The sequence below is a fragment of the Engystomops pustulosus genome, unplaced genomic scaffold (genome assembly GCF_040894005.1).
Source record: "Engystomops pustulosus unplaced genomic scaffold, aEngPut4.maternal MAT_SCAFFOLD_482, whole genome shotgun sequence".
Taxonomy (NCBI): domain Eukaryota; kingdom Metazoa; phylum Chordata; class Amphibia; order Anura; family Leptodactylidae; genus Engystomops; species Engystomops pustulosus.
Genome location: NW_027285361.1, coordinates 1 through 59,767, shown reverse-complemented (window position 1 = coordinate 59,767; position 59,767 = coordinate 1). Strand labels below are relative to the sequence as shown.

General features: G+C 50.5%; 1 protein-coding gene across 1 annotated transcript; it reads right to left on the bottom strand.

Moving 5' to 3' along the window:
- Positions 1 to 1,759: 1,759 nt before the first annotated feature.
- On the bottom strand, positions 1,760 to 40,190 carry ZYG11B (zyg-11 family member B, cell cycle regulator). Its single transcript, XM_072132393.1, has 13 exons — positions 40,028 to 40,190; positions 38,072 to 38,237; positions 34,421 to 35,175; positions 32,991 to 33,131; positions 32,732 to 32,908; positions 29,462 to 29,526; positions 28,747 to 28,846; positions 13,365 to 13,415; positions 12,471 to 12,632; positions 12,308 to 12,355; positions 6,053 to 6,250; positions 5,869 to 5,921; positions 1,760 to 1,964 (listed from the first exon to the last, which is right to left on the bottom strand). Exons 1-13 carry the CDS (start codon positions 40,028 to 40,030, stop codon positions 1,775 to 1,777), a joined length of 2,109 nt encoding a protein of 702 aa, XP_071988494.1. The 5' UTR covers positions 40,031 to 40,190; the 3' UTR covers positions 1,760 to 1,774.
- Between the last annotated feature and the right edge of the window lie 19,577 nt (positions 40,191 to 59,767).

The following is a 59,767-nucleotide window of genomic DNA, read 5'->3' as shown; positions in this document are numbered from 1 at the left end:
TTGCATCTCCTGGCATGCATTGGCATCCGCCCCCACAGGCTATTATGGCATCTGCTGGCATGCATTGGCATCCGCCCCACAGGCTATTATGGCATCTGCTGGCATGCATTGGCATCCGCCCCCACAGGCTATTATGGCATCTGCTGGCATGCATTGGCATCCGCCCGAGATCACAGGTCACTGTGATTATTGCATCTGCTGGCATGCATTGGCATCCGCCCCCACAGGCTATTATGGCATCTGCTGGCATGCATTGGCATCCGCCCCCACAGGCTATTATGGCATCTGCTGGCATGCATTGGCATCCGCCCCCACAGGCTATTATGGCATCTGCTGGCATGCATTGGCATCCGCCCCCACAGGCCTATTATGGCATCTGCTGGCATGCATTGGCATCCGCCCCCACAGGCTATTATGGCATCTGCTGGCATGCATTGGCATCCGCCTCCCACAGGCCTATTATGGCATCTGCTGGCATGCATTGGCATCCGCCCCCACAGGCCTATTATGGCATCTGCTGGCATGCATTGGCATCCGCCCCCACAGGCTATTATGGCATCTGCTGGCATGCATTGGCATCCCGCCCTCTCACTAGCGCATTATGGCATCTGCTGGCATGCATTGGCATCCGCCTCCCACAGGCTATTATGGCATCTGCTGGCATGCATTGGCATCCGCCTCCCACAGCCTATTATGGCATCTGCTGGCATGCATTGGCATCCGCCTCCCACAGGCTATTATGGCATCTGCTGGCATGCATTGGCATCCGCCCTCACAGGCTATTATGGCATCTGCTGGCATGCATTGGCATCCGCCCTCACAGCCTATTATTGCATCTCCTGGCATGCATTGGCATCCGCCCTCACAGGCTATTATTGCATCTCCTGGCATGCATTGGCATCCGCCCTCACAGGCTATTATTGCATCTCCTGGCATGCATTGGCATCCGCCCTCACAGGCTATTATTGCATCTCCTGGCATGCATTGGCATCTGCCCTCACAGGCTATTATTGCATCTCCTGGCATGCATTGGCATCCGCCCTCACAGGCTATTATTGCATCTCCTGGCATGCATTGGCATCTGCCCTCACAGGCTATTATTGCATCTCCTGGCATGCATTGGCATCTGCCCTCACAGGCTATTATTGCATCTCCTGGCATGCATTGGCATCTGCCCTCACAGGCTATAATTGCATCTCCTGGCATGCATTGGCATCCGCCCTCACAGGCTATTATTGCATCTCCTGGCATGCATTGGCATCTGCCCTCACAGGCTATTATGGCATCTCCTGGCATGCATTGGCATCTGCCCTCACAGGCTATTATGGCATCTCCTGGCATGCATTGGCATCTGCCCTCACAGGCTATTATGGCATCTGCTGGCATGCATTGGCATCTGCCCTCACAGGCTATTATGGCATCTGCTGGCATGCATTGGCATCTGCCCTCACAGGCTATTATTGCATCTCCTGGCATGCATTGGCATCCGCCCTCACAGGCTATTATTGCATCTCCTGGCATGCATTGGCATCTGCCCTCACAGGCTATTATGGCATCTCCTGGCATGCATTGGCATCTGCCCTCACAGGCTATTATGGCATCTCCTGGCATGCATTGGCATCTGCCCTCACAGGCTATTATGGCATCTCCTGGCATGCATTGGCATCCGCCCCCCACAGGCTATTATGGCATCTCCTGGCATGCATTGGCATCTGCCCTCACAGGCTATTATGGCATCTGCTGGCATGCATTGGCATCCGCCCCCCACAGGCTATTATGGCATCTGCTGAGCGTCTACCCCATGTGTCCAAAAGGTGCAAGGTGAATTTAACAAGTAAATTACAAAACCCTTCCCCAGGTACATACGGTTTTTGCTACAGACGTGCTGCATGGCCCAGACAGCCCAGAGCTGTACGCCCGGTGTACTGAAACAGGCCAGGAGAGGGAAGAAAGGGTTAAAAGACCTGCAAATAAGAGGAGAATATACGGAGTTAATATTACAATCTGTGAGTACTGAACCTGTATAGAGGACAAGCCTCCTAGTCACACCATGAGCCACTAGATCCTCACTAGAGGACAGATGCCCCGGATCTCAGGAGGTCACAGGGGGTCACCACGGGCTGCTGAACAACCACGTGACAAGGAGTCACTGGGGACATTGGCAGCCGATCACAGCAGGACACAATGACGAGGCGCTGGGTGTGACTGTCCAGCTACAAAATGTCTCTAAATATTCCTTATGGGATCAGCATCGAGTGCAAGGCAGAACATGACTGTATCTATGGGATGTGACACTGTCCCATATACACGTGGCCTGTATCTATGGGATGTGAGACTGTCCCATATACACGTGACCTGTATCTATGGGATGTGACACTGTCCCATATACACGTGACATGTATCTATGAGATGTGAGACTGTCCCATATACACGTGGCCTGTATCTATGGGATGTGACACTGTCCCATATACACGTGACCTGTATCTATGAGATGTGACACTGTCCCATATACACGTGACCTGTATCTATGAGATGTGACACTGTCCCATATACACGTGACCTGTATCTATGGGATGTGACACTGTCCCATATACACGTGACCTGTATCTATGGGATGTGACACTGTCCCATATACACGTGGCCTGTATCTATGAGATGTGACACTGTCCCATATACACGTGACCTGTATCTATGGGATGTGACACTGTCCCATATACACGTGACCTGTATCTATGGGATGTGACACTGTCCCATATACACGTTGCCTGTATCTATGAGATGTGAGACTGTCCCATATACACGTGACCTGTATCTATGGGATGTGACACTGTCCCATATACACGTGACCTGTATCTATGAGATGTGACACTGTCCCATATACACGTGACCTGTATCTATGAGATGTGACACTGTCCCATATACACGTGACCTGTATCTATGGGATGTGACACTGTCCCATATACACGTGACCTGTATCTATGGGATGTGACACTGTCCCATATACACGTTGCCTGTATCTATGAGATGTGAGACTGTCCCATATACACGTGACCTGTATCTATGGGATGTGACACTGTCCCATATACACGTGACATGTATCTATGGGATGTGAGACTGTCCCATATACACGTGACCTGTATCTATGGGATGTGACACTGTCCCATATACACGTGACCTGTATCTATGGGATGTGACACTGTCCCATATACACGTGACCTGTATCTATGGGATGTGACACTGTCCCATATACACGTGACCTGTATCTATGGGATGTGACACTGTCCCATATACACGTGACCTGTATCTATGGGATGTGACACTGTCCCATATACACGTGACCTGTATCTATGGGATGTGACACTGTCCCATATACACGTGACCTGTATCTATGGGATGTGACACTGTCCCATATACACGTGACATGTATCTATGAGATGTGAGACTGTCCCATATACACGTGACCTGTATCTATGGGATGTGACACTGTCCCATATACACGTGACCTGTATCTATGAGATGTGACACTGTCCCATATACACGTGACCTGTATCTATGGGATGTGACACTGTCCCATATACACGTGACCTGTATCTATGGGATGTGACACTGTCCCATATACACGTGACCTGTATCTATGGGATGTGACACTGTCCCATATACACGTGACATGTATCTATGAGATGTGAGACTGTCCCATATACACGTGACCTGTATCTATGGGATGTGACACTGTCCCATATACACGTGACCTGTATCTATGGGATGTGACACTGTCCCATATACACGTGACCTGTATCTATGGGATGTGACACTGTCCCATATACACGTGACCTGTATCTATGGGATGTGACACTGTCCCATATACACGTGACCTGTATCTATGGGATGTGACACTGTCCCATATACACGTGACCTGTATCTATGGGATGTGACACTGTCCCATATACACGTGACACGTATCTGTGAGATGTGAGACTGTCCCATATACACGTGACCTGTATCTATGGGATGTGACACTGTCCCATATACACGTGACCTGTATCTATGGGATGTGACACTGTCCCATATACACGTGACCTGTATCTATGGGATGTGACACTGTCCCATATACACGTGACCTGTATCTATGGGATGTGACACTGTCCCATATACACGTGACCTGTATCTATGGGATGTGACACTGTCCCATATACACGTGACCCGTATCTATGGGATGTGAGACTGTCCCATATACACGTGACCCGTATCTATGGGATGTGACACTGTCCCATATACACGTGACCCGTATCTATGGGATGTGAGACTGTCCCATATACACGTGACCCGTATCTATGGGATGTGACACTGTCCCATATACACGTGACCCGTATCTATGAGATGTGACACTGTCCCATATACACGTGACCTGTATCTATGGGATGTGACACTGTCCCATATACACGTGGCCTGTATCTATGGGATGTGACACTGTCCCATATACACGTGACCTGTATCTATGGGATGTGACACTGTCCCATATACACGTGACCTGTATCTATGGGATGTGACACTGTCCCATATACACGTGGCCTGTATCTATGGGATGTGACACTGTCCCATATACACGTGACCTGAATCTATGAGATGTGACACTGTCCCATATACACGTGGCCTGTATCTATGGGATGTGACACTGTCCCATATACACGTGGCCTGTATCTATGGGATGTGACACTGTCCCATATACACGTGGCCTGTATCTATGGGATGTGAGACTGTCCCATATACACGTGGCCTGTATCTATGGGATGTGAGACTGTCCCATATACACGTGACCCGTATCTATGAGATGTGACACTGTCCCATATACACGTGACCTGTATCTATGAGATGTGACACTGTCCCATATACACGTGACCTGTATCTATGAGATGTGACACTGTCCCATATACACGTGGCCTGTATCTATGGGATGTGACACTGTCCCATATACACGTGGCCTGTATCTATGGGATGTGACACTGTCCCATATACACGTGGCCTGTATCTATGAGATGTGACACTGTCCCATACACACGTGGCCTGTATCTATGAGATGTGACACTGTCCCATATACACGTGGCCTGTATCTATGAGATGTGACACTGTCCCATACACACGTGGCCTGTATCTATGAGATGTGACACTGTCCCATATACACGTGACCTGTATCTATGAGATGTGACACTGTCCCATATACACGTGGCCTGTATCTATGAGATGTGACACTGTCCCATACACACGTGGCCTGTATCTATGAGATGTGACACTGTCCCATATACACGTGGCCTGTATCTATGAGATGTGACACTGTCCCATACACACGTGGCCTGTATCTATGAGATGTGACACTGTCCCATATACACGTGGCCTGTATCTATGGGATGTGACACTGTCCCATATACACGTGACCTGTATCTATGAGACCTGCACAATAGCTGGGACATGTGTATAGGACCGGCCTCATGATGGAAGTGCTAGCGCTGCGCTGGTCTTAGGGCTGATACTCCGGCTCAGGGGGACGGCCGTGTGTTTATAGAGGTTCTCCCCAATCCTGTGACTGAGGATTCATAAGCTGGAATCCCACCACTGTGAGAACAGGACCCCCATAGATGAAGAGAAGAGGGACCCCGCTATCACTAATGGGGGAGAACACGTCCTCCTCTCCATTCAATTCTACAAGAGACCAAAGAACATGGGGCCCGGCTCCAGGACATCCACTGATCAGGAAGTTACGGCCTCTCATTAGGGAGGGACAAGTGCTGGAACGTTCTGCCGGACTCCTCTGACACCATGTGGTCTGCCAATGATTAGCGCGCACCGATAATATACACAGAGGACATTCCTCACCTGTAGGCCACCATCTCACATTCTGGTGTCGGCCAACCCAGTATAGCAGAATGCTGGAAGACAGACAGGACAAGAATGAAAGGGTTAATAATGGTGAGGCGTCCGGCGAGAGCCGCACAATACACAGATATCCAGGATTCCTTATAGTGAAGGTTGTAAGATCGGCACATACAGAAACACTCACCAGCTCCTCCAGCAGCGAATGTCTTAAGTCCAAGCTCAAGGTCCACGTGTCTTCTCCACGGGACACGAGATGCGCGATGATCCCAGCAGCAAAGTAACTGACCTCCACCTCCACGCTGTGCAGGAGCTTACTGATCTGATCTATGAAGTCCTTCCACATCAGCTCCAAGTGCAGCTCCTTCACCTCCGCGATATTGTTCTGCAAGTAACAGAGACACGGATAAAGGGCGAACCAAGTACTGGACCCCACAGACCAAGACCCCCCCTAGTGCTACAAGTACTGGACCCCATAGACCAAGACCCCCCCTAGTGCTACAAGTACTGGACGCCATAGACTGTATCACCCCCCTAGTGCTACAAGTACTGGACGCCATAGACTGTATCCCCCCCCCTAGTGCTACAAGTACTGGACCCCATAGACCAAGACCCCCCCTAGTGCTACAAGTACTGGACGCCATAGACTGTATCACCCCCCTAGTGCTACAAGTACTGGACGCCATAGACTGTATCCCCCCCCCTAGTGCTACAAGTACTGGACGCCATAGACCAAGACCCCCCCCTAGTGCTACAAGTACTGGACCCCATAGACCAAGACCCCCCCCTAGTGCTACAAGTACTGGACGCCATAGACCAAGACCCCCCCCTAGTGCTACAAGTACTGGACCCCATAGACCAAGACCCCCCTAGTGCTACAAGTACTGGACCCCATAGACCAAGACCCCCCCCTAGTGCTACAAGTACTGGACCCCATAGACCAAGACCCCCCTAGTGCTACAAGTACTGGACCCCATAGACCAAGACCCCCCCCTAGTGCTACAAGTACTGGATCCCATAGACCAAGACCCCCCCTAGTGCTACAAGTACTGGACGCCACAGACCAAGACCCCCCTAGTGCTACAAGTACTGGACGCCACAGACCAAGACCCCCCCTAGTGCTACAAGTACTGGACGCCACAGACCAAGACCCCCCCTAGTGCTACAAGTACTGGACCCCATAGACCAAGACCCCCCCTAGTGCTACAAGTACTGGACCCCATAGACCAAGACCCCCCCTAGTGCTACAAGTACTGGACCCCATAGACCAAGACCCCCCCTAGTGCTACAAGTACTGGACCCCATAGACCAAGACCCCCCCCTAGTGCTACAAGTACTGGACGCCATAGACTGTATCCCCCCCCTAGTGCTACAAGTACTGGACCCCATAGACCAAGACCCCCCCCCTAGTGCTACAAGTACTGGACCCCACAGACCAAGACCCCCCCCCTAGTGCTACAAGTACTGGACCCCATAGACCAAGACCCCCCCCCCTAGTGCTACAAGTACTGGACCCCACAGACCAAGACCCCCCCCCCTAGTGCTACAAGTACTGGACCCCATAGACCAAGACCCCCCCCCCTAGTGCTACAAGTACTGGACCCCATAGACCAAGACCCCCCCTAGTGCTACAAGTACTGGACGCCATAGACTGTATCACCCCCCTAGTGCTACAAGTACTGGACCCCATAGACCAAGACCCCCCCTAGTGCTACAAGTACTGGACCCCATAGACCAAGACCCCCCCTAGTGCTACAAGTACTGGACCCCATAGACCAAGACCCCCCTAGTGCTACAAGTACTGGACCCCACAGACTGTATCCCCCCCCTAGTGCTACAAGTACTGGACCCCATAGACCAAGACCCCCCCCTAGTGCTACAAGTACTGGACGCCATAGACTGTATCCCCCCCCCTAGTGCTACAAGTACTGGACCCCATAGACCAAGACCCCCCCCTAGTGCTACAAGTACTGGACCCCATAGACCAAGACCCCCCTAGTGCTACAAGTACTGGACGCCACAGACCAAGACCCCCCCTAGTGCTACAAGTACTGGACGCCACAGACCAAGACCCCCCCTAGTGCTACAAGTACTGGACGCCATAGACTGTATCACCCCCCTAGTGCTACAAGTACTGGACCCCATAGACCAAGACCCCCCCTAGTGCTACAAGTACTGGACCCCATAGACCAAGACCCCCCCTAGTGCTACAAGTACTGGACCCCATAGACCAAGACCCCCCTAGTGCTACAAGTACTGGACCCCACAGACTGTATCCCCCCCCTAGTGCTACAAGTACTGGACCCCATAGACCAAGACCCCCCCCTAGTGCTACAAGTACTGGACGCCATAGACTGTATCCCCCCCCCTAGTGCTACAAGTACTGGACCCCATAGACCAAGACCCCCCCCTAGTGCTACAAGTACTGGACCCCATAGACCAAGACCCCCCTAGTGCTACAAGTACTGGACGCCACAGACCAAGACCCCCCCTAGTGCTACAAGTACTGGACGCCATAGACTGTATCCCCCCCCTAGTGCTACAAGTACTGGACCCCATAGACCAAGACCCCCCCCCCCCTAGTGCTACAAGTACTGGACCCCACAGACCAAGACCCCCCCCCCTAGTGCTACAAGTACTGGACCCCATAGACCAAGACCCCCCCCCCCCCCTAGTGCTACAAGTACTGGACCCCACAGACCAAGACCCCCCCCCTAGTGCTACAAGTACTGGACCCCATAGACCAAGACCCCCCTAGTGCTACAAGTACTGGACGCCATAGACTGTATCACCCCCCTAGTGCTACAAGTACTGGACGCCATAGACTGTATCACCCCCCTAGTGCTACAAGTACTGGACCCCACAGACCAAGACCCCCCTAGTGCTACAAGTACTGGACCCCACAGACCAAGACCCCCCCTAGTGCTACAAGTACTGGACCCCACAGACCAAGACCCCCCTAGTGCTACAAGTACTGGACCCCATAGACCAAGACCCCCCCTAGTGCTACAAGTACTGGACCCCACAGACCAAGACCCCCCCTAGTGCTACAAGTACTGGACCCCATAGACCAAGACCCCCCCTAGTGCTACAAGTAGTGTACTGCACATCTGTTCCCAGTATGTCGCTCTGTGCGCCTGTCTATGAGGGGCCTATGTACGACCCGTGTATCGCTCTGTGCGCCTGTCTATGAGGGGCCTATGTACGGCCCGTGTATCGCTCTGTGCGCCTGTCTATGAGGGGCCTATGTACGGCCCGTGTATCGCTCTGTGCGCCTGTCTATGAGGGGCCTATGTACGGCCCGTGTATCGCTCTGTGCGCCTGTCTATGGGGGGCCTATGTACGGCCCGTGTATCGCTCTGTGCGCCTGTCTATGGGGGGCCTATGTACGGCCCGTGTATCGCTCTGTGCGCCTGTCTATGGGGGGCCTATGTACGGCCCGTGTGTCGCTCTGTGCGCCTGTCTATGAGGGGCCTATGTACGGCCCGTGTATCGCTCTGTGCGCCTGTCTATGGGGGGCCTATGTACGGCCCGTGTATCGCTCTGTGCGCCTGTCTATGGGGGGCCTATGTACGGCCCGTGTATCGCTCTGTGCGCCTGTCTATGAGGGGCCTATGTACGGCCCGTGTATCGCTCTGTGCGCCTGTCTATGGGGGGCCTATGTACGGCCCGTGTATCGCTCTGTGCGTCTGTCTATGGGGGGCCTATGTACGGCCCGTGTATCGCTCTGTGCGCCTGTCTATGGGGGGCCTATGTACGGCCCGTGTGTCGCTCTGTGCGCCTGTCTATGAGGGGCCTATGTACGGCCCGTGTATCGCTCTGTGCGCCTGTCTATGAGGGGCCTATGTACGGCCCGTGTATCGCTCTGTGCGCCTGTCTATGGGGGGCCTATGTACGGCCCGTGTATCGCTCTGTGCGCCTGTCTATGAGGGGCCTATGTACGGCCCGTGTATCGCTCTGTGCGCCTGTCTATGGGGGGCCTATGTACGGCCCGTGTATCGCTCTGTGCGCCCGTCTATGGGGGGCCTATGTACGGCCCGTGTATCGCTCTGTGCGCCCGTCTATGAGGGGCCTATGTACGGCCCGTGTATCGCTCTGTGCGCCCGTCTATGAGGGGCCTATGTACGGCCCGTGTATCGCTCTGTGCGCCCGTCTATGAGGGGCCTATGTACGGCCCGTGTATCGCTCTGTGCGCCCGTCTATGGGGGGCCTATGTACGGCCCGTGTATCGCTCTGTGCGCCTGTCTATGGGGGGCCTATGTACGGCCCGTGTATCGCTCTGTGCGCCTGTCTATGGGGGGCCTATGTACGGCCCGTGTGTCGCTCTGTGCGCCTGTCTATGGGGGGCCTATGTACGGCCCGTGTATCGCTCTGTGCGCCTGTCTATGGGGGGCCTATGTACGGCCCGTGTATCGCTCTGTGCGCCTGTCTATGGGGGGCCTATGTACGGCCCGTGTATCGCTCTGTGCGCCTGTCTATGGGGGGCCTATGTACGGCCCGTGTATCGCTCTGTGCGCCTGTCTATGGGGGGCCTATGTACGGCCCGTGTATCGCTCTGTGCTCCTGTCTATGAGGGGCCTATGTACGGCCCGTGTATCGCTCTGTGCGCCTGTCTATGAGGGGCCTATGTACGGCCCGTGTATCGCTCTGTGCGCCTGTCTATGGGGGGCCTATGTACGGCCCGTGTATCGCTCTGTGCGCCTGTCTATGGGGGGCCTATGTACGGCCCGTGTATCGCTCTGTGCGCCTGTCTATGGGGGGCCTATGTACGGCCGTGTATCGCTCTGTGCGCCTGTCTATGAGGGGCCTATGTACGGCCCGTGTATCGCTCTGTGCGCCTGTCTATGAGGGGCCTATGTACGGCCCGTGTATCGCTCTGTGCGCCTGTCTATGGGGGGCCTATGTACGGCCCGTGTATCGCTCTGTGCGCCTGTCTATGAGGGGCCTATGTACGGCCCGTGTATCGCTCTGTGCGCCTGTCTATGGGGGGCCTATGTACGGCCCGTGTGTCGCTCTGTGCGCCTGTCTATGGGGGGCCTATGTACGGCCCGTGTATCGCTCTGTGCGCCTGTCTATGGGGGGCCTATGTACGGCCCGTGTATCGCTCTGTGCGCCTGTCTATGGGGGGCCTATGTACGGCCCGTGTATCGCTCTGTGCGCCTGTCTATGGGGGGCCTATGTACGGCCCGTGTATCGCTCTGTGCGCCTGTCTATGGGGGGCCTATGTACGGCCCGTGTATCGCTCTGTGCGCCTGTCTATGGGGGGCCTATGTACGGCCCGTGTATCGCTCTGTGCGCCTGTCTATGGGGGGCCTATGTACGGCCCGTGTATCGCTCTGTGCGCCTGTCTATGGGGGGCCTATGTACGGCCCGTGTGTCGCTCTGTGCGCCCGTCTATGGGGGGCCTATGTACGGCCCGTGTGTCGCTCTGTGCGCCCGTCTATGAGGGGCCTATGTACGGCCCGTGTGTCGCTCTGTGCGCCCGTCTATGGGGGGCCTATGTACGGCCCGTGTATCGCTCTGTGCGCCTGTCTATGGGGGGCCTATGTACGGCCCGTGTGTCGCTCTGTGCGCCTGTCTATGGGGGGCCTATGTACGGCCCGTGTATCGCTCTGTGCGCCTGTCTATGGGGGGCCTATGTACGGCCCGTGTATCGCTCTGTGCGTCTGTCTATGGGGGGCCTATGTACGGCCCGTGTATCGCTCTGTGCGCCTGTCTATGGGGGGCCTATGTACGGCCCGTGTGTCGCTCTGTGCGCCTGTCTATGAGGGGCCTATGTACGGCCCGTGTATCGCTCTGTGCGCCTGTCTATGGGGGGCCTATGTACGGCCCGTGTGTCGCTCTGTGCGCCTGTCTATGGGGGGCCTATGTACGGCTCGTGTATCGCTCTGTGCGCCTGTCTATGGGGGGCCTATGTACGGCCCGTGTATCGCTCTGTGCGCCTGTCTATGAGGGGCCTATGTACGGCCCGTGTATCGCTCTGTGCGCCTGTCTATGGGGGGGCCTATGTACGGCCCGTGTATCGCTCTGTGCGCCTGTCTATGGGGGGCCTATGTACGGCCCGTGTATCGCTCTGTGCGCCTGTCTATGGGGGGGCCTATGTACGGCCCGTGTATCGCTCTGTGCGCCTGTCTATGGGGGGCCTATGTACGGCCCGTGTATCGCTCTGTGCGCCTGTCTATGGGGGGGCCTATGTACGGCCCGTGTATCGCTCTGTGCGCCTGTCTATGGGGGGCCTATGTACGGCCCGTGTATCGCTCTGTGCGCCTGTCTATGGGGGGGCCTATGTACGGCCCGTGTATCGCTCTGTGCGCCTGTCTATGGGGGGCCTATGTACGGCCCGTGTATCGCTCTGTGCGCCTGTCTATGGGGGGCCTATGTACGGCCCGTGTATCTATATACCTATATACGCCATCACATACAGAGAAGAGTCCGTTCTCACCAGTAATCCCAGGACCTTCTGCTGGATGGAAGATTCCGATGGAAAGGTCTGAGGAAAGAAAAGAAGGAACAGCGGGAAATGTCTGAGGATTGTGGGTAATTTCATTCTATAGGTTCCCCCCCGTGTGATGTATATATCACCTATGTACAGGGCCGCGCCTTACCTCCAGGACCTTCATGAAGAGCTCCAGGCCTTGGTTCTCTATGAAGTGTCGGCACGTGGTGGGCGATTCATCCGTCAGATTCCACAACGCGCTGAGAGTGAATTTCAAGGTGGTGTCCACGAGGCTCTGACCCGTCTTCTGCCGCACAATCTGAAGAAGTTGCTAAGAAAGATAAAATGATTTCTTTATTTACACACAAAAAATACTCGGCAGCGCCCCCCCCCCCCCACCTTGCCCCTGCCGGGCACCGGCAACACCCCCCCCCCCTGCCAGCCCCACTATAGGCGCCCCGCCCCCTTGCCCCTGCCGGGCACTATAGGCGCCCCGCCCCCTTGCCGGGCACTGGCGGCACCACCCAACTCCCCCGCCCCCCCCTGCCGGGCATTATAAGCGCCCCGCCCCCTTGCCCCTGCCGGGCACTGGCGGCACCACCCAACTCCCCCCCCCCTGCTGGGCACTATAGGCGCCCCCCCCCCCCCTGCCAGGCACTGGCGGCACCACCCAACTCCCCCCCCCCTGCCGTGCACTATAAGCACCCCCCCCCCTGCCAGGCACTGGCGGCACCACCCAACTCCCCCCCCCCCGCCGGGCACTATAAGCACCCCCCCCCCCCTGCCAGGCACTGGCGGCACCACCCAACTCCCCCCCCCCTGCCGGGCACTATAAGCACCCCCCCCCCTGCCAGGCACTGGCGGCACCACCCAACTCCCCCCCCCGCCGGGCACTATAAGCGCCCCACCCCCCTGCCAGGCACTGGCGGCACCACCCAACTCCCCCCCCGCCGGGCACTATAAGCGCCCCCCCGCCACCAATAAAACAAGAAACACTTAGAAAATGTTTGGAAATTAAGATGTAAAATAGTCAGCGAATCACATTTCTAGTAAAGACACTCACCCGCACAATGAAGAGCTCGGCGCCGAGCTGTGCCGTCTGTTCTGTGGAGAGCTGTCACACAACCAACATGCGTTACTTATACATTGTATACCCCACATGTCACTGTACATTGTATACCCCACATGTCACTATACATTGTATACCCCACATGTCACTAATACATTGTATACCCCACATGTCACTATACATTGTATACCCCACGTGTCACTATACATTGTATACCCCACATGTCACTATACATTGTATACCCCACATGTCACTATACATTGTATACCCCACGCATCACCAATACATTGTATACCCCACGCGTCACCAATACATTGTATACCCCACGCGTCACCAATACATTGTATACCCCACGTGTCACTATACATTCTATACCCCACATGTCACTATACATTGTATACCCCACGCGTCACTAATACATTGTATACCCCACGCGTCACCAATACATTGTATACCCCACGTGTCACTATACATTGTATACCCCACATGTCACTATACATTGTATACCCCACGCGTCACTAATACATTGTATACCCCACATGTCACTATACATTGTATACCCCACGCGTTACCAATACATTGTATACCCCACGCGTTACTTATACATTGTATACCCCACGTCACTATACATTGTATACCCCACGCGTTACCAATACATTGTATACCCCACGCGTTACTTATACATTGTATACCCCACATGTCACTAATACATTGTATACCCCACGTGTCACTATACATTGTATACCCCACATGTCACTATACATTGTATACCCCACGCGTTACCAATACATTGTATACCCCACGCGTTACTTATACATTGTATACCCCACGTCACTATACATTGTATACCCCACGCGTTACCAATACATTGTATACCCCACACGTTACTTATACATTGTATACCCCACATGTCACTAATACATTGTATACCCCACGTGTCACTATACATTGTATACCCCACGCATCACCAATACATTGTATACCCCACGCGTTACTTATACATTGTATACCCCACATGTCACTATACATTGTATACCCCACATGTCACTATACATTGTATACCCCACGCATCACCAATACATTGTATACCCCACGCATCACCAATACATTGTATACCCCACGCGTTACTTATACATTGTATACCCCACGCGTTACTTATACATTGTATACCCCACGTGTCACTATACATTGTATACCCCACGTGTCACTATACATTGTATACCCCACATGTCACTATACATTGTATACCCCACGCGTTACTTATACATTGTATACCCCACGTGTCACTATACATTGTATACCCCACGCGTTACTTATACATTGTATACCCCACATGTCACTATACATTGTATACCCCACGCGTTACCAATACATTGTATACCCCACGCGTTACCAATACATTGTATACCCCACGCGTTACTTATACATTGTATACCCCACGTGTCACTATACATTGTATACCCCACATGTCACTATACATTGTATACCCCACATGTCACTATACATTCTATATGGTCACTACATGAGAAAGATCCTGTGATGGGAGCAGGAAGGATCCTTACATCCCCATGAGATGCGTCTGCTAGTAACTTACTCTCACAACCCACTGAATATACATGCACGCTCAGTCCTGAGTGGTGTGCGTGTGCGTAGAGGAGGAAAAGCTGGGAACCAGAGGAGGGCTCAGCAGCTGGTGCTTATACTTACAGGGTAAGGCTACATTCACACACATGTATGGGGGGCGTATATACGGCCGATATACGTCCCCCAGACATTTCTATGGGCTCACGGCCCTGTCTTTTCCCGTGATACGGCGCTGTATCTCCCTATGGAGAGGGGCGGGGGTGAGCAGCGTTCATCCCCTGCCCCTCTCCGCAGCGCCGATGTATGCCCGCCGTACTACGGTATAGTGGGCATACATAGTGTGAATGTAGCCTAACACTGGTAAATCATCAGGATATCTCGATCTGTACTTACTGGTGACTAGAGATGAGTGGACCTTAACTTCAGGTCCGGTGTCCCCTGTTTTGGCAGCGCCGCCTGACCTGGACATGTTGCTTGATGGGCGGCCAATCAGACATGTCTAGTTGCTAGGAGTGTAATGATGGCGATCAAGCAGCAGGTCTGGTCAGGCTGCGTCCACACGTTCAGTTTTTCAGATGCAGTTTTTGATTCCCAAACCCGGAGTGGAGTGAAAATAGAGGAGGAGCGGCTCTTCCTAACAATAATCCTCACCCACTGTGACCCAAACCTGCACCTGAAAACCGGACCATGTGGCTGAAGCTCAGGTCCGCTCATCTCTACTAGAGAAAGTCTCTTTATAGCACAGACATAAGTTATACACTCACCGGCCACTTTATTAGGTCCACCATGCTAGTATCGGGTTGGACCTCCTTTTGCCTTCAGAACTGCCTCAATTCTTCGTGGCATAGATACAACAAGGTGCTGGAAGCTCCTCAGAGATTTTGCTCCATAGTGACATGATGGCATCACACAGTTGCCGCAGATTTGTCGGCTGCACATCCATGATGCGAATCTCCCGTTCCACCACATCCCAAAGATGCTCTATTGGATTGAGATCTGGTGACTGTGGAGCCATTTGTGTCCAGTGACCTCATTGTCATGTTCAAGAAACCAGTCTGAGATGATTTCAGCTTTATGACATGGCGCATTATCCTGCTGAAAGTAGCCATCAGATGTTACAGGGTACATTGTGCTCATAAAGGGATGGACATGGTCAGCAACAACACCATGACACCACCACCACCAGCCTGAGCCGCTGATACAAGGCAGGATGGATCCATGACACCACCACCACCAGCCTGAGCCGCTGATACAAGGCAGGATGGATCCATGACACCACCACCACCAGCCTGACCCGCTGATACAAGGCAGGATGGATCCATGACACCACCACCACCAGCCTGAGCCGCTGATACAAGGCAGGATGGATCCATGACACCACCACCACCAGCCTGACCGCTGATACAAGGCAGGATGGATCCATGACACCACCACCACCAGCCTGACCCGCTGATACAAGGCAGGATGGATCCATGACACCACCACCACCAGCCTGACCCGCTGATACAAGGCAGGATGGATCCATGACACCAGCACCGACAGCCTGAGCCGCTGATACAAGGCAGGATGGATCCATGACACCAGCACCACCAGCCTGAGCCGCTGATACAAGGCAGGATGGATCCATGACACCAGCACCACCAGCCTGACCCGCTGATACAAGGCAGGATGGATCCATGACACCAGCACCACCAGCCTGACCCGCTGATACAAGGCAGGATGGATCCATGACACCACCACCACCAGCCTGAGCCGCTGATACAAGGCAGGATGGATCCATGACACCACCACCACCAGCCTGACCCGCTGATACAAGGCAGGATGGATCCATGACACCAGCACCACCAGCCTGAGCCGCTGATACAAGGCAGGAGGGATCCATGACACCACCACCACCAGCCTGAGCAGCTGATACAAGGCAGGATGGATCCATGACACCACCACCACCAGCCTGACCCGCTGATACAAGGCAGGATGGATCCATGACACCACCACCAGCCTGAGCCGCTGATACAAGGCAGGATGGATCCATGACACCACCACCACCAGCCTGAGCCGCTGATACAAGGCAGGATGGATCCATGACACCACCACCACCAGCCTGAGCCGCTGATACAAGGCAGGATGGATCCATGACACCACCACCACCAGCCTGAGCCGCTGATACAAGGCAGGATGGATCCATGACACCACCAGCACCAGCCTGACCCGCTGATACAAGGCAGGATGGATCCATGACACCACCACCACCAGCCTGACCCGCTGATACAAGGCAGGATGGATCCATGACACCACCAGCACCAGCCTGAGCCGCTGATACAAGGCAGGATGGATCCATGACACCAGCACCACCAGCCTGAGCCGCTGATACAAGGCAGGATGGATCCATGACACCACCACCACCAGCCTGACCCGCTGATACAAGGCAGGATGGATCCATGACACCACCACCAGCCTGAGCCGCTGATACAAGGCAGGATGGATCCATGACACCAGCACCACCAGCCTGAGCCGCTGATACAAGGCAGGATGGATCCATGACACCACCACCAGCCTGACCCGCTGATACAAGGCAGGATGGATCCATGACACCAGCACCACCAGCCTGAGCCGCTGATACAAGGCAGGATGGATCCATGACACCAGCACCACCAGCCTGAGCCGCTGACACAAGGCAGGATGGATCCATGACACCAGCACCACCAGCCTGACCCGCTGATACAAGGCAGGATGGATCCATGACACCACCACCACCAGCCTGAGCCGCTGATACAAGGCAGGATGGATCCATGACACCAGCACCACCAGCCTGAGCCGCTGATACAAGGCAGGATGGATCCATGACACCACCACCACCAGCCTGAGCCGCTGATACAAGGCAGGATGGATCCATGACACCACCACCACCAGCCTGAGCCGCTGATACAAGGCAGGATGGATCCATGACACCAGCACCACCAGCCTGAGCCGCTGATACAAGGCAGGATGGATCCATGACACCAGCACCACCAGCCTGAGCCGCTGATACAAGGCAGGATGGATCCATGACACCAGCACCACCAGCCTGAGCCGCTGATACAAGGCAGGATGGATCCATGACACCAGCACCACCAGCCTGAGCCGCTGATACAAGGCAGGATGGATCCATGACACCACCACCACCAGCCTGAGCCGCTGATACAAGGCAGGATGGATCCATGACACCACCACCACCAGCCTGAGCCGCTGATACAAGGCAGGATGGATCCATGACACCACCACCACCAGCCTGAGCCGCTGATACAAGGCAGGATGGATCCATGACACCACCACCACCAGCCTGAGCCGCTGATACAAGGCAGGATGGATCCATGACACCACCAGCACCAGCCTGACCCGCTGATACAAGGCAGGATGGATCCATGACACCACCACCACCAGCCTGACCCGCTGATACAAGGCAGGATGGATCCATGACACCACCAGCACCAGCCTGAGCCGCTGATACAAGGCAGGATGGATCCATGACACCAGCACCACCAGCCTGAGCCGCTGATACAAGGCAGGATGGATCCATGACACCACCACCACCAGCCTGACCCGCTGATACAAGGCAGGATGGATCCATGACACCACCACCAGCCTGAGCCGCTGATACAAGGCAGGATGGATCCATGACACCAGCACCACCAGCCTGAGCCGCTGATACAAGGCAGGATGGATCCATGACACCACCACCAGCCTGACCCGCTGATACAAGGCAGGATGGATCCATGACACCAGCACCACCAGCCTGAGCCGCTGATACAAGGCAGGATGGATCCATGACACCACCACCACCAGCCTGAGCCGCTGATACAAGGCAGGATGGATCCATGACACCAGCACCACCAGCCTGAGCCGCTGACACAAGGCAGGATGGATCCATGACACCAGCACCACCAGCCTGACCCGCTGATACAAGGCAGGATGGATCCATGACACCACCACCACCAGCCTGAGCCGCTGATACAAGGCAGGATGGATCCATGACACCAGCACCACCAGCCTGAGCCGCTGATACAAGGCAGGATGGATCCATGACACCACCACCACCAGCCTGAGCCGCTGATACAAGGCAGGATGGATCCATGACACCACCACCACCAGCCTGAGCCGCTGATACAAGGCAGGATGGATCCATGACACCAGCACCACCAGCCTGAGCCGCTGATACAAGGCAGGATGGATCCATGACACCAGCACCACCAGCCTGAGCCGCTGATACAAGGCAGGATGGATCCATGACACCAGCACCACCAGCCTGAGCCGCTGATACAAGGCAGGATGGATCCATGACACCAGCACCACCAGCCTGAGCCGCTGATACAAGGCAGGATGGATCCATGACACCACCACCACCAGCCTGACCCGCTGATACAAGGCAGGATGGATCCATGACACCAGCACCACCAGCCTGACCCGCTGATACAAGGCAGGATGGATCCATGACACCACCACCACCAGCCTGAGCCGCTGATACAAGGCAGGATGGATCCATGACACCACCACCACCAGCCTGAGCCGCTGATACAAGGCAGGATGGATCCATGACACCACCACCACCAGCCTGAGCCGCTGATACAAGGCAGGATGGATCCATGACACCAGCACCACCAGCCTGACCCGCTGATACAAGGCAGGATGGATCCATGACACCAGCACCACCAGCCTGAGCCGCTGATACAAGGCAGGATGGATCCATGACACCACCACCACCAGCCTGAGCCGCTGATACAAGGCAGGATGGATCCATGACACCAGCACCACCAGCCTGAGCCGCTGATACAAGGCAGGATGGATCCATGACACCAGCACCACCAGCCTGACCCGCTGATACAAGGCAGGATGGATCCATGACACCACCACCACCAGCCTGACCCGCTGATACAAGGCAGGATGGATCCATGACACCACCACCACCAGCCTGACCCGCTGATACAAGGCAGGATGGATCCATGACACCAGCACCACCAGCCTGACCCGCTGATACAAGGCAGGATGGATCCATGACACCACCACCACCAGCCTCACCCGCTGATACAAGGCAGGATGGATCCATGACACCACCACCACCAGCCTGAGCCGCTGATACAAGGCAGGATGGATCCATGACACCAGCACCACCAGCCTGAGCCGCTGATACAAGGCAGGATGGATCCATGACACCACCACCACCAGCCTGACCCGCTGATACAAGGCAGGATGGATCCATGACACCAGCACCACCAGCCTGACCCGCTGATACAAGGCAGGATGGATCCATGACACCACCACCACCAGCCTGAGCCGCTGATACAAGGCAGGATGGATCCATGACACCACCACCACCAGCCTGACCCGCTGATACAAGGCAGGATGGATCCATGACACCACCACCAGCCTGAGCCGCTGATACAAGGCAGGATGGATCCATGACACCACCACCACCAGCCTGAGCCGCTGATACAAGGCAGGATGGATCCATGACACCAGCACCACCAGCCTGAGCCACTGATACAAGGCAGGATGGATCCATGACACCACCACCACCAGCCCGACCCGCTGATACAAGGCAGGATGGATCCATGACACCACCACCAGCCTGAGCCGCTGATACAAGGCAGGATGGATCCATGACACCAGCACCACCAGCCTGAGCCGCTGATACAAGGCAGGATGGATCCATGACACCACCACCACCAGCCTGAGCCGCTGATACAAGGCAGGATGGATCCATGACACCACCACCACCAGCCTGACCCGCTGATACAAGGCAGGATGGATCCATGACACCACCACCAGCCTGACCCGCTGATACAAGGCAGGATGGATCCATGACACCAGCACCACCAGCCTGAGCCGCTGATACAAGGCAGGATGGATCCATGACACCAGCACCACCAGCCTGAGCCGCTGATACAAGGCAGGATGGATCCATGACACCACCACCACCAGCCTGAGCCGCTGATACAAGGCAGGATGGATCCATGACACCACCACCACCAGCCTGAGCCGCTGATACAAGGCAGGATGGATCCATGACACCACCACCAGCCTGAGCCGCTGATACAAGGCAGGATGGATCCATGACACCACCACCACCAGCCTGAGCCGCTGATACAAGGCAGGATGGATCCATGACACCACCACCACCAGCCTGAGCCGCTGATACAAGGCAGGATGGATCCATGACACCACCACCACCAGCCTGACCCGCTGATACAAGGCAGGATGGATCCATGACACCACCACCACCAGCCTGACCCGCTGATACAAGGCAGGATGGATCCATGACACCACCACCACCAGCCTGACCCGCTGATACAAGGCAGGATGGATCCATGACACCACCACCACCAGCCTGAGCCGCTGATACAAGGCAGGATGGATCCATGACACCACCACCACCAGCCTGAGCCGCTGATACAAGGCAGGATGGATCCATGACACCACCACCACCAGCCTGAGCCGCTGATACAAAGCAGGATGGATCCATGACACCACCACCACCAGCCTGAGCCGCTGATACAAAGCAGGATGGATCCATGACACCACCACCACCAGCCTGAGCCGCTGATACAAGGCAGGATGGATCCATGACACCAGCACCACCAGCCTGAGCCACTGATACAAGGCAGGATGGATCCATGACACCACCACCACCAGCCTGAGCCGCTGATACAAGGCAGGATGGATCCATGACACCACCACCACCAGCCTGACCCGCTGATACAAGGCAGGATGGATCCATGACACCACCACCACCAGCCTGAGCCGCTGATACAAGGCAGGATGGATCCATGACACCACCACCACCAGCCTGACCCGCTGATACAAGGCAGGATGGATCCATGACACCACCACCACCAGCCTGACCTGCTGATACAAGGCAGGATGGATCCATGACACCACCACCACCAGCCTGAGCCGCTGATACAAGGCAGGATGGATCCATGACACCACCACCACCAGCCTGACCCGCTGATACAAGGCAGGATGGATCCATGACACCAGCACCACCAGCCTGACCCGCTGATACAAGGCAGGATGGATCCATGACACCAGCACCACCAGCCTGACCCGCTGATACAAGGCAGGATGGATCCATGACACCACCGCCACCAGCCTGAGCCGCTGATACAAGGCAGGATGGATCCATGACACCACCACCACCAGCCTGAGCCGCTGATACAAGGCAGGATGGATCCATGACACCACCACCACCAGCCTGACCCGCTGATACAAGGCAGGATGGATCCATGACACCACCACCACCAGCCTGAGCCGCTGATACAAGGCAGGATGGATCCATGACACCACCACCACCAGCCTGAGCCGCTGATACAAGGCAGGATGGATCCATGAAACCACCACCACCAGCCTGACCCGCTGATACAAGGCAGGATGGATCCATGACACCCCCACCACCAGCCTGAGCCGCTGATACAAGGCAGGATGGATCCATGACACCAGCACCAGCCTGAGCCGCTGATACAAGGCAGGATGGATCCATGACACCACCACCACCAGCCTCACCCGCTGATACAAGGCAGGATGGATCCATGACACCACCACCACCAGCCTGACCCGCTGATACAAGGCAGGATGGATCCATGACACCAGCACCACCAGCCTGAGCCGCTGATACAAGGCAGGATGGATCCATGACACCACCACCACCAGCCTGAGCCGCTGAAACAAGGCAGGATGGATCCATGACACCACCACCACCAGCCTGACCCGCTGATACAAGGCAGGATGGATCCATGACACCAGCACCACCAGCCTGAGCCGCTGATACAAGGCAGGATGGATCCATGACACCACCACCACAAGCCTGAGCCGCTGATACAAGGCAGGATGGATCCATGACACCAGCACCACCAGCCTGAGCCGCTGATACAAGGCAGGATGGATCCATGACACCACCACCACCAGCCTGAGCCGCTGATACAAGGCAGGATGGATCCATGACACCACCAGCACCAGCCTGACCCGCTGATACAAGGCAGGATGGATCCATGACACCACCACCACCAGCCTGACCCGCTGATACAAGGCAGGATAGATCCATGACACCACCACCACCAGCCTGAGCCGCTGATACAAGGCAGGATGGATCCATGACACCAGCACCACCAGCCTGAGCCGCTGATACAAGGCAGGATGGATCCATGACACCACCACCACCAGCCTGAACCGCTGATACAAGGCAGGATGGATCCATGACACCAGCACCACCAGCCTGAGCCGCTGATACAAGGCAGGATGGATCCATGACACCAGCACCACCAGCCTGAGCCGCTGATACAAGGCAGGATGGATCCATGACACCACCAGCCTGACCCCCTGATACAAGGCAGGATGGATCCATGACACCACCACCACCAGCCTGAGCCGCTGATACAAGGCAGGATGGATCCATGACACCAGCACCACCAGCCTGAGCCGCTGATACAAGGCAGGATGGATCCATGACACCAGCACCACCAGCCTGAGCCGCTGATACAAGGCAGGATGGATCCATGACACCAGCACCACCAGCCTGACCCGCTGATACAAGGCAGGATGGATCCATGACACCACCACCACCAGCCTGAGCCGCTGATACAAGGCAGGATGGATCCATGACACCACCACCAGCCTGAGCCGCTGATACAAGGCAGGATGGATCCATGACACCACCACCACCAGCCTGACCCGCTGATACAAGGCAGGATGGATCCATGACACCACCACCACCAGCCTGAGCCGCTGATACAAGGCAGGATGGATCCATGACACCAGCACCACCAGCCTGACCCGCTGATACAAGGCAGGATGGATCCATGACACCAGCACCACCAGCCTGACCCGCTGATACAAGGCAGGATGGATCCATGACACCAGCACCACCAGCCTGAGCCGCTGATACAAGGCAGGATGGATCCATGGCACCACCACCACCAGCCTGACCCGCTGATACAAGGCAGGATGGATCCATGACACCAGCACCACCAGCCTGACCCGCTGATACAAGGCAGGATGGATCCATGACACCAGCACCACCAGCCTGAGCCGCTGATACAAGGCAGGATGGATCCATGACACCAGCACCACCAGCCTGACCCGCTGATACAAGGCAGGATGGATCCATGACACCACCACCACCAGCCTGAGCCGCTGATACAAGGCAGGATGGATCCATGACACCAGCACCACCAGCCTGAGCCGCTGATACAAGGCAGGATGGATCCATGACACCAGCACCACCAGCCTGAGCCGCTGATACAAGGCAGGATGGATCCATGACACCACCACCACCAGCCTGACCCGCTGATACAAGGCAGGATGGATCCATGACACCACCACCACCAGCCTGACCCGCTGATACAAGGCAGGATGGATCCATGACACCAGCACCACCAGCCTGAGCCGCTGATACAAGGCCGGATGGATCCATGACACCACCACCACCAGCCTGACCCGCTGATACAAGGCAGGATGGATCCATGACACCAGCACCACCAGCCTGAGCCGCTGATACAAGGCAGGATGGATCCATGACACCACCACCACCAGCCTGAGCCGCTGATACAAGGCAGGATGGATCCATGACACCACCACCACCAGCCTGACCCGCTGATACAAGGCAGGATGGATCCATGACACCACCACCACCAGCCTGAGCCGCTGATACAAGGCAGGATGGATCCATGACACCACCAGCACCAGCCTGACCCGCTGATACAAGGCAGGATGGATCCATGACACGAGCACCACCAGCCTGACCCGCTGATACAAGGCAGGATGGATCCATGACACCACCACCACCAGCCTGAGCCGCTGATACAAGGCAGGATGGATCCATGACACCACCACCAGCCTGAGCCGCTGATACAAGGCAGGATGGATCCATGACACCACCACCACCACCAGCCTGACCCGCTGATACAAGGCAGGATGGATCCATGACACCAGCACCACCAGCCTGAGCCGCTGATACAAGGCAGGATGGATCCATGACACCAGCACCACCAGCCTGAGCCGCTGATACAAGGCAGGATGGATCCATGACACCACCACCACCAGCCTGAGCCGCTGATACAAGGCAGGATGGATCCATGACACCACCACCACCAGCCTGACCCTGATACAAGGCAGGATGGATCCATGACACCACCACCACCAGCCTGAGCCGCTGATACAAGGCGGGATGGATCCATGACACCAGCACCACCAGCCTGACCCGCTGATACAAGGCAGGATGGATCCATGACACCACCACCACCAGCCTGACCCGCTGATACAAGGCAGGATGGATCCATGACACCACCACCACCAGCCTGAGCCGCTGATACAAGGCAGGAGGGATCCATGACACCACCACCACCAGCCTGAGCCGCTGATACAAGGCAGGATGGATCCATGACACCACCACCACCAGCCTGAGCCGCTGATACAAGGCAGGATGGATCCATGACACCACCACCACCAGCCTGACCCGCTGATACAAGGCAGGATGGATCCATGTCACCACCACCACCAGCCTGAGCCGCTGATACAAGGCAGGATGGATCCATGACACCAGCACCACCAGCCTGAGCCGCTGATACAAGGCAGGATGGATCCATGACACCAGCACCACCAGCCTGAGCCGCTGATACAAGGCAGGATGGATCCATGACACCAGCACCACCAGCCTGACCCGCTGATACAAGGCAGGATGGATCCATGACACCACCACCACCAGCCTGAGCCGCTGATACCAGGCAGGATGGATCCATGACACCACCACCACCAGCCTGAGCCGCTGATACAAGGCAGGATGGATCCATGACACCACCACCACCAGCCTGAGCCGCTGATACAAGGCAGGATGGATCCATGACACCACCACCACCAGCCTGAGCCGCTGATACAAGGCAGGATGGATCCATGACACCACCACCACCAGCCTGAGCCGCTGATACAAGGCAGGATGGATCCATGACACCACCACCACCAGCCTGAGCCGCTGATACAAGGCAGGATGGATCCATGACACCAGCACCACCAGCCTGAGCCGCTGATACAAGGCAGGATGGATCCATGACACCACCACCACCAGCCTGAGCCGCTGATACAAGGCAGGATGGATCCATGACACCACCAGCACCAGCCTGACCCGCTGATACAAGGCAGGATGGATCCATGACACCACCACCACCAGCCTGAGCCGCTGATACAAGGCAGGATGGATCCATGACACCAGCACCACCAGCCTGACCCGCTGATACAAGGCAGGATGGATCCATGACACCACCAGCACCAGCCTGAGCCGCTGATACAAGGCAGGATGGATCCATGACACCAGCACCACCAGCCTGACCCGCTGATACAAGGCAGGATGGATCCATGACACCACCACCACCAGCCTGAGCCGCTGATACAAGGCAGGATGGATCCATGACACCAGCACCACCAGCCTGAGCCGCTGATACAAGGCAGGATGGATCCATGACACCAGCACCACCAGCCTGACCCGCTGATACAAGGCAGGATGGATCCATGACACCACCACCACCAGCCTGAGCCGCTGATACAAGGCAGGATGGATCCATGACACCACCACCAGCCTGAGCCGCTGATACAAGGCAGGATGGATCCATGACACCACCACCACCAGCCTGACCCGCTGATACAAGGCAGGATGGATCCATGACACCACCACCACCAGCCTGAGCCGCTGATACAAGGCAGGATGGATCCATGACACCAGCACCACCAGCCTGACCCGCTGATACAAGGCAGGATGGATCCATGACACCAGCACCACCAGCCTGACCCGCTGATACAAGGCAGGATGGATCCATGACACCAGCACCACCAGCCTGAGCCGCTGATACAAGGCAGGATGGATCCATGGCACCACCACCACCAGCCTGACCCGCTGATACAAGGCAGGATGGATCCATGACACCAGCACCACCAGCCTGACCCGCTGATACAAGGCAGGATGGATCCATGACACCAGCACCACCAGCCTGAGCCGCTGATACAAGGCAGGATGGATCCATGACACCAGCACCACCAGCCTGACCCGCTGATACAAGGCAGGATGGATCCATGACACCACCACCACCAGCCTGAGCCGCTGATACAAGGCAGGATGGATCCATGACACCAGCACCACCAGCCTGAGCCGCTGATACAAGGCAGGATGGATCCATGACACCAGCACCACCAGCCTGACCCGCTGATACAAGGCAGGATGGATCCATGACACCACCACCACCAGCCTGACCCGCTGATACAAGGCAGGATGGATCCATGTCACCACCACCACCAGCCTGACCCGCTGATACAAGGCAGGATGGATCCATGACACCACCACCACCAGCCTGACCCGCTGATACAAGGCAGGATGGATCCATGTCACCACCACCACCAGCCTGACCCGCTGATACAAGGCAGGATGGATCCATGACACCACCACCACCAGCCTGAGCCGCTGATACAAGGCAGGATGGATCCATGACACCACCACCACCAGCCTGAGCCGCTGATACAAGGCAGGATGGATCCATGACACCACCACCACCAGCCTGAGCCGCTGATACAAGGCAGGATGGATCCATGACACCAGCACCACCAGCCTGACCCGCTGATACAAGGCAGGATGGATCCATGACACCACCACCACCAGCCTGACCTGCTGATACAAGGCAGGATGGATCCATGACACCACCACCACCAGCCTGACCCGCTGATACAAGGCAGGATGGATCCATGACACCACCACCACCAGCCTGACCCGCTGATACAAGGCAGGATGGATCCATGACACCACCACCACCAGCCTGAGCCGCTGATACAAGGCAGGATGGATCCGTGCTTTCATGTTGTTGTACCAAATTCTGACCCTACCATCCGAATGTCGCAGCAGAAATCGAGACTCATCAGACCAGGCAACGTTTTTCCAATCTTCTACTGTCCAATTTCCATGAGCTTGTGCAAATTGTAGCCTCAGTTTCCTGTTCTTAGCTGAAAGGAGTGGCACTCGGTGTGGTCTTCTGCTGCTGTAGCCCATCTGCCTCAGAGTTGGACGTACTGTGCGTTCAGAGATGCTCTTCTGCCTACCTTGGGTGTAACGGGGGGCGATTTGAGTCACTGTTGCCTTTCTATCAGCTCGAACCAGTCTGCCCATTCTCCTCTGACCTCTGGCATCAACAAGGCATTTCCGCCCACAGAACTGCCGCTCACTGGATGTTTTTTCTTTTTCGGACCATTCTCTGTAAACCCTAGAGATGGTTGTGCGTGAAAATCCCAGTAGATCAGCAGTTTCTGAAATACTCAGACCAGCCCTTCTGGCACCAACAACCATGCCACGTTCATAGGCCACAAATCACCTTTCTTCCCCATACTGAGAACTGCAGGAGATTGTCCTGACCATGTCTACATGCCTAAATGCACTGCCGCCATGTGATTGGCTGATTAGAAATGAAGTGTTAACGAGCAGTTGGACAGGTGGACCTAATAAAGTGGCCGGTGAGTGTATGTTGTTGGAGAGGCCGTGTAAGAACAAGTGGTCCAATAAACCCCCATGGACTTTGTGGGATTAACCGGACCGAACAAAGAATCAATGAACCAGACTCAAGATGGCCGTTCAGTTCAGGGATTCTAGGTTTGGTCCAGTTTCCCACAAGCGCACGGAGCAAGAACGGACTGGAGGCGTAAGCTGCATCCTCTCTCACTATGAAAGACGATGCAATTATATCCGGGGGGGCGGTATATATCATCTATATAAGGTACATCACACATTTACACAAACCTTTGCAGCCAGAATAGAGATTATAGCGACCGCCATCCTCTGCATGTTCTGATCTTCATGGTTGCACAACCACTGCATCACAAGCTTCGCGGCATCAAACCTGGAGAATAAGCGGATGATGCTGCAATTACTGCAAGGACATGACTGTAACAGCTGCTGACATGGACGGACAGTGTGACCGAGACCACGGGGGTCAAACATAAGGCCAGCGTCTCCCTGCGCTCGTCTGGAGTCCAATACTTACCTTTCCTCACTCCCCCCAAGCAGGCGTTACCCTCTTCTCTGCTCCCGTGTGCGACCGCAGTACACACCAGCTATGAAGGAGGACGGCTGCTCTAGGGGAGCGAGGAAAGGTAAGTAAATTGTTATGGGGGAGCACCCTGGAGACACTGTGGCTGTAGGGGCACTGATTATTTGGCCATGCCGGTGTCGCAGGTTACTTGCATTTTACACTATGTTCAGCTTTGTGGCTGATTGTAATCATAAGACTGTACAAATGTAACTACTAAGCAGCTCGAGTGGATACATGTATACAGTAATAAAGTGACAAGGCTGATGTGGCCCCCTCGAAAGGAGTTTGACCCCCCCTGACCTAGAGACTAAGGTAAGATGCTCATAGTCTCCCATTGCTTCATATGACTGTACCCTGCGGTGCCCGCCATGAGCTGTACTGCGCTGCGGTATACGATGGCGCTATATAAAGATTTATTATCACCTGTTAAATGGGACGTCCTGCAATATTCTATCGCTGCACAGGGACAGGAGACAGTTCTTCTGCAACTAAAGAAAGAAGAGGGAAAGTTATGAATAAATCAAGTCCATCAATAGGTCAGGCATATAACCCAGTAATAGCCCCCCCATGACAAGAGCCTATAGGTCAGGTATATAACCCAGTAATAGCCCCCCCATGACAAGAGCCTATAGGTCAGGTATATAACCCAGTAATAGCCCCCCCATGCAAAGAGCCTATAGGTCAGGTATATAACCCAGTAATAGCCCCCCCATGACAAGAGCCTATAGGTCAGGTATATAACCCAGTAATAGCCCCCCCATGACAAGAGCCTATAGGTCAGGTATATAACCTAGTAATAGCCCCCCCATGACAAGAGCCTATAGGTCAGGTATATAACCCAGTAATAGCCCCCCCATGACAAGAGCCTATAGGTCAGGCATATAACCCAGTAATAGCCCCCCCATGACAAGAGCCTATAGGTCAGGCATATAACCCAGTAATAGCCCCCCCATGACAAGAGCCTATAGGTCAGGCATATAACCCAGTAATAGCCCCCCCATGCAAAGAGCCTATAGGTCAGGTATATAACCCAGTAATAGCCCCCCCATGACAAGAGCCTATAGGTCAGGTATATAACCCAGTAATAGCCCCCCCATGACAAGAGCCTATAGGTCAGGTATATAACCCAGTAATAGCCCCCCCATGACAAGAGCCTATAGGTCAGGTATATAACCCAGTAATAGCCCCCCCATGACAAGAGCCTATAGGTCAGGTATATAACCCAGTAATAGCCCCCCCATGACAAGAGCCTATAGGTCAGGTATATAACCCAGTAATAGCCCCCCCATGACAAGAGCCTATAGGTCAGGTATATAACCCAGTAATAGCCCCCCCATGACAAGAGCCTATAGGTCAGGTATATAACCCAGTAATAGCCCCCCCATGACAAGAGCCTATAGGTCAGGTATATAACCCAGTAATAGCCCCCCCATGACAAGAGCCTATAGGTCAGGTATATAACCCAGTAATAGCCCCCCCATGACAAGAGCCTATAGGTCAGGTATATAACCCAGTAATAGCCCCCCCATGACAAGAGCCTATAGGTCAGGTATATAACCTAGTAATAGCCCCCCCATGACAAGAGCCTATAGGTCAGGTATATAACCTAGTAATAGCCCCCCCATGACAAGATCCTATAGGTCAGGCATATAACCCAGTAATAGCCCCCCCATGACAAGATCCTATAGGTCAGGCATATAACCCAGTAATAGCCCCCCCATGACAAGAGCCTATAGGTCAGGCATATAACCCAGTAATAGCCCCCCCATGACAAGAGCCTATAGGTCAGGTATATAACCCAGTAATAGCCCCCCCATGACAAGAGCCTATAGGTCAGGTATATAACCCAGTAATAGCCCCCCCATGACAAGAGCCTATAGGTCAGGTATATAACCCAGTAATAGCCCCCCCATGACAAGAGCCTATAGGTCAGGTATATAACCCAGTAATAGCCCCCCCATGACAAGAGCCTATAGGTCAGGTATATAACCCAGTAATAGCCCCCCCATGACAAGAGCCTATAGGTCAGGTATATAACCCAGTAATAGCCCCCCCATGACAAGAGCCTATAGGTCAGGTATATAACCCAGTAATAGCCCCCCCATGACAAGAGCCTATAGGTCAGGTATATAACCTAGTAATAGCCCCCCCATGACAAGAGCCTATAGGTCAGGTATATAACCCAGTAATAGCCCCCCCATGACAAGAGCCTATAGGTCAGGTATATAACCCAGTAATAGCCCCCCCATGACAAGAGCCTATAGGTCAGGTATATAACCTAGTAATAGCCCCCCCATGACAAGAGCCTATAGGTCAGGTATATAACCCAGTAATAGCCCCCCCATGACAAGAGCCTATAGGTCAGGTATATAACCCAGTAATAGCCCCCCCATGACAAGAGCCTATAGGTCAGGTATATAACCCAGTAATAGCCCCCCCATGACAAGAGCCTATAGGTCAGGTATATAACCCAGTAATAGCCCCCCCATGACAAGAGCCTATAGGTCAGGTATATAACCCAGTAATAGCCCCCCCATGACAAGAGCCTATAGGTCAGGCATATAACCCAGTAATAGCCCCCCCATGACAAGAGCCTATAGGTCAGGTATATAACCTAGTAATAGCCCCCCCATGACAAGAGCCTATAGGTCAGGTATATAACCTAGTAATAGCCCCCCCATGACAAGAGCCTATAGGTCAGGTATATAACCCAGTAATAGCCCCCCCATGACAAGAGCCTATAGGTCAGGTATATAACCCAGTAATAGCCCCCCCATGACAAGAGCCTATAGGTCAGGTATATAACCCAGTAATAGCCCCCCCATGACAAGAGCCTATAGGTCAGGTATATAACCCAGTAATAGCCCCCCCATGACAAGAGCCTATAGGTCAGGTATATAACCCAGTAATAGCCCCCCCATGACAAGATCCTATAGGTCAGGTATATAACCCAGTAATAGCCCCCCCATGACAAGAGCCTATAGGTCAGGTATATAACCCAGTAATAGCCCCCCCATGACAAGAGCCTATAGGTCAGGCATATAACCCAGTAATAGCCCCCCCATGACAAGAGCCTATAGGTCAGGTATATAACCTAGTAATAGCCCCCCCATGACAAGAGCCTATAGGTCAGGTATATAACCTAGTAATAGCCCCCCCATGACAAGATCCTATAGGTCAGGTATATAACCCAGTAATAGCCCCCCCATGACAAGATCCTATAGGTCAGGCATATAACCCAGTAATAGCCCCCCCATGACAAGAGCCTATAGGTCAGGTATATAACCCAGTAATAGCCCCCCCATGACAAGAGCCTATAGGTCAGGTATATAACCCAGTAATAGCCCCCCCATGACAAGAGCCTATAGGTCAGGTATATAACCTAGTAATAGCCCCCCCATGACAAGAGCCTATAGGTCAGGTATATAACCCAGTAATAGCCCCCCCATGACAAGAGCCTATAGGTCAGGTATATAACCTAGTAATAGCCCCCCCATGACAAGATCCTATAGGTCAGGTATATAACCTAGTAATAGCCCCCCCATGACAAGAGCCTATAGGTCAGGTATATAACCTAGTAATAGCCCCCCATGACAAGAGCCTATAGGTCATGAAGCGCAGGACAGGGTCCTGTAAGATACTGGACACAGCAGCTTCTAGCACAGTGTCCATCAGTAGAGGTTCGGCTCCTACCTGCTGGTGGTTTGGGAAGTTCTTCATGGCTTCTAGTAGCAGGTGCGTTACATCGGCCAATAACCGGACAGGCATCCCGGCTGCCAGGTCCTGCTTGGTCAGGTTAAACACACATGCGCTGGCTGCTAGTTGTACAGGTAGGTTGGTGGGGTGGTTCCTCATGCCAATCACCACCAGCTGTAAGGGAAGCACAGAACAAATCACGGACACCCCTGATAATGGCGCTGCCGGCGGTCTCTCACATGAAGTGACCCATTACCTTTAACATCTCTGGACTTGCTCTATCCATGGCGTGTGTCAGACTGAACAGGTGAAAGAGGGCTTCCCGCACAAAGAAGGAGCGCTCGCTGTACCTGCGGAGGGCCTCTGCTATCTGGGTCTGATTCGCTTCTCCGGAAACCTTCAAAACATACAATGAGGGTCATCAAGGCCGTGGTCATATCATACAGGGGGTGTCTAAAGGGGCTTAGGGGGTCCATCACCTCACAGGCCAAGCAGGCGGAAGCTGTGCTCAGAGCGTTGTCCTATTTATTATTCCTATATAGCGCACACAGATACCACGGCGCTGCAAAATCGGTCCCTGTCCCCAATGGGGCTCACAATCTAATCCAGTAAGTTTTGGAGTGTGGGAGGAAACTGGAGGACCCGAAACTGGAGAAGATACAAACTCTTTGCAGATGTTGACCCTGGGACTTGAACCCAGGACCCCATCGCTGCAAGGCTGTAGTAATAACCACTGAGCCACCGTGCAGCCTGTGAGACCTGGTAGAGACTCAATAGTGACCGCCACACATGTACACAATTGTTCCGGGGGCCGTAATCTGGCTGCAAAAATTGCTGCCCCCCATAGAGGTTTATTACACCGGGTCATGATGCGGTGAGCAGCCACTCAGGTCCCTATGGAGAAGAGAGGGGTCAGGAGCCTGCACGTCTCTGGCCCGGGTGAAGCACATGGTTGTCTACATGAGGCGTGTGACGGCGCACCACCTCGTGACCACACATGACAAGAGCTTAGGTCCATGTTGTTGCACCATTTAAAGTTTATAGGTTTTCCAATCCGGGAAGAACGTGCTTGTCTATCGGTGACCATATTATCACACTGTTAGGACCCCTACTATTCTTAAGAACAGGGGGGCTCTGTTTGGAGTGATTGCCGCACATTCATGTTATTAATAGTAGGGGACCCCACAGTGTGATAATAGGTGGTTATTCTCCGCAGGGACCTCCACAATCCTTTAATCAGCTGAGAAGAATGGAAATAAGCAGCAATCCCCTGTGCATGACTACCATGGACAGTGCGGGGATCCTGGCATTGCTCCAGTAAATCCCACAAGTGCACAGAATAAGCTTGTCAGACCAAACCGGCTACAGAGCAACAGGCATTTACCAGCAGGATGAAGGGCTGTATGCAAATGAGCCCGATGTGCTCCAGGCTCTGTAGGTGTTAATGGAGACTGAAGCCCCTCAGGCTCATTTGCATAAGTCTTTCATCCAGGTGCTAGAAGGCATACATAGAGATCAGAGGTAAAAATGGCAGAGGGCGCACAACCGCTAACAGCTGGTCCTCAAACCCCCCACTAATAGGATATTGATGACCCACGGAGAAGCCACCAATATCCCAATTCTGGAACATCACTTTGGATTTATACTGTAAATGTGCGGCAATAGGTAGAGACGCTAACATCGCACCTTCACCGCGCCGTCTCCAGAGAGGAGCTCCGAGTACCCGGCCTCCGTGGCAAGAAGTCCTACAAACTGGATTTGTGGGCGCTGCAGGATGAACCCCTCCACGGCTTTGTCGGTCACGTGCTTCCTCCCGGAGATGTCCAGTGACACCAGGCGGAGCAGGATCTCCTTGTGCTCCAGCAGACGGCACGCTATGTCTGACGTGAACTGCTTGTCGTCTGATATGTCCAGGTGATTGAGGTGCTGCAGTTCTCGGACCACCTCCAGGATCTGCGTGGTGCTCATTTTCAGGCACTTGAGGTGGTGCATGGTCAGGGACTTGAGTCTGTCCTTGCAGCTGAGCAGGGGAGTAATGTCGGTGACGGACGTGTTGGAGATGTCGAGACTTTCCAGCCGGGGGAGGGAGGCCACATCGGAGAGATCCTCATTGTAGAAGAGCACGTTAGTAATGCTGAGGACGCGCAGGCCGCACAGGCGACTGAAGCAGCGCTCGTAGGGATCCTCCAGGGAGAGCGTCAGGGAGTTCAGGATCAGGCACTGCAGATTGTCCCGGATCCACTTACTACTGCTCAGGCCACTAATAATGTCCGTGATGGTGATATCCGCATTCACCCCCGTGGCATCCAGCTCCACCAGCTTGTGGTGGCAGAAAGCCTTGCGGAAGGCCACGGCAGAGATCTTGGCCCTGCGGATACAGGCGCGCTTCAGACGCAGCTGACTGCCACGGAAAATCCCTACTGTCACCTCATTGAGCCGTCCTGGAAGACACGAGAAACAAGTTACTGGAGGGGCAAAGACACAAGGAGGTGCACGGGACTGGACACGGCTCATGTAATCAATGCAAAACACCCGGGGGGCCCCCGACCGAGGCTCTGACACCCGGGGGCCCCCGACCGAGGCTCTGACACCCGGGGGCCCCCGACCGAGGCTCTGACACCCGGGGGCCCCCGACCGAGGCTCTGACACCCGGGGGCCCCCGACCGAGGCTCTGACACCCGGGGGCCCCCGACCGAGGCTCTGACACCCGGGGGGCCCCCGACCGAGGCTCTGACACCCGGGGGGCCCCCAACGAGGCTCTGACACCCGCCTGTATATATATGTATAGGGTGGGATTACATTGTGTGAAAAGATACATCCCTGTATAGATTGTATAGGGTGGGATTACATAGTATGAGCAGATACATCCCTGTATAGATATATGTATAGATTGTATAGGGTGGGATTACATAGTATGTATAGGGTAGCAGATACATCCCTGTATAGATATATGTATAGATTGTATAGGGTGGGGTTACATTGTATGAGCAGATACATCCCTGTATAGATACATGTATAGATTGTATAGGGTGGGGTTACATAGTATGAGCAGATACATCCCTGTATAGATACATGTATAGATTGTATAGGGTGGGGTTACATTGTATGAGCAGATACATCCCTGTATAGATATATGTATAGATTGTATAGGGTGGGGTTACATAGTATGAGCAGATACATCCCTGTATAGATATATGTATAGATTGTATAGGGTGGGATTACACTGTATGAGCAGATACATCCCTGTATAGATATATGTATAGATTGTATAGGGTGGGGTTACATAGTATGAGCAGATACATCCCTGTATAGATATGTATAGATTGTATAGGGTGGGGTTACATTGTATGAGCAGATACATCCCTGTATAGATATATGTATAGATTGTATAGGGTGGGGTTACATAGTATGAGCAGATACATCCCTGTATAGATATATGTATAGATTGTATAGGGTGGGATTACACTGTATGAGCAGATACATCCCTGTATAGATACATGTATAGATTGTATAGGGTGGGGTTACATAGTATGAGCAGATACATCCCTGTATAGATTGTATAGGGTGGGGTTACATTGTATGAGCAGATACATCCCTGTATAGATACATGTATAGATTGTATAGGGTGGGGTTACACTGTATGAGCAGATACATCCCTGTATAGATACATGTATAGATTGTATAGGGTGGGATTACATTGTATGAGCAGATACATCCCTGTATAGATACATGTATAGATTGTATAGGGTGGGATTACATTGTATGAGCAGATACATCCCTGTATAGATACATGTATAGATTGTATAGGGTGGGGTTACATAGTATGTATAGGGTAGCAGATACATCCCTGTATAGATATATGTATAGATTGTATAGGGTGGGGTTACACTGTATGAGCAGATACATCCCTGTATAGATACATGTATAGATTGTATAGGGTGGGGTTACATAGTATGAGCAGATACATCCCTGTATAGATACATGTATAGATTGTATAGGGTGGGGTTACATTGTATGAGCAGATACATCCCTGTATAGATACATGTATAGATTGTATAGGGTGGGGTTACATTGTATGAGCAGATACATCCCTGTATAGATACATGTATAGATTGTATAGGGTGGGATTACATTGTATGAGCAGATACATCCCTGTATAGATACATGTATAGATTGTATAGGGTGGGGTTACTTTGTATGAGCAGATACATCCCTGTATAGATACATGTATAGATTGTATAGGGTGGGGTTACATAGTATGAGCAGATACATCCCTGTATAGATACATGTATAGATTGTATAGGGTGGGGTTACATAGTATGAGCAGATACATCCCTGTATAGATACATGTATAGATTGTATAGGGTGGGGTTACATTGTATGAGCAGATACATCCCTGTATAGATACATGTATAGATTGTATAGGGTGGGGTTACATAGTATGAGCAGATACATCCCTGTATAGATATGTATAGATTGTATAGGGTGGGATTACATTGTATGAGCAGATACATCCCTGTATAGATACATGTATAGATTGTATAGGGTGGGGTTACATTGTATGAGCAGATACATCCCTGTATAGATATGTATAGATTGTTTAGGGTGGGGTTACTTTGTATGAGCAGATACATCCCTGTATAGATACATGTATAGATTGTATAGGGTGGGGTTACATAGTATGAGCAGATACATCCCTGTATAGATACATGTATAGATTGTATAGGGTGGGGTTACATAGTATGAGCAGATACATCCCTGTATAGATACATGTATAGATTGTATAGGGTGGGGTTACATTGTATGAGCAGATACATCCCTGTATAGATATGTATAGATTGTATAGGGTGGGGTTACTTTGTATGAGCAGATACATCCCTGTATAGATACATGTATAGATTGTATAGGGTGGGATTACATTGTATGAGCAGATACATCCCTGTATAGATACATGTATAGATTGTATAGGGTGGGGTTACATTGTATGAGCAGATACATCCCTGTATAGATATGTATAGATTGTATAGGGTGGGGTTACTTTGTATGAGCAGATACATCCCTGTATAGATACATGTATAGATTGTATAGGGTGGGGTTACATAGTATGAGCAGATACATCCCTGTATAGATATGTATAGATTGTATAGGGTGGGATTACATTGTATGAGCAGATACATCCCTGTATAGATATGTATAGATTGTATAGGGTGGGGTTACATTGTATGAGCAGATACATCCCTGTATAGATATGTATAGATTGTATAGGGTGGGGTTACTTTGTATGAGCAGATACATCCCTGTATAGATACATGTACAGATTGTATAGGGTGGGGTTACTTTGTATGGCCATGGTGTGCAGCAGCTGATCCGCCACCTCCTGAGGGAACACCGCTGCGTCGTGCAGACACAACGTCCCGTCCGATCTTTTCCAGCAGAACTTCTCCAGGTGAGCGCTCAGGTAGTGCAGGGCGATGGCGAGCAACGAATGTGGCGCAGCTTCCTCCTGCGGGAGAACGGGAAGGTTACACCCACACAGGCAAGACACAACACGGGGGAGGAGGCGTAACACCCCCCATGTACAGGAGAGGAGGCGTAACACCCCCCATGTACAGGAGAGGAGGCGTAACACCCCCCATGTACAGGAGAGGAGGCGCAACACCCCCCATGTACAGGAGAGGAGGCGCAACACCCCCCATGTACAGGAGAGGAGGCGCAACACCCCCCATGTACAGGAGAGGAGGCGCAACACCCCCCATGTACAGGAGAGGAGGCGCAACACCCCCCATGTACAGGAGAGGAGGCGCAACACCCCCCATGTACAGGAGAGGAGGCGCAACACCCCCCATGTACAGGAGAGGAGGCGCAACACCCCCCATGTACAGGAGAGGAGGCGCAACACCCCCCATGTACAGGAGAGGAGGCGCAACACCCCCCATGTACAGGAGAGGAGGCGCAACACCCCCCATGTACAGGAGAGGAGGCGCAACACCCCCCATGTACAGGAGAGGAGGCGCAACACCCCCCATGTACAGGAGAGGAGGCGCAACACCCCCCATGTACAGGAGAGGAGGCGCAACACCCCCCATGTACAGGAGAGGAGGCGCAACACCCCCCATGTACAGGAGAGGAGGCGTAACACCCCCCATGTACAGGAGAGGAGGCGCAACACCCCCCATGTACAGGAGAGGAGGCGCAACACCCCCCATGTACAGGAGAGGAGGCGTAACACCCCCCATGTACAGGAGAGGAGGCGTAACACCCCCCATGTACAGGAGAGGAGGCGTAACACCCCCCATGTACAGGAGAGGAGGCGTAACACCCCCCATGTACAGGAGAGGAGGCGTAACACCCCCCATGTACAGGAGAGGAGGCGTAACACCCCCCATGTACAGGAGAGGAGGCGTAACACCCCCCATGTACAGGAGAGGAGGCGTAACACCCCCCATGTACGGGAGAGGAGGCGTAACACCCCCCATGTACGGGAGAGGAGGCGTAACACCCCCCATGTACGGGAGAGGAGGCGTAACACCCCCCATGTACGGGAGAGGAGGCGTAACACCCCCCATGTACGGGAGAGGAGGCGTAACACCCCCCATGTACGGGAGAGGAGGCCTAACACCCCCCATGTACGGGAGAGGAGGCCTAACACCCCCCCATGTACGGGAGAGGAGGCCTAACACCCCCCCATGTACGGGAGAGGAGGCGTAACACCCCCCATGTACGGGAGAGGAGGCGTAACACCCCCCATGTACGGGAGAGGAGGCGTAACACCCCCCATGTACGGGAGAGGAGGCGTAACACCCCCCATGTACGGGAGAGGAGGCGTAACACCCCCCATGTACGGGAGAGGAGGCGTAACACCCCCCATGTACGGGAGAGGAGGCGTAACACCCCCCATGTACGGGAGAGGAGGCGTAACACCCCCCATGTACAGGAGAGGAGGTGTAACACCCCCCATGTACAGGAGAGGAGGCGTAACACCCCCCATGTACAGGAGAGGAGGCGTAACACCCCCCATGTACGGGAGAGGAGGCGTAACACCCCCCATGTACAGGAGAGGAGGCGTAACACCCCCCATGTACAGGAGAGGAGGTGTAATTACCCCCCATGTACAGGAGAGGAGGCGCCTCCTAGCGGTGCAGACAAGCGCTGCACAGTGTGAACACCGCCTAGTAGAGACCCCCAGGTACATGCGGTTTCCGGCCTCCTCCATGGGAAGTGAAGGGCAGCAGGTGATGGCGCTGTCAGGCCGTGGCGCAGTACCGGGCGGGGTGACAGCCCTCAGACACCCACCATGACTCCCGCGCTCCGCCGCCGCCCGTCAGGAGAAGCCAGGCCCCAGGCCCGGGAGAGGAGCAGGCCGGGAAATCAACGAGTCGCTACGCAACCTCCCTTAAAGGGGCCGCACAGAGAGCAGGAGCCGCAGCGGCCTAGAGGCCCGGTCACACGGCGTGCGGTTATACAGTGCGGCACCCGGGCCCACAGGGCCACCCGTCACCGCCCGTCCAGGCCTGCCACATATACATCACACAGGGCGACGGCTTAGATACAGCGGCTCAGCTCTATGTATGGTAGATACCTCTATAATGGCGGCTTAGATACAGCAGCTCAGCTCTATGTATTGTAGATATCTCTATAATGGCAGCTTAGATACAGCAGCTCAGCTCTATGTATGGTAGATACCCCTATAATGGCAGCTTAGATACAGCAGCTCAGCTCTGTGTATGGTAGATACCTCTATAATGGCAGCTTAGATACAGCAGCTCAGCTCTATGTATGGTAGATACCTCTATAATGGCAGCTTAGATACAGCAGCTCAGCTCTATGTATGGTAGATACCTCTATAATGGCAGCTTAGATACAGCAGCTCAGCTCTATGTATGGTAGATACCTCTATAATGGCAGCTTAGATACAGCAGCTCCATGTATGGTAGATACCTCTATAATGGCGGCTTAGATACAGCAGCTCTATGTATGGTAGATACCTCTATAATGGCAGCTTAGATACAGCAGCTCAGCTCTATGTATGGTAGATACCTCTATAATGACAGCTTAGATACAGCAGTTCAGCTCTATGTATGGTGGATACCTCTATAATGGCAGCTTAGATACAGCAGCTCAGCTCTATGTATGGTAGATACCTCTATAATGGCAGCTTAGATACAGCAGCTCAGCTCTGTGTATGGTAGATACCTCTATAATGGCAGCTTAGATACAGCACTCAGCTCTATGTATGGTAGATACCTCTAATGGCAGCTTAGATACAGCAGCTCTATGTATGGTAGATACCTCTATAATGACAGCTTAGATACAGCAGCTCAGCTCTATGTATGGTAGATATCTCTATAATGGCAGCTTAGATACAGCAGCTCAGCACTATGTATGGTAGATACCTCTATAATGGCAGCTTAGATACAGCTGCTCTATGTATAGTAGATACCCCTATAATTGCAGCTTAGATACAGCAGCTCATCTCTATGTATGGTAGATACCCCTATAATGGCATCTTAGATACAGCAGCTCAGCTCTATGTATGGTAGATACCTCTATAATGGCAGTTTAGATATAGCAGCTCAGCTCTATATATGGTAGATACCTCTATAATGGCAGCTTAGATACAGCAGCTCAGCTCTATGTATGGTAGATACCTCTATAATGGCAACTTAGATACAGCAGCTCAGCTCTATGTATGGTAGATACCTCTATAATGGCAGCTTAGATACAGCAGCTCAGCTCTATGTATGGTAGATACCTCTATAATGGCAGCTTAGATACAGCAGCTCAGCTCTATGTATGGTGGATACCTCTATAATGGCAGCTTAGATACAGCAGCTCAGCTCTATGTATGGTAGATACCTCTATAATGGCAACTTAGATACAGCAGCTCAGCTCTATGTATGGTAGATACCTCTATAATGGCAACTTAGATACAGCAGCTCTATGTATGGTAGATACCTCTATAATGACGGCTTAGATACAGCGGCTCAGCTCTATGTATGGTGGATACCTCTATATTGACGGCTTAGATACAGCAGCTCAGCTCTATGTATGGTAGATACCTCTATAATGGCAGCTTAGATACAGCAGCTCTATGTATGGTAGATACCTCTATAATGGCAGCTAAGATACAGCAGCTCAGCTCTATGTATGGTAGATACCTCTATAATGACAGCTTAGATACAGCAGCTCAGCTCTATGTATGGTAGATACCTCTATAATGGCAGCTTAGATACAGCAGATCAGCTCTATGTATTGTAGATACCTCTATAATGGCAGCTTAGATACAGCAGCTCAGCTCTAGGTATGGTAGATACCTCTATAATGGCAGCTTAGATACAGCAGCTCAGCTCTATGTATGGTAGATACCTCTATAATGACAGCTTAGATACAGCAGCTCAGCTCTATGTATGGTAGATACCTCTATAATGGCAGCTTAGATACAGCAGATCAGCTCTATGTATGGTAGATACCTCTATAATAGCAGCTTAGATACAGCAGCTCATCTCTATGTATGGTAGATACCTCTATAATGGCAGCTTAGATACAGCTGCTCTATGTATGGTAGATACCTCTATAATGGCAGCTTAGATACAGCAGCTCTATGTATGGTAGATACCTCTATAATGGCGGCTTAGATACAGCTGCTCTATGTATGGTAGATACCTCTATAATGGCAGCTTAGATACAGCAGCTCATCTCTATGTATGGTAGATACCTCTATAATGGCAGCTTAGATACAGCACTCAGCTCTATGTATGGTAGATACCTCTATAATGGCAGCTTAGATACAGTACTCAGCTCTATGTCTGGTAGATACCTCTATAATGGCAGCTTAGATACAGTACTCAGCTCTATGTCTGGTAGATACCTCTATAATGGCAGCTTAGATACAGCAGCTCAGCTCCATGTCTGGTAGATACCTCTATGATGGCAGCTTAGATACAGCAGCTCTATGTATGGTGGATACCTCTATAATGGCAGCTTAGATACAGCAGCTCTATGTATGGTAGATACCCCTATAATGGCAGCTTAGATACAGCAGCTCATCTCTATGTATGGTAGATACCTCTATGATGGCAGCTTAGATACAGCTGCTCTATGTATGGTAGATACCTCTATAATGGCAGCTTAGATACAGCAGCTCAGCTCTATGTATGGTAGATACCTCTATAATGGCAGCTTAGATACAGCAGCTCAGCTCTATGTATGGTAGATACCTCTATTATGGCAGCTTAGATACAGCAGCTCATCTCTAAGTATGGTAGATACCCCTATAATGGCAGCTTAGATACAGCAGCTCATCTCTATGTATGGTAGATACCTCTATGATGGCAGCTTAGATACAGCTGCTCTATGTATGGTAGATACCTCTATAATGGCAGCTTAGATACAGCAGCTCAGCTCTATGTATGGTAGATACCTCTATAATGGCAGCTTAGATACAGCAGCTCAGCTCTATGTATGGTAGATACCTCTATAATGGCAGCTTAGATACAGCAGCTCATCTCTATGTATGGTAGATACCCCTATAATGGCAGCTTAGATACAGCAGCTCATCTCTATGTATGGTAGATACCTCTATTATGGCAGCTTAGATACAGCAGCTCATCTCTAAGTATGGTAGATACCCCTATAATGGCAGCTTAGATACAGCAGCTCATCTCTATGTATGGTAGATACCTCTATGATGGCAGCTTAGATACAGCTGCTCTATGTATGGTAGATACCTCTATAATGGCAGTTTAGATACAGCTGCTCTATGTATGGTAGATACCCCTATAATGACAGCTTAGATACAGCAGCTCAGCTCTGTGTATGGTAGATACCTCTATAATGGCAGCTTAGATACAGCAGCTCAGCTCTATGTATGGTAGATACCTCTATAATGGCAGCTTAGATACAGCAGCTCATCTCTATGTATTGTAGATACCCCTATAATGGCAGCTTAGATACAGCAGCTCATCTCTATGTATGGTAGATACCTCTATGATGGCAGCTTAGATACAGCAGCTCATCTCTATGTATGGTAGATACCTCTATAATGGCAGCTTAGATACAGCAGCTCAGCTCTATGTATGGTAGATACCCCTATAATGGCAGCTTAGATACAGCAGCTCATCTCTATGTATGGTAGATACCTCTATGATGGCAGCTTAGATACAGCTGCTCTATGTATGGTAGATACCTCTATAATGGCAGTTTAGATACAGCTGCTCTATGTATGGTAGATACCCCTATAATGGCAGCTTAGATACAGCAGCTCAGCTCTATGTATGGTAGATACCTCTATAATGGCAGCTTAGATACAGCAGCTCAGCTCTATGTATTGTAGATATCTCTATAATGGCAGCTTAGATACAGCAGCTCAGCTCTATGTATGGTAGATACCTCTATAATGGCAGCTTAGATACAGCAGTTCTATGTATGGTAGATACCTCTATAATGGCAGCTTAGATACAGCAGCTCAGCTCTATGTATGGTAGATACCTCTATAATGGCAGCTTAGATACAGCAGTTCTATGTATGGTAGATACCTCTATAATGGCAGCTTAGATACAGCAGCTCAGCTCTATGTATGGTAGATGCCCCTATAATGGCAGCTTAGATACAGCAGCTCAGCTCTATGTATGGTAGATACCTCTATAATGGCAGCTTAGATACAGCAGTTCTATGTATGGTAGATACCTCTATAATGGCAGCTTAGATACAGCAGCTCAGCTCTATGTATGGTAGATACCTCTATAATGGCAGCTTAGATACAGCAGTTCTATGTATGGTAGATACCTCTATAATGGCAGCTTAGATACAGCAGCTCAGCTCTATGTATGGTAGATGCCCCTATAATGGCAGCTTAGATACAGCAGCTCAGCTCTATGTATGGTAGATACCTCTATAATGGCAGCTTAGATACAGCAGTTCTATGTATGGTAGATACCTCTATAATGGCAGCTTAGATACAGCAGCTCAGCTCTATGTATGGTAGATACCTCTATAATGGCAGCTTAGATACAGCTGCTCTATGTATGGTAGATACCCCTATAATGGCGGCTTAGATACAGCAGCTCAGCTCTATGTATGGTAGATACCTCTATAATGGCAGCTTAGATACAGCAGCTCAGCTCTATGTATGGTACATACCTCTATAATGGCAGCTTAGATACAGCAGCTCAGCTCTATGTATGGTACATACCTCTATAATGGCAGCTTAGATACAGCAGCTCAGCTCTGTGTATGGTAGATACCTCTATAATGGCAGCTTAGATACAGCAGCTCGGCTCTATGTATAGTAGATACCTCTATATTGGTGGCTTAGATACAGCACCTCAGCTCTATGTATGGTAGATACCTCTATAATGGCAGCTTAGATACAGCAGCTCAGCTCTATGTATGGCAGATACCTCTATAATGGCAGCTTAGATACAGCAGCTCAGCTCTATGTATGGTAGATACCTCTATAATGGCAGCTTAGATACAGCAGCTCTATGTATGGTAGATACCTCTATAACATCAGCTTAGATACAGCAGCTCAGCTCTATGTATGGTAGATACCTCTATAATGGCAGCTTAGATACAGCACTCAGCTCTATGTATGGTAGATACCTCTATAATGGCAGCTTAGATACAGCACCTTGTCTCTGTGTATGGTAGATACCTCTATAATGGCAGCTTAGATACAGCAGCTCAGCTCTATTTATGGTAGATACCTCTATAATGGCAGCTTAGATACAGCACCTTGTCTCTGTGTATGGTAGATACCTCTATAATGGCAGCTTAGATACAGTAGCTCAGCTCTATTTATGGTAGATACCTCTATAATGGCAGTTTAGATACAGCAGCTCAGCTCTATGTATGGTAGATGCCCCTATAATGGCAGCTTAGATACAGCAGCTCAGCTCTATGTATGGTAGATATCTCTATAATGGCAGCTTAGATACAGCAGCTCAGCACTATGTATGGTAGATACCTCTATAATGGCAGCTTAGATACAGCACTCAGCTCTATGTATGGTAGATACCTCTATAATGGCAGCTTAGATACAGCAGCTCAGCTCTATGTATGGCAGATACCTCTATAATGGCAGCTTAGATACAGCTGCTCTATGTATGGTAGATACCCCTATAATGGCAGCTTAGATACAGCAGCTCATCTCTATGTATGGTAGATACCTCTATAATGGCAGCTTAGATACAGCTGCTCTATGTATGGTAGATACCCCTATAATTGCAGCTTAGATACAGCAGCTCATCTCTATGTATGGTAGATACCTCTATAATGACAGCTTAGATACAGCAGCTCTATGTATGGTAGATACCTCTATAATGGCATCTTAGATACAGCTGTCTATGTATGGTAGATACATATATACAGTATATACTCTCAGCATTAGACCCAGGGGTTATTGTGCTCAGAGCCGGCTGGTACAGTATATGTAGTGTATATACAGTATATACTCTCAGCATTACACCCAGGGGTTATTGTGCTCAGAGCCGGCTGGTACAGTATATGTAGTGTATATACAGTATATACTCTCAGCATTACACCCAGGGGTTATTGTGCTCAGAGCCGGCTGGTACAGTATATGTAGTGTATATACAGTATATACTCTCAGCATTAGACCCAGGAGTTATTGTGCTCAGAGCCGGCTGGTGCAGTATATGTAGTGTATATACAGTATATACTATCAGCATTAGACCCAGGGGTTATTGTGCTCAGAGCCGGCTGGTACAGTATATGTAGTGTATATACAGTATATACTCTCAGCATTAGACCCAGGGGTTATTGTGCTCAGAGCCGGCTGGTACAGTATATGTAGTGTATATACAGTATATACTCTCAGCATTACACCCAGGGGTTATTGTGCTCAGAGCCGGCTGGTACAGTATATGTAGTGTATATACAGTATATACTCTCAGCATTACACCCAGGGGTTATTGTGCTCAGAGCCGGCTGGTACAGTATATGTAGTGTATATACAGTATATACTCTCAGCATTAGACCCAGGGGTTATTGTGCTCAGAGCCGGCTGGTACAGTATATGTAGTGTATATACAGTATATACTCTCAGCATTAGACCCGGGAGTTATTGTGCTCAGAGCCGGCTGGTGCAGTATATGTAGTGTATATACAGTATATACTCTCAGCATTACACCCAGGGGTTATTGTACTCAGAGCCGGCTGGTACAGTATATGTAGTGTATATACAGTATATACTCTCAGCATTAGACCCAGGGGTTATTGTGCTCAGAGCCGGCTGGTGCAGTATATGTAGTGTATATACAGTATATACTCTCAGCATTAGACCCAGGGGTTATTGTGCTCAGAGCCGGCTGGTGCAGTATATGTAGTGTATATACAGTATATACTCTCAGCATTACACCCAGGGGTTATTGTGCTCAGAGCCGGCTGGTACAGTATATGTAGTGTATATACAGTATATACTCTCAGCATTAGACCCAGGGGTTATTGTACTCAGAGCCGGCTGGTACAGTATATGTAGTGTATATACAGTATATACTCTCAGCATTAGACCCAGGGGTTATTGTGCTCAGAGCCGGCTGGTACAGTATATGTAGTGTATATACAGTATATACTCTCAGCATTAGACCCAGGGGTTATTGTGCTCAGAGCCGGCTGGTGCAGTATATGTAGTGTATATACAGTATATACTCTCAGCATTACACCCAGGGGTTATTGTGCTCAGAGCCGGCTGGTACAGTATATGTAGTGTATATACAGTATATACTCTCAGCATTAGACCCAGGAGTTATTGTGCTCAGAGCCGGCTGGTACAGTATATGTAGTGTATATACAGTATATACTCTCAGCATTAGACCCAGGGGTTATTGTACTCAGAGCCGGCTGGTGCAGTATATGTAGTGTATATACAGTATATACTCTCAGCATTAGACCCAGGAGTTATTGTGCTCAGAGCCGGCTGGTGCAGTATATGTAGTGTATATACAGTATATACTCTCAGCATTAGACCCAGGGGTTATTGTGCTCAGAGCCGGCTGGTACAGTATATGTAGTGTATATACAGTATATACTCTCAGCATTAGACCCAGGGGTTATTGTGCTCAGAGCCGGCTGGTACAGTATATGTAGTGTATATACAGTATATACTCTCAGCATTAGACCCAGGGGTTATTGTGCTCAGAGCCGGCTGGTACAGTATATGTAGTGTATATACAGTATATACTCTCAGCATTAGACCCAGGGGTTATTGTGCTCAGAGCCGGCTGGTACAGTATATGTAGTGTATATACAGTATATACTCTCAGCATTAGACCCAGGGGTTATTGTGCTCAGAGCCGGCTGGTGCAGTATATGTAGTGTATATACAGTATATACTCTCAGCATTAGACCCGGGGGTTATTGTGCTCAGAGCCGGCTGGTGCAGTATATGTAGTGTATATACAGTATATACTCTCTCAGCATTACACCCAGGGGTTATTGTGCTCAGAGCCGGCTGGTACAGTATATGTAGTGTATATACAGTATATACTCTCAGCATTAGACCCAGGAGTTATTGTGCTCAGATCCGGCTGGTACAGTATATGTAGTGTATATACAGTATATACTCTCAGCATTAGACCCAGGGGTTATTGTGCTCAGAGCCGGCTGGTACAGTATATGTAGTGTATATACAGTATATACTCTCAGCATTAGACCCAGGGGTTATTGTGCTCAGAGCCGGCTGGTACAGTATATGTAGTGTATATACAGTATATACTCTCAGCATTAGACCCAGGAGTTATTGTGCTCAGAGCCGGCTGGTACAGTATATGTAGTGTATATACAGTATATACTCTCAGCATTAGACCCAGGGGTTATTGTGCTCAGAGCCGGCTGGTGCAGTATATGTAGTGTATATACAGTATATACTCTCAGCATTACACCCAGGGGTTATTGTGCTCAGAGCCGGCTGGTACAGTATATGTAGTGTATATACAGTATATACTCTCAGCATTACACCCAGGGGTTATTGTGCTCAGAGCCGGCTGGTGCAGTATATGTAGTGTATATACAGTATATACTCTCAGCATTAGTCCCAGGGGTTATTGTGCTCAGAGCCGGCTGGTACAGTATATGTAGTGTATATACAGTATATACTCTCACAGCATTAGACCCAGGGGTTATTGTGCTCAGAGCCGGCTGGTACAGTATATGTAGTGTATATACAGTATATACTCTCAGCATTAGACCCAGGGGTTATTGTGCTCAGAGCCGGCTGGTACAGTATATGTAGTGTATATACAGTATATACTCTCAGCATTAGACCCAGGGGTTATTGTGCTCAGAGCCGGCTGGTGCAGTATATGTAGTGTATATACAGTATATACTCTCAGCATTAGACCCAGGGGTTATTGTGCTCAGAGCCGGCTGGTACAGTATATGTAGTGTATATACAGTATATACTCTCAGCATTAGACCCAGGGGTTATTGTGCTCAGAGCCGGCTGGTACAGTATATGTAGTGTATATACAGTATATACTCTCAGCATTAGACCCAGGAGTTATTGTGCTCAGAGCCGGCTGGTACAGTATATGTAGTGTATATACAGTATATACTCTCAGCATTAGACCCAGGGGTTATTGTGCTCAGAGCCGGCTGGTACAGTATATGTAGTGTATATACAGTATATACTCTCAGCATTAGACCCAGGAGTTATTGTGCTCAGAGCCGGCTGGTACAGTATATGTAGTGTATATACAGTATATACTCTCAGCATTACACCCAGGGGTTATTGTGCTCAGAGCCGGCTGGTACAGTATATGTAGTGTATATACAGTATATACTCTCAGCATTAGACCCAGGGGTTATTGTGCTCAGATCCGGCTGGTACAGTATATGTAGTGTATATACAGTATATACTCTCAGCATTACACCCAGGGGTTATTGTGCTCAGAGCCGGCTGGTACAGTATATGTAGTGTATATACAGTATATACTCTCAGCATTAGACCCAGGAGTTATTGTGCTCAGAGCCGGCTGGTACAGTATATGTAGTGTATATACAGTATATACTCTCAGCATTAGACCCAGGGGTTATTGTGCTCAGAGCCGGCTGGTACAGTATATGTAGTGTATATACAGTATATACTCTCAGCATTAGACCCAGGGGTTATTGTGCTCAGAGCCGGCTGGTACAGTATATGTAGTGTATATACAGTATATACTCTCAGCATTACACCCAGGGGTTATTGTGCTCAGAGCCGGCTGGTGCAGTATATGTAGTGTATATACAGTATATACTCTCTCAGCATTACACCCAGGGGTTATTGTGCTCAGAGCCGGCTGGTACAGTATATGTAGTGTATATACAGTATATACTCTCAGCATTAGACCCAGGGGTTATTGTGCTCAGAGCCGGCTGGTAGAGTATATGTAGTGTATATACAGTATATACTCTCAGCATTAGTCCCAGGGGTTATTGTGCTCAGAGCCGGCTGGTACAGTATATGTAGTGTATATACAGTATATACTCTCAGCATTAGTCCCAGGGGTTATTGTGCTCAGATCCGGCTGGTACAGTATATGTAGTGTATATACAGTATATACTCTCAGCATTACACCCAGGGGTTATTGTGCTCAGAGCCGGCTGGTGCAGTATATGTAGTGTATATACAGTATATACTCTCTCAGCATTACACCCAGGGGTTATTGTGCTCAGAGCCGGCTGGTACAGTATATGTAGTGTATATACAGTATATACTCTCAGCATTAGACCCAGGGGTTATTGTGCTCAGAGCCGGCTGGTACAGTATATGTAGTGTATATACAGTATATACTCTCAGCATTAGACCCGGGGGTTATTGTGCTCAGAGCCGGCTGGTGCAGTATATGTAGTGTATATACAGTATATACTCTCAGCATTAGACCCAGGGGTTATTGTGCTCAGAGCCGGCTGGTACAGTATATGTAGTGTATATACAGTATATACTCTCAGCATTAGACCCAGGGGTTATTGTGCTCAGAGCCGGCTGGTACAGTATATGTAGTGTATATACAGTATATACTCTCAGCATTACACCCAGGGGTTATTGTGCTCAGAGCCGGCTGGTACAGTATATGTAGTGTATATACAGTATATACTCTCAGCATTACACCCAGGGGTTATTGTGCTCAGAGCCGGCTGGTACAGTATATGTAGTGTATATACAGTATATACTATCAGCATTACACCCAGGGGTTATTGTGCTCAGAGCCGGCTGGTACAGTATATGTAGTGTATATACAGTATATACTCTCAGCATTAGACCCAGGGGTTATTGTGCTCAGAGCCGGCTGGTGCAGTATATGTAGTGTATATACAGTATATACTCTCTCAGCATTACACCCAGGGGTTATTGTGCTCAGAGCCGGCTGGTACAGTATATGTAGTGTATATACAGTATATACTCTCAGCATTACACCCAGGGGTTATTGTGCTCAGAGCCGGCTGGTGCAGTATATGTAGTGTATATACAGTATATACTCTCTCAGCATTACACCCAGGGGTTATTGTGCTCAGAGCCGGCTGGTACAGTATATGTAGTGTATATACAGTATATACTCTCAGCATTACACCCAGGGGTTATTGTACTCAGAGCCGGCTGGTACAGTATATGTAGTGTATATACAGTATATACTCTCAGCATTAGACCCAGGGGTTATTGTGCTCAGAGCCGGCTGGTACAGTATATGTAGTGTATATACAGTATATACTCTCAGCATTAGACCCAGGGGTTATTGTGCTCAGAGCCGGCTGGTACAGTATATGTAGTGTATATACAGTATATACTCTCAGCATTAGACCCAGGGGTTATTGTGCTCAGAGCCGGCTGGTACAGTATATGTAGTGTATATACAGTATATACTCTCAGCATTAGTCCCAGGGGTTATTGTGCTCAGAGCCGGCTGGTACAGTATATGTAGTGTATATACAGTATATACTCTCAGCATTAGACCCAGGGGTTATTGTGCTCAGAGCCGGCTGGTACAGTATATGTAGTGTATATACAGTATATACTCTCAGCATTAGACCCGGGGGTTATTGTGCTCAGAGCCGGCTGGTACAGTATATGTAGTGTATATACAGTATATACTCTCAGCATTAGTCCCAGGGGTTATTGTGCTCAGAGCCGGCTGGTACAGTATATGTAGTGTATATACAGTATATACTCTCAGCATTACACCCAGGGGTTATTGTGCTCAGAGCCGGCTGGTACAGTATATGTAGTGTATATACAGTATATACTCTCAGCATTAGACCCAGGAGTTATTGTGCTCAGAGCCGGCTGGTACAGTATATGTAGTGTATATACAGTATATACTCTCTCAGCATTACACCCAGGGGTTATTGTGCTCAGAGCCGGCTGGTGCAGTATATGTAGTGTATATACAGTATATACTCTCAGCATTAGACCCGGGGGTTATTGTGCTCAGAGCCGGCTGGTACAGTATATGTAGTGTATATACAGTATATACTCTCAGCATTACACCCAGGGGTTATTGTGCTCAGAGCCGGCTGGTGCAGTATATGTAGTGTATATACAGTATATACTCTCAGCATTAGACCCAGGGGTTATTGTGCTCAGAGCCGGCTGGTGCAGTATATGTAGTGTATATACAGTATATACTCTCAGCATTAGTCCCAGGGGTTATTGTGCTCAGAGCCGGCTGGTACAGTATATGTAGTGTATATACAGTATATACTCTCAGCATTACACCCAGGGGTTATTGTGCTCAGAGCCGGCTGGTACAGTATATGTAGTGTATATACAGTATATACTCTCAGCATTAGACCCAGGAGTTATTGTGCTCAGAGCCGGCTGGTACAGTATATGTAGTGTATATACAGTATATACTCTCAGCATTACACCCAGGGGTTATTGTGCTCAGAGCCGGCTGGTACAGTATATGTAGTGTATATACAGTATATACTCTCAGCATTAGACCCAGGAGTTATTGTGCTCAGAGCCGGCTGGTACAGTATATGTAGTGTATATACAGTATATACTCTCAGCATTACACCCAGGGGTTATTGTGCTCAGAGCCGGCTGGTGCAGTATATGTAGTGTATATACAGTATATACTCTCAGCATTACACCCAGGGGTTATTGTGCTCAGAGCCGGCTGGTACAGTATATGTAGTGTATATACAGTATATACTCTCAGCATTAGACCCAGGGGTTATTGTGCTCAGAGCCGGCTGGTACAGTATATGTAGTGTATATACAGTATATACTCTCAGCATTACACCCAGGGGTTATTGTGCTCAGAGCCGGCTGGTGCAGTATATGTAGTGTATATACAGTATATACTCTCAGCATTAGACCCAGGGGTTATTGTGCTCAGAGCCGGCTGGTACAGTATATGTAGTGTATATACAGTATATACTCTCAGCATTAGACCCAGGGGTTATTGTGCTCAGAGCCGGCTGGTACAGTATATGTAGTGTATATACAGTATATACTCTCAGCATTAGACCCAGGGGTTATTGTGCTCGGAGCCGGCTGGTACAGTATATGTAGTGTATATACAGTATATACTCTCAGCATTAGACCCAGGGGTTATTGTGCTCGGAGCCGGCTGGTACAGTATATGTAGTGTATATACAGTATATACTCTCAGCATTACACCCAGGGGTTATTGTGCTCAGAGCCGGCTGGTGCAGTATATGTAGTGTATATACAGTATATACTCTCAGCATTACACCCAGGGGTTATTGTGCTCAGAGCCGGCTGGTACAGTATATGTAGTGTATATACAGTATATACTCTCAGCATTAGACCCAGGGGTTATTGTGCTCAGAGCCGGCTGGTGCAGTATATGTAGTGTATATACAGTATATACTCTCAGCATTACACCCAGGGGTTATTGTGCTCAGAGCCGGCTGGTGCAGTATATGTAGTGTATATACAGTATATACTCTCAGCATTACACCCAGGGGTTATTGTGCTCAGATCCGGCTGGTACAGTATATGTAGTGTATATACAGTATATACTCTCAGCATTAGACCCAGGGGTTATTGTGCTCAGAGCCGGCTGGTACAGTATATGTAGTGTATATACAGTATATACTCTCAGCATTAGACCCAGGGGTTATTGTGCTCAGAGCCGGCTGGTGCAGTATATGTAGTGTATATACAGTATATACTCTCAGCATTACACCCAGGGGTTATTGTGCTCAGAGCCGGCTGGTACAGTATATGTAGTGTATATACAGTATATACTCTCAGCATTACACCCAGGGGTTATTGTACTCAGAGCCGGCTGGTACAGTATATGTAGTGTATATACAGTATATACTCTCAGCATTACACCCAGGGGTTATTGTGCTCAGAGCCGGCTGGTACAGTATATGTAGTGTATATACAGTATATACTCTCAGCATTACACCCAGGGGTTATTGTGCTCAGAGCCGGCTGGTACAGTATATGTAGTGTATATACAGTATATACTCTCAGCATTAGACCCAGGGGTTATTGTGCTCAGAGCCGGCTGGTACAGTATATGTAGTGTATATACAGTATATACTCTCAGCATTAGACCCAGGGGTTATTGTGCTCAGAGCCGGCTGGTACAGTATATGTAGTGTATATACAGTATATACTCTCAGCATTACACCCAGGGGTTATTGTGCTCAGAGCCGGCTGGTACAGTATATGTAGTGTATATACAGTATATACTCTCAGCATTACACCCAGGGGTTATTGTGCTCAGAGCCGGCTGGTACAGTATATGTAGTGTATATACAGTATATACTCTCAGCATTACACCCAGGGGTTATTGTGCTCAGAGCCGGCTGGTACAGTATATGTAGTGTATATACAGTATATACTCTCAGCATTAGACCCAGGGGTTATTGTGCTCAGAGCCGGCTGGTACAGTATATGTAGTGTATATACAGTATATACTCTCAGCATTAGTCCCAGGGGTTATTGTGCTCAGAGCCGGCTGGTACAGTATATGTAGTGTATATACAGTATATACTCTCAGCATTAGACCCAGGGGTTATTGTGCTCAGAGCCGGCTGGTACAGTATATGTAGTGTATATACAGTATATACTCTCAGCATTACACCCAGGGGTTATTGTGCTCAGAGCCGGCTGGTACAGTATATGTAGTGTATATACAGTATATACTCTCAGCATTAGACCCAGGAGTTATTGTGCTCAGAGCCGGCTGGTACAGTATATGTAGTGTATATACAGTATATACTCTCAGCATTACACCCAGGGGTTATTGTGCTCAGAGCCGGCTGGTACAGTATATGTAGTGTATATACAGTATATACTCTCAGCATTAGACCCAGGGGTTATTGTGCTCAGAGCCGGCTGGTGCAGTATATGTAGTGTATATACAGTATATACTCTCAGCATTACACCCAGGGGTTATTGTGCTCAGAGCCGGCTGGTACAGTATATGTAGTGTATATACAGTATATACTCTCAGCATTAGACCCAGGGGTTATTGTGCTCAGAGCCGGCTGGTACAGTATATGTAGTGTATATACAGTATATACTCTCAGCATTAGACCCAGGGGTTATTGTGCTCAGAGCCGGCTGGTGCAGTATATGTAGTGTATATACAGTATATACTCTCAGCATTACACCCAGGGGTTATTGTGCTCAGAGCCGGCTGGTACAGTATATGTAGTGTATATACAGTATATACTCTCAGCATTAGACCCAGGGGTTATTGTGCTCAGAGCCGGCTGGTGCAGTATATGTAGTGTATATACAGTATATACTCTCAGCATTACACCCAGGGGTTATTGTGCTCAGAGCCGGCTGGTACAGTATATGTAGTGTATATACAGTATATACTCTCTCAGCATTACACCCAGGGGTTATTGTGCTCAGAGCCGGCTGGTACAGTATATGTAGTGTATATACAGTATATACTCTCTCAGCATTACACCCAGGGGTTATTGTGCTCAGAGCCGGCTGGTGCAGTATATGTAGTGTATATACAGTATATACTCTCAGCATTAGACCCAGGGGTTATTGTGCTCGGAGCCGGCTGGTACAGTATATGTAGTGTATATACAGTATATACTCTCAGCATTACACCCAGGGGTTATTGTGCTCAGAGCCGGCTGGTACAGTATATGTAGTGTATATACAGTATATACTCTCAGCATTACACCCAGGGGTTATTGTGCTCAGAGCCGGCTGGTACAGTATATGTAGTGTATATACAGTATATACTCTCAGCATTAGACCCAGGGGTTATTGTGCTCAGAGCCGGCTGGTACAGTATATGTAGTGTATATACAGTATATACTCTCAGCATTAGACCCAGGGGTTATTGTGCTCAGAGCCGGCTGGTACAGTATATGTAGTGTATATACAGTATATACTCTCAGCATTAGACCCAGGGGTTATTGTGCTCAGAGCCGGCTGGTACAGTATATGTAGTGTATATACAGTATATACTCTCAGCATTAGACCCAGGGGTTATTGTGCTCAGAGCCGGCTGGTACAGTATATGTAGTGTATATACAGTATATACTCTCAGCATTAGACCCAGGGGTTATTGTGCTCAGAGCCGGCTGGTACAGTATATGTAGTGTATATACAGTATATACTCTCAGCATTACACCCAGGGGTTATTGTGCTCAGAGCCGGCTGGTGCAGTATATGTAGTGTATATACAGTATATACTCTCAGCATTACACCCAGGGGTTATTGTGCTCAGAGCCGGCTGGTACAGTATATGTAGTGTATATACAGTATATACTCTCAGCATTACACCCAGGGGTTATTGTGCTCAGAGCCGGCTGGTACAGTATATGTAGTGTATATACAGTATATACTCTCTCAGCATTACACCCAGGGGTTATTGTGCTCAGAGCCGGCTGGTACAGTATATGTAGTGTATATACAGTATATACTCTCAGCATTAGACCCAGGGGTTATTGTGCTCGGAGCCGGCTGGTACAGTATATGTAGTGTATATACAGTATATACTCTCAGCATTAGACCCAGGGGTTATTGTGCTCAGAGCCGGCTGGTGCAGTATATGTAGTGTATATACAGTATATACTCTCAGCATTACACCCAGGGGTTATTGTGCTCAGAGCCGGCTGGTACAGTATATGTAGTGTATATACAGTATATACTCTCTCAGCATTAGACCCAGGAGTTATTGTGCTCAGAGCCGGCTGGTACAGTATATGTAGTGTATATACAGTATATACTCTCTCAGCATTACACCCAGGGGTTATTGTGCTCAGATCCGGCTGGTACAGTATATGTAGTGTATATACAGTATATACTCTCTCAGCATTACACCCAGGGGTTATTGTGCTCAGAGCCGGCTGGTGCAGTATATGTAGTGTATATACAGTATATACTCTCAGCATTACACCCAGGGGTTATTGTGCTCAGAGCCGGCTGGTACAGTATATGTAGTGTATATACAGTATATACTCTCAGCATTAGACCCAGGGGTTATTGTGCTCAGAGCCGGCTGGTGCAGTATATGTAGTGTATATACAGTATATACTCTCAGCATTACACCCAGGGGTTATTGTGCTCAGAGCCGGCTGGTACAGTATATGTAGTGTATATACAGTATATACTCTCAGCATTACACCCAGGGGTTATTGTGCTCAGAGCCGGCTGGTACAGTATATGTAGTGTATATACAGTATATACTCTCAGCATTACACCCAGGGGTTATTGTGCTCAGAGCCGGCTGGTACAGTATATGTAGTGTATATACAGTATATACTCTCAGCATTACACCCAGGGGTTATTGTGCTCAGAGCCGGCTGGTGCAGTATATGTAGTGTATATACAGTATATACTCTCAGCATTAGTCCCAGGGGTTATTGTACTCAGAGCCGGCTGGTGCAGTATATGTAGTGTATATACAGTATATACTCTCAGCATTACACCCAGGGGTTATTGTGCTCAGAGCCGGCTGGTACAGTATATGTAGTGTATATACAGTATATACTCTCAGCATTAGACCCAGGGGTTATTGTGCTCAGAGCCGGCTGGTGCAGTATATGTAGTGTATATACAGTATATACTCTCAGCATTAGACCCAGGAGTTATTGTGCTCAGAGCCGGCTGGTGCAGTATATGTAGTGTATATACAGTATATACTCTCAGCATTAGACCCAGGGGTTATTGTGCTCAGAGCCGGCTGGTGCAGTATATGTAGTGTATATACAGTATATACTCTCAGCATTAGACCCAGGAGTTATTGTGCTCAGAGCCGGCTGGTACAGTATATGTAGTGTATATACAGTATATACTCTCAGCATTACACCCAGGGGTTATTGTGCTCAGAGCCGGCTGGTACAGTATATGTAGTGTATATACAGTATATACTCTCAGCATTAGACCCAGGGGTTATTGTGCTCAGAGCCGGCTGGTACAGTATATGTAGTGTATATACAGTATATACTCTCAGCATTACACCCAGGGGTTATTGTGCTCAGAGCCGGCTGGTACAGTATATGTAGTGTATATACAGTATATACTCTCAGCATTAGACCCAGGGGTTATTGTGCTCAGAGCCGGCTGGTACAGTATATGTAGTGTATATACAGTATATACTCTCAGCATTACACCCAGGGGTTATTGTGCTCAGAGCCGGCTGGTACAGTATATGTAGTGTATATACAGTATATACTCTCAGCATTAGACCCAGGGGTTATTGTGCTCGGAGCCGGCTGGTACAGTATATGTAGTGTATATACAGTATATACTCTCAGCATTAGACCCAGGGGTTATTGTGCTCAGAGCCGGCTGGTGCAGTATATGTAGTGTATATACAGTATATACTCTCTCAGCATTACACCCAGGGGTTATTGTGCTCAGAGCCGGCTGGTACAGTATATGTAGTGTATATACAGTATATACTCTCAGCATTACACCCAGGGGTTATTGTGCTCAGAGCCGGCTGGTGCAGTATATGTAGTGTATATACAGTATATACTCTCAGCATTAGACCCAGGGGTTATTGTGCTCAGAGCCGGCTGGTACAGTATATGTAGTGTATATACAGTATATACTCTCAGCATTACACCCAGGGGTTATTGTGCTCAGAGCCGGCTGGTACAGTATATGTAGTGTATATACAGTATATACTCTCAGCATTAGTCCCAGGGGTTATTGTGCTCAGAGCCGGCTGGTACAGTATATGTAGTGTATATACAGTATATACTCTCAGCATTACACCCAGGGGTTATTGTGCTCAGAGCCGGCTGGTACAGTATATGTAGTGTATATACAGTATATACTCTCAGCATTAGACCCAGGGGTTATTGTACTCAGAGCCGGCTGGTACAGTATATGTAGTGTATATACAGTATATACTCTCAGCATTAGACCCAGGAGTTATTGTGCTCAGAGCCGGCTGGTGCAGTATATGTAGTGTATATACAGTATATACTCTCAGCATTAGTCCCAGGGGTTATTGTGCTCAGAGCCGGCTGGTACAGTATATGTAGTGTATATACAGTATATACTCTCAGCATTAGTCCCAGGGGTTATTGTGCTCAGAGCCGGCTGGTGCAGTATATGTAGTGTATATACAGTATATACTCTCAGCATTAGACCCAGGAGTTATTGTGCTCAGAGCCGGCTGGTACAGTATATGTAGTGTATATACAGTATATACTCTCAGCATTACACCCAGGGGTTATTGTGCTCAGAGCCGGCTGGTACAGTATATGTAGTGTATATACAGTATATACTCTCAGCATTAGACCCAGGGGTTATTGTACTCAGAGCCGGCTGGTACAGTATATGTAGTGTATATACAGTATATACTCTCAGCATTAGTCCCAGGGGTTATTGTGCTCAGAGCCGGCTGGTACAGTATATGTAGTGTATATACAGTATATACTCTCAGCATTAGTCCCAGGGGTTATTGTGCTCAGAGCCGGCTGGTACAGTATATGTAGTGTATATACAGTATATACTCTCAGCATTAGACCCAGGAGTTATTGTGCTCAGAGCCGGCTGGTACAGTATATGTAGTGTATATACAGTATATACTCTCAGCATTAGACCCAGGGGTTATT

Bases quoted from the DNA above. Each gene is read 5' to 3' on its own strand.
- ZYG11B (XM_072132393.1), bottom strand. The intron at 12,633-13,364 runs GTGAGTGTCTTT...TATCTTTCTTAG, and splicing joins CCGAGCTCTTCATTGTGCGG to CAACTTCTTCAGATTGTGCG. The intron at 6,251-12,307 runs GTGAGAACGGAC...TGTTACTTGCAG, and splicing joins AGAAGGTCCTGGGATTACTG to AACAATATCGCGGAGGTGAA.